This window comes from Oratosquilla oratoria, unplaced genomic scaffold, assembly GCF_046742065.1.
Source record: "Oratosquilla oratoria isolate Oo_2021 unplaced genomic scaffold, ASM4674206v1 SCAFFOLD121, whole genome shotgun sequence".
Taxonomy (NCBI): Eukaryota; Metazoa; Arthropoda; class Malacostraca; order Stomatopoda; family Squillidae; genus Oratosquilla; species Oratosquilla oratoria.
Genome location: NW_027467478.1, coordinates 197389 through 269477, shown reverse-complemented (window position 1 = coordinate 269477; position 72089 = coordinate 197389). Strand labels below are relative to the sequence as shown.

General features: G+C 39.7%; 1 protein-coding gene and 1 long non-coding RNA gene across 3 annotated transcripts in view; both read right to left on the bottom strand.

Annotated features, from left to right (window-relative positions):
* Positions 1-13003: 13003 nt before the first annotated feature.
* Positions 13004-63595, bottom strand: LOC143022583 (uncharacterized). 2 transcript variants are annotated; one of them, XR_012966099.1, is made up of 6 exons: positions 63291-63595; positions 49806-50018; positions 17757-17884; positions 14389-15166; positions 14178-14261; positions 13004-14089 (listed from the first exon to the last, which is right to left on the bottom strand). It is a non-coding gene; the product is annotated as an uncharacterized LOC143022583 (long non-coding RNA). The 2 variants fall into 2 exon arrangements; XR_012966100.1 differs by lacking the exon at positions 14178-14261.
* An 8204-nt stretch (positions 63596-71799) lies between these two features.
* Positions 71800-72089, bottom strand: part of LOC143022588 (uncharacterized) — a 2153-nt gene continuing 1863 nt past the window's right edge. Inside the window, exon 2 of the mRNA XM_076180884.1 lies at positions 71800-72089. This exon is cut by the window's right edge and continues 979 nt beyond it. Coding sequence (XP_076036999.1) covers positions 71926-72089 — 164 coding nt within the window. The 3' untranslated portion in view covers positions 71800-71925.

The following is a 72089-nucleotide window of genomic DNA, read 5'->3' as shown; positions in this document are numbered from 1 at the left end:
TTCACGAGGACCTGGGTGGCTCATTCTAATTCCTCATGGACAGTCTGCCAGCTACTGCAATGTGTGAGTGCTCTCCTCACATACGCGGAGATTGTGGCGCGTTTGTACCTGTCAGGACACTCACTCCTTCCGTTGAGGCAAAGTCCTGGGTTGGTTGGTTTACAGAATACTTTCGTGTAAAATTCATGTGGTTGCTGGTTAACTAAAATATCGAGGAAAGGGAGACATCCGTCTGAACTGTTTTCTACGAGAGATTGAGTCCCGATGGCTCCTGAAGGCAATGGTGGAGGTGTTGTAGTTCGTCATCGTCTTTAGCCAATACGAAGATGTCATCGATATACCTGGCATAGATTCATGGCTTTTGCTGGATGGAGAAGACGTTTCTTTCTATGCGACCCATAAAGAAATTGGCAAAAAGAATGCCTAGGGGCAAACCCATAGCAACGCCGTCTATTTGCTGGAACATTCTGCCGTTGGGTGAAACGAAAGGGGCCTCTTTCGTGCAGAGTTCCAGAAGGGCCTGCAAGGAAACTTTTGGAATGTCAATTTTGGGTGGGCTGCCTTCAGGGTAGATCTCTTCTAGGATGAACTGGATTGTCCGGTCAATATCGATGTTAGTGTAGAGACTTTCAACATCGAGGGATGCTATGACACCTTCGCCGCTGGATCCCTTCAGGAGGTCGAGGAAGTCTGATGGAGGAACTTCCATCCTGCATACCGAAAGAAATTACTCCCGTCTACGTATATTGGAAGCCCTTTATATAAAAAACAAAAACCCTTCTCTCAATTCACAAATCACTGACATGTACATAATTCCTAGCCTTAGAAATTTCCAAAACAGTTATAAGATAGTTAGAGAAGAGGACGAACGGCGTACGGCTCAGGCAGCTTCGCAAGCGGGATCCCGGGTCAATGCCTAGATCCCTATTGGCCAGCCTCGACCAATCACGTTCCTTCTTTTCTTCCAGTCTGTATTTAGTTCCCTATATAAACTCTTCCCTTCTTTGCCTGTACCATAACCTGAAGATGACCTATGTAGGTTGAAAGCTTGTTTTAATAAAGTGTTCTTCATCTACAAGAACTTTCTATGTCTTTCGGACAACTTTTATGGAAGCTACCCATTGCTTACCATTCCATCATCAGAGATGTAGAACTTCTCAGCAAAAAAGTCGTGAACGCAGAAGCTGCTGTGAACTTCAATCAAAATACATATATATATATATATATATATATATATATATATATACATATATACAGTCGAACCTCGGAAGCCCGAACCCCGAATGCCCGTACCCTCGTATGACCGGTCGAAATGAACAAAGGGAGGACTTTTCAAGTGAAGTTCCCTATTTGTCCTGTAGGTGGCAGCGACGGCCGTACACGTGTACTCAAACCCGGCCCAGTCAAGCCGCCACAAGGGCTGCCGTTTCGTAGAATTTTGTACCAAAACGTTGTAAAATAGCGGCATGTGGAACTGCACAAGGACATTAGGAATCTTTTTTTCTACATATCAGCGGGCTGTTAAAAACATTAAAAAACTCAAACTTTTGTTTAAAAATCATACAACTAGTTATTGAATAATAAATGGTACATCAAATTATGACATTTATTGGTAACTGTGTTACTTATAAAATATCATACCCCAAAAGATACGTTTTTACCGTGTAGAAAAAATTATACGCTAAAGTTTCAGCTTTCTTTTAGCGATAATATATAAAAAAAATATTTTTACATCTTACTGAATATGTTAGGGCATGGGGGCTTTATATACATTCAAGAATAAAAAAACTAGAACCAACATTTTGTCAAAGATTGACAAGTACATCTTGCTATGAAAGTCTGCACACACTCGAGAAAAATGTGTGCCCTGGTATGGCAACACTCCCATTCTACACTGCAGTGTAGAAAACGCGGCAACCCTGGCCGTCACTAGTGTTGCCATTCTGCGGAAACTCATCAATCATCAAAACGGATAAATACGTCATGCTGCGGACATAACGTCATCAGCAGAATTATGTATATGGTAGAAAAAAATAAAATTACAATTCGGTATATCTTGTTATTGTATTCCCTAAATTAAAATAGGTTTAATCACATACGAATATTACTATGAATGGTGGTACGAGGTGATTACCTGCACTGGACTACGGAAATGTCCAGCTCAGTATTTATTACTAGACTTCCTCGTTGCATTTACCTCTGTGACATATCACAAAACTACCATCCTCCCTCACCTACACTTATCCAGAGTGCAATGTAACCTAGGTTGGCCAGATACAAGTCCATATGTCACATCATTACATTACAATTATATCAATGGGCAAATCTACAGCTTTCTCAGATACAGCAGTAGCCCCTGTAATTAGACTCTAGTACGTTTTCTTTCACTAAATGATGAGAAAACGACGGAAATTGGAGCTACGGACAAACGGCAACACTGGCCGCCACCACTGTCCTGCGTGCATACCTTCCGATATTTACAGTGTACGTAATGAAAAAATACAGTAAAGTACACTGTATATACAGTACATTTAAATGCCTGTATTAGTTATTATTACAGAATTATCAGAATTATAGTATTATTATTACAGTACAGACGCTCCTCAACTTACGTTTTAGTTACGATCCAAACGGTCGAACGTAAGTTGAAAATGAACGTAAGTTCTTACTGTACTATACATCCGTATATTTTATTACCATATCTTATAAAACACCCCTGAATCATTATACACATAACATTGTAAAATAATAACATTAATTTCAAATATACTAAATTCAAGCAACATAAATTGAGATGGTGGAGGAGGGGGGAGGAGGAGGAGGCAGGGCACGTTCAGTCTGTCGTTTGTGCCATGTAAACAATGGACGCAGCGTCATGCGTAAGTATCGTTTGAACTACAAAGAGCGTGCTAAACTAAAAATTTCATTCAAAAAAAAAAAAAAAAAAAAATTGCTATTTTTTTTTACAGTCAGTTCAAACATAAAATCGAAAAAACATAAAACGAATGAATGTAAGTAGAGGAGCGTCTGTATTGTTATTATTAAAGTGTAGTATCATTCTTATGTGTTTCTATGCCATATCATACATCACCTATACATATACCGCTACGAAAATCTACGGGTGTTAGGGCGATATTTTCGATGACCGAACTTTTGGCATGACCGGATCACCCTTCCCCCCAATTAGTCCGGGCTTTCGAGGTTTGACTGTATATACATATATATACACACATATATATATATATATACATATATATATATATACATACATATATATATATATACATACATATATATATATATGTACATATATATATACATACATATATATATACATACATCTGGGGTATTGGCTGCTTGTTATTGTGGCAAAGTAGCATGCAGTCGATACTTTAGGGTCTATATGGGGCGCCCCTACGGACCAGAGCCACACATCATTTTGTCTATGATAGAAGAAATTCTGTTCATAGAGAAATGATGACACTTTTATGCTACGACTGTCCCTCCGTTATGCTATCTCCCAACCCCTTGTTGCTGTCCTGTACCATTTCTCTGAGTATTCTCTTTCTGTGATGGGGGAATTCCCTGTGGTGGGGGAAAAGAATACTGCCACCAAGTTTCCCACTTGGATCGTAAGAGGCGAGAAGAAAGGGACGGGGAGAGGGACTAGGCATCCTTCTCCCTGTAGCCCCAAGGGGCAGATTCCTAAAAAGAAAAGGAAAGGCATAAGGGGTGCTGGAGGGCCTCAGGCCAGCACCCTAAGGTTTGGGTCTTTTAATGTGCGTGGATGTGGTACAGATGAGAGTAAAAGGGAAGAGATAGGTAGTATGTTTGTGAGAAGAAAGTTGGATGTGTTGGCTTTGAGTGAAACTAAGTTGAAAGGGAAGGGCGAGTGTAGGTTTGGGAGTGTAAGTGGGAGGTTATCAGGAGTGAAGAGAGGGCGAGGGAGGGAAGGGGTGGCTATTCTAGTAAGTGAGGAGATAGGTAAACGTGTAGTGGAGTGGAAGGAGGTTTCCTTAAGGACAATGTGGATGAAGGTGAAACTGGGAAAGGAGATGTGGGTCCTTGTAAGTGCATATGGGCCTGGCAGTGAGAAGAGCATGGAAGAAAGGGAGGCCTTTTGGACAGATTTAAATGAGTGCATAGAGGGTTTAGGAAGAAATGTCAATGTAATAGTACTGGGAGACCTTAATGCTAGGGTGGGAAATGGTCCAATCGATGGAGTGGTTGGGAAGTGTGGAGTTCCAGGAAAGAATCGTAGTGGAGAGTTGATGGTGGAAATGTGTCTAGAAAGAGAGTTGATGATAGCAAATACAGTGTTTCGGAAGAAAGTCAAGCATAAGTACACATGGGAGAGGGTGGTGGAGGGAAGGGTGGTAGATAGAGCGCTAATGGATTATGTAGTGGTAAATAGATTTATGATAGGAAGAGTTAAGGATGTACATGTGCTAAGGGGAGAGGGTGGGGGAATATCAGATCATTTTTTGGTGGAAGGTAAGTTGAAAGTGGAGGATAGATGGAGAAGGAGGAAAGGGACAAAAGGTAGGGAGGTTCTTAGAGTGAACTCCTTGAATGAAAAGGAAAAGGAGAAGGAGTACGAAAAGAAGCTGAAGGAGGAGTGGGAGGGAGTAAAGGATAGAGCAGAGATGGGTGTGGAGGAGGAATGGGGATGGTTCAAGGAGGGAGTCTTAAAGTGTGCAAGGATGGTGTGTGGAACAAGAAGGACAGGGGGAAATAGAAGAAAGGGTAGTGAATGGTGGGATGAGGAAACAAAGAAGGTTGTAGAAGAGAAGAAGCGAGTGTTCACAGATTGGTTACAAAAGAGGACAGGGGAGTCATATGAGACGTACAAAGAAAAGAAAAGAGAAGTAAAGCAAAAGGTAAAGGAGGCAAAGAGGAGAGCAGATGTGAAATGGGGTAGGAGTATGACAGAAAATTTTGAAAGTAATAAAAAGATGATTTGGAAAGAAATTAAGAGAGGAAGAGGAGGCGAATCAAGTAGGGAAGAAAAGGTAAAAGGTACAGATGGAGAGATGATAATGGAAGAGATGGCAGTGAGGGGAAGATGGGCAGAATATTTTGGGGAGTTGCTGAATGTGAAGGAGGATAGGGAAGGAAAGATAGCTGCAGTGGGAAATGCGAAGAAAATGAGAGTGATGAGTGAGGAGAATGGAGGAGAAATAAGGATGAGGTGAAGGCAGTTGTAAAGATGATGAAAGCAGGTAAGGCACCTGGTCTGGAAGGATGTCATGCAGAATGTCTGAAAAAGGGAGGTTCAGTGATGGTGGACTGGTTGGTGAGGTTATTTAATGTTTACTGGAGAGAGGGTAGAGTACCGGAGGACTGGAGTAGTGCCTGTATAGTTCCTCTTTACAAGGGAAAAGGGGGCAAGTGTGAATGTAGTAATTTCAGAGGGAGCCTGTTGAGTGTAGTAGGGAAGGCTTATGGGAGGATCTTAATTGAGAGGATTAGGAGAGGAACAGAAGGAGTAATTGGTGAGGAACAGTGTGGATTTAGGACGGGTAGAGGTTGTGTAGATCAGATCTTTGTGGTAAGACAGATATGTGAGAAAGCTATAGGAAAGGGGAAGGATGTTTTTTGGGCTTTTATGGATCTGGAAAAAGCTTATGATAGGGTAGACAGAAAGGCACTGTGGGAGGTTATGCAGATTTATGGTATAGGAGGAAAGCTTTTGGGAGCTGTCAAGAGTTTTTATGAGAGTAGTAGAGCATGTGTTAGGATTAGAAATGGCGAGAGTGAGTGGTTTGAAGTAAAGGTGGGACTTCGTCAAGGATGCGTTATGTCGCCCTGGCTGTTCAACTTATACATGGATGGAGTGGTGCGAGAGGTGAATGCTAGGGTAGTGAGTCAGGGATTGGAGATGGTTAAAGAAAATGGAGAAAAGTGGGAGGTGAGCCAGCTGTTGTTTGCGGACGACACTGCGCTTGTGGCAGGGTCAGAGGAAGGATTGAGGAAGTTGGTGGCAGAGTTTGGGAGAGTATGTGATAGAAGAAAGCTAAAGATAAATGTGGGTAAAAGTAAGGTGATGAGATGTACAAGGGGTGAAAGTGGCAGTAGACTGGAAGTGAACATTAAGGGAGAGCGACTGGAGGAAGTGAATAGTTTTAGATACTTGGGTGCAAGTGTAGCAGGAAAAGGTGGAGTGAAGGTGGAGGTAGAATGTAGATTGAGAGAAGCAAGTAAATGCCTTGGTGGATTAAAGAGTGTAATGAGGAATAGACATTTGGGAATGGATGCTAAGAGGAGACTGTATGAAGGAGTGATTGTGCCAACAGCACTGTATGGGGCAGAAACATGGAACATAAGAGAAGAAGAGAGAAGGAGTTTGAATGTGTTTGAGATGAGGTGTCTGAGAAGTATGGTGGGGGTTACCAGGCTGGATAGAGTGAGAAATGAGGAGGTGAGGAGGAGAACATGGGTGAAAAAGGAGCTGGGAGATAGGGTTGATGAAAGAATATTAGGATGGTTTGGACACATGGAAAGAATGAGTGAAGAAAGACTAGTAAAAGAGGTATGGAAGGCAGATGTGGAGGGAGTGAACATGAGGGGACGTCCTAGGATGAGGTGGATGGATGGGGTGAAGGGGGCTTTGGGGAAGAGGGGAATGTCTGTTGAGGAAGGAAGGGAGAGGACGGAAGACAGAGGTGAGTGGAGAATGGTTGTATATGGATGATGTTGTGACTGCATGAGGAGGAATGGGCAGGGGAGTGGGGTAGTATGTGTGAGTAAATTTTGATGCAGCCCGAAGGGATTTCTCCCCGTCCTCGCCTTATATGCAAAGGGGGACGGAGAGGGGGGGTCGCCGATTAAATGAAGCGGCCTTGCTGTGGATGTACTGTGTCTTGCGACACTGCTTCTGACCCAGGGCGGTGGGCAGGGTGCAGGGATGACCCGTCATCCAGGAGGTGCTCAGATGAGAGGAAGGGTGGGAGGGGTGTGGAGGGTATTTGGGGATGAAATGGGTGGGAGTGTTTTTATGCCTTTCCCTTTTTAGCTACCTCCCTTGGAAGGGGGAAAAAGCCTTGGTATATGTATGTATGTATTATATATATATACATATATATACATATATATAGTATATATTAGTATAAACAAATATTTTTGCAAAAGGAATATACAATATTACAGCATACATACATATACCAAGGCTTTTTCCCCCTTACTAGGGGGGTAGCCAAAATGAAAAAGGCATAAAATCATTCCCACCCATTCCATCCCTGAATACACTCCACACCCCTCCACCCCCCCTCTTATCTTAGCACCTCCTGGATGACGGCTCATCCCTGCACCCTGTCCACTGCCCTGGGTCAAAAGCAGTGTCGTAAGACACAGCACATCCACAGCAAGACCGCTTCATTAAATCGGCGACCCCCTCTCCGTCCCCCCATTGCATATAATGAGAGGACGGGGAGAAATCCCTTCAGGCTGCGTCAAAATTTGCTCACACACACTACCTCAACCCCCATCCACCCGCCCATTCCACCTCATGCTATCACAACATCATCCATATACAACCATTCTCCATTCACCCCTGTCTTCTGTCCTCTCCCATCCTTTCTCAACAGATATTCCCCTCTTCCCCAAAGCCCCCTTCACCCCATCCATCCACCTCATCCTAGGACGTCCCCTCATGTTCACTCCCTCCACATCTGCCTTCCATACCTCTTTTACTAGTCTTTCTTCACTCATTCTTTCCATGTGTCCAAACCATCCTAATATTCTTTCATCAACCCTATCTCCCAGCTCCCTTTCCGCCCCCGTTCTCCTCCTCACCTCCTCATTTCTCACTCTATCTAGACTAGTAACCCCCATCATACTTCTCAGACACCTCATCTCAAACACATTCAAACTCCTTCTCTCTTCTTCTCTTATGTTCCATGTTTCTGCCCCATACAGTGCTGTTAGCACAATCACTCCTTCATACAGTCTCCTCTTAGCATCCATTCCCAAATGTCTATTCCTCATTACACTCTTTAATCCATCAAGGCATTTACTTGCTTCTCTCAATCTACATTCTACCTCCACTTTCACTCCACCTTTTCCTGCCACATTTGCACCCAAGTATCTAAAAGTATCCACTTCCTCCAGTCGCTCTCCCATAATGCTCACTTCCAGTCTACTGCCACTTTCACCCCTTGTGCATCTCATCACCTTACTTTTACCCACATTTATCTTTAGCTTTCTTCTATCACATACTCTCCCAAACTCTGCCACCAACTTCCTCAATCCCTCCTCCGATCCTGCCACAAGCGCAGTGTCGTCTGCAAACAACAACTGGCTCACCTCCCACTTTTCTCCATTTTCTTTAACCATCTCTAATCCCTTGCCCACTACCCTTGCATTTGCCTCTCGCACCACCCCATCCATGTATAAGTTGAACAGCCAGGGTGACATAACGCATCCTTGACGAAGTCCCACCTTTACTTCAAACCACTTACTCTCTCCATTTCCAATCCTAACACAAGCTCTACTATTCTCATAAAAACTCTTGAGAACTCCTAGAAGCTTTCCTCCTATCCCGTATATCTTCATAACCTCCCACAGTGCCTTTCTGTCTACCCTATCATAAGCCTTTTCCAGATCCATAAAGGCCCCAAAAACATCCTTCCCCTTTCCTATAGCTTTCTCACATATCTGTCTTACCACAAAGATCTGATCTACACAACCTCTACCCGTCCTAAATCCACACTGTTCCTCAACAATTACTCCTTCTGTTCCTCTCCTAATCCTCTCAACCAAGGTCCTCCCATAAGCCTTCCCTACTACACTCAACAGGCTGATCCCTCTGAAACTACTACATTCACACTTGTCCCCTTTTCCCTTGTAAAGAGGAACTATATAGGCACTCCTCCAGTCCTCCGGCACTCTACCTTCTCTCCAACAAACATTAAATAACCTCATCAACCAGTCCACCATCACTGTACCTCCCTTTTTCAGACATTCCGCATGGCATCCTTCCAGACCAGGTGCCTTACCTGCTTTCACCATCTTAACAACTGCCTTCACCTCATCCTTCCTTATTTCTCCTCCATTCTCCTCATTCATCATTCTCATTTTCTTTGCACTTCCCACTGCAGCAATCTTTCCTTCCCTATCCTCCTTCACATTTAGCAACTCCCTAAAATATTCTGCTCATCTTCCTCTTACTGCCTTCTCTTCCATTATCATCTCTCCATCTGCACCTTTTACCTTTTCTTCTCTACTTGATTCGCCTCCTCTTCCTCTCTTAATTTCTTTCCAAAACATCTTTTTATTACTTTCAAAATTTTCTATCATACTCATACCCTATTTCACATCTGCTCTCCTCTTTGCAACCTTTACCTTTTGCTTTACATCTCTTTTCTTTTCTTTGTACCTCTCATATGACTCCCTCGTCCTATTTTGTAACCAATCTGTGAACGCTCGCTTCTTCTCTTCTACAACCTTTTTTGTTTCCTCATCCCACCATTCACTGCCCTTTCTTCTATTTCCCCCTGTCCTCCTTGTTCCACACACCATCCTTGCACACTTTATGACTCCCTCCTTGAACCATCCCCATTCCTCCTCCACACCCAGCTCTACTCTACCCTTTACTCCCTCCCACTCCTCCTTCAGCTTCTTTCCATACTCCTTCTCCTTTTCCTTCTCATTCAAAGAGTTCACTCTAAGAACCTCCCTACCTTTTGTCCCTTTCCTCTTTCTCCATCTATCCTCCACTTTCAACTTACCTTCCACCAAAAAATGAACTGATATTCCCCCACCCTCTCCCCTTAGCACATGTACATCCTTAACTCTTCCTATCATAATCCTATTTACCACTACATAATCTACCACCCTTCCCTCCACCACCCTCTCCCATGTGTACTTATGCTTGACTTTCTTCCGAAACACTGTATTTGCTATCATCAACTCTCTAGACACATTTCCACCATCAACTCTCCACTACGATTCTTTCCTGGAACTCCACATTTCCCAACCACTCCATCGATTGGACCATTTCCCACCCTAGCATTAAGGTCTCCCAATACTATCACACTGACATTTCTTCCCAAATCCTCTATGCACTCATTTAGATCTATCCAAAAGGCCTCCCTTTCTTCTACATTCTTCTCACTGCCAGGCCCATATGCACTTACAAAGACCCACATCTCCTTCCCCAGTTTCACCTTCATCCACATTATCCTTAAGGAAACCTCCTTCCACTCCACTACCTGTTTACCTATCTCTTCACTTACTAGAACGGCCACCCCTTCCCTCCCTCGCCCTCTCTTCACTCCTGATAACCTCCCACTTACACTCCCAAACTTAAACTCACCCTTCCCTTTCAACTTAGTTTCATTCAAAGCCAACACATCCATCTTTCTTCTCACAAACATACTACCTATCTCTTCCCTTTTACTCTCATCTGTACCACATCCACGCACATTAAAAGACCCAAACCTTAGGGTGCTGGTCCGAGGCTTTCCAGCCCCTTTTATGCCTTCTTTTCTTTTTTTAGGAATTTCCCCTGTGGGGCTACAAGGAGAAGGATGCCTAGTCCCAATCCCCGTCCCTTTCTTCTCACCTCTTATGATCCAAGTGGGAATACTTGGTGGCAGTATTCTTTTCCCCCACCACAGGGAATTCCCCGATCACAGAAAAGGAATACTCAGAGAAATGGTACAGGACAGCAACAAGGGGTTGGAGGACAGCATAACGGAGGGACAGTCATAGTATAAAAGTGTCATCATTTCTCTATGAACAGAGTTTTCCTCTATCATAGACAAAATGATGTGTGACTCTGGTCCGTAGGGGCGCCCCATATAGACCCTAAAGTATCAACTGCATGCTACTTTCCCACAATAACAAGCAGCCAATACCCCAGATGGGTAACACAATATTACAGGATAAATATAATTTTAGTACATAAACATTATTACATAGTATATCATCTAGGAGGTTGCAAGTGGAGTTCCTCAGGGTTCCGTTCTTGGGCCACTTCTATTCATAGTATATATAAATGATATAGACCATGGACTAAAATCTACTGTTTCCAAATTTGCTGATGATACAAAACTGTGCGGAGTGGCAAATGATCACTCAAACCAATTAGATATTCAAGAAGATTTAGATCAATTACAGCAATGGTCTGAAAAGTGGCTAATGAAATTTAACACAAGTAAATGCAAGGTAATGCACATAGGTAAAAATAACAGCAAGTACGATTACAAGTTATTTGGAAATTCGTTAACAAAAGTGGATAGTGAAAAAGATCTCGGCGTAATTATCAGTAACGACCTCAAATCGTCCAAGCAGTGTATTTCAGCCTCTGAGAAAGCAAATAAGATTCTGGGATTGATTGCGCGATCTTTTGATTTCAAAAGTCCATCACTCATTAACAAGCTATACAAATCGTTAGTTCGTCCACATTTGGAATATGCTGTTTCCGTATGGTCACCGAATCTCATTAAAGACATTGACAGACTGGAAAAAGTACAACGGCGAGCCACAAAACTGATTCCAAATATCAAAAATAAATCATACGAAAATCGACTTAAGCACATGAATCTGTTTTCCCTAAAAAAGCGTAGACTCAGAGGTGACTTGATACAGGTCTTTAAGATTTTAAAGGGAATTGACAACATCAAAAGTGACCAAATTTTCACATTGAATGAGAATCAGACAAGAAACAATGGTCTCAAACTGTCCGGAAATAGATTTAATTTGGAAGTAGGTAGAAACAACTTTGCCAACCGTGTAGTCAATGAATGGAATAAACTTCCTGCACAGGTAGTGCAATGTAGTTCAGTTCGAAGCTTTAAGAATCATTTAGATAAATACCTAAGTAAGATGCTGTAATTATTATAATTTATGTTATATTATTTGTTTTTGTTTTGTTATAATTTGTCTGTCTGATTTTCATTTATTATTAGTTATATGTCAATTTATTATCATTTACTATTTACCTGTTTGTTTGTTATTCAACTATACCAATGCATTTATTTATGTATTTTAATTGTTATTTACATTGTTATAGTTTTAATCTATTATTAATATTATTTTTTTTTTTTTTTTTTTTTTTTTTTTTTTTTGCATCCGACCTAGATATGGATCAAAAGGTCTCCTGTCGGCATGCTTTGCCTTTGTAATCCTTTGTAAGATGGGAGGGAGGGTGGAGGGGTGTGGAGTGTTTTCGGGGATGAAATGGGTGGGAATGTTTTTGTGCCTTGTCCTTTTTGGCTACCCCCCTGGTAAGGGGGAAAAAAGCCTTGGTATATGTATGTATGTATATCATTACCACTGAAAATATTTTAACTATCATTGATACTAATATTGAAGTGAATATGGAAAAATATGACAATAACAATAAGAGTAAAAATATAAATAAATTCATTATTAGCATTAGCATTATGATAATCATTATTATCCAAAATAATGTTATCAATAGTGACATTAATATAATCAATGCTAATGCTAATGAATTTGCTCATGTTAGGTAGTACTATAAATATATAAAATATTGGTCTCACTTGTTGCTTTTGAAGCTGCATCTTAAACAGCTGTGCATGGTTGTTGTTGTTCCTCCTCAGTGGGTTCTGCATTTTGATTTGTATTTATTTTATGTTTAAATATGTTAAGGTAAAACTACAATTCTCGAAATCAATAAACACATATTAGTGATTATATATATATATATATATATATATATACACAGGTAGTCGTCGACTTACGACCTATGCGATTTACGACTGATCGACTTTACGACCACGAGATAGTGCAATAATATTTAACATTTAATAGAGTAATAGAACTGCAATATTATGCCTGGCAGCGCAGAACAATTACTCCGCACGCCGCGAGACGCGAGTACGATGGTTTGGCAGGCTGCCGACACCGTCAGCATCCCAGCCAGCTAAATATTCTTTCAATTTTTTTCTCTTAAGTAAAATGTTTCCTAATTTTGCATTGTATTTTGTATTTCTATATGTTTTGCAACTAACAAAATGTAACAATAAAACTTTTTTTTTTTTTATGCCTAGGCTAGTTTGTCGTCGATAAAAATATGTTCAGCACAGTACGTAAGCGAAAAGAATGTGTTTTGAAATAAAAAAAATTCTTAATTTTGCCTTGCATTTTTTATTTTTATATGTTTTGCAATTAATAAAATGTAACAGTAAATTTTTCTTATGCCTAGTCTGTTATCAATAACAATATGTTTGATTCAGCATTTTGTATTTTTATGTTTTGCGAATGTAACAATAAACTTTGTTTATGCCTAGTCTGTTGTCGATAACAATATTTTCGGTACAGTACGTAAACAAAATGAATATGTTTTTAAATAAAAAAAAATCCTAATTTTGCCTTACAATGATTCTAATGTAACCAACAAAAAGTATTAGTAGGTCAAAGATGACAGGACTTTATTCAGTATGCATAGGCCTTGGCTATGTTTCCTAACAAAATTGATGAAAAAAGTTAATGAATATTAAACAACGTAGCTCAAAGATAATAAGATTTTATTCAGTATGCATACGTTTCCTAAAGAAAGTCTGATGGTAAAATAATACTAAAGTTAAAAAATACAGTATTAAATATCATAGGTTAAAGATGATAGGATTTTATTCAGTATGCTTAGGCCTAGGCTACGTTTCCCAAAGAAAATCAGATAAAACTACAAAAAGGTTAAAAAATTCTGTACAACATAGTTCAAAGATGCTAAGATTATTTCAATATGCTAACTTTAATATACAATATAAATATATATATATATATATATATATATATATATATACAGTAACAAAAATATTTAAAGGGTAATATATACTGTATATATATAAAGACCGACTTACGTCCAGATCGACATACGACCTGCCTGTCGGAACCGAACTTGGTCGTAAGTCGACGACTACCTGTATATATATATATATATATATATATATATGTATATATTAAACATGAGCTTTATAATAACAGCATAAAAAATCAGCAATAGGGCATAAGCACATCTATATGTTATAAAAGAAATAATAATTATCACTTGTATTCTGCTTTCTATAATTTAAATCTGTGTATGCATGTAAATCATCCTCTATGGCATGCTTCAGAGAACCTGGAAATGGGATTTGTAACACATAATATCAAGAATTGAAGATAATAATCATTCAATTTATTGTGATTTTTCTTTTTTGTTAACTCACCAAATCCTGATTCCATATACTGTAGATAAGAAATTACTACAGGCAATTCAGGAGCAGACTTATAATCTATGCCAGGTTTAATACCTGTATCAGAATGATATTACAATTATTGATATTTGCAAGACATGCTATTATTATCACCATCAATATAAAACAAGCATTATTAATATCACCCAGATCTCATACACTCAAGGTAAATGAAGCCACATACTGCATTTTGAAGCCTGAGATGCCACCTCCCCATTACTGTCTGCTGGTGTGATGGAGCTTGATATAGGAGGAATTGTTGCTACACCTGCACATACATTCAAAGGAAATTAGACATAACCTAAATATTGAAACAAAATTAAACATTCCTACTGAACTTATGCTTTGATTATTCAATAGCAAACCACTTAGATAACATTCTGTCATATTTTGTCATTGAACTTCGAATCGTTTGTTTGTTTGCGCGTCATACTCTGTCTGTCTGTCTGGCTACATTGTTTGTTTTGGTTGCACGTCATACTGAATGAACTGTAGAGGAAACTGACTAGCTACGTCATCACATTCTGTCTGGGACCAGTTAGAGAAACAGTCGTGACTCTCCTCGTAAGTTGCTTCCTTCCCTTACTTGTTCAATTATGTGGTCTACTCATATGATGAGTCCTATATGTTCATTATATATGTATATATTGTGTAAACTATATATTGTAATGTATTTCCAGGTGTTCTAGTTGATTAAAGCTTGGGAGTAGCTACCAAGTCTTATTATTATGACACATTCTAACAATTCATTATGTTCAATATATTCAAATAAACAGCTTTAATACATAAAATTAAGATTCTGATCAGGTAATGCATTCTGGAGAAGTCTGGAGCTGGTTGTTCCATTTGTGTAGTTTTTTGGGGAAAAATGTCTACTGCATAGCCTGTAACTCCTGTTCAGATCCTGAGCAGATTTTTTAAATAATTGTGGGACCTGGATAACATTCAGCCATGCCATACATCTGCAAAGATGTATATAATAAGATTATCATGTACTATATAGAAAATTACAATAATATGTGCTGAATCAAGACAAGTGTAATCATTACCTATTTACTTTGCCATTAATTAAAAGAATAACTAAGTAGCTAAATTACTGTGCAATCCACACTCTGTTTACTTTCCACACTATGCTTTAATTGTCAGTTCTTAAGACCTGTTTCAGCTCTCTCGTCTTGAATGTGACACGGATTCAATGTGTCCTAAGGATTTGTAGGAGGGCAACGAACCCCATCAACCCTCCCTCTTGGATGGAGTGAGAAGGAAAGTGTTATGGGGGCCTGGACAGGGGTAACGGCGGTTGATTGCCAAAAAGAAATAATGTCAGATTCGTTCGAATTAGCCCAAAATACCCTAGAAAAGCTCTAATAGTATAAAAAATATAATATATATATATATATAATGTATGATCCTTAAAAACAATATCTTATTGGCAACATGTCTGGGGAAAATATATTTCCTTCCTATGGTAAATTAGATGACATTATTACACCAAAAACATACATACATACATACATATACCAAGGCTTTTTCCCCCTTCCAAGGGAGGTAGCCAAAAAGGGAAAGGCATAAAAACACTCCCACCCATTTCATCCCTAAATACACTCCACACCCCTCCCACCCTTCCTCTCATCTGAGCACCTCCTGGATGACGGGTCATCCCTGCACCCTGCCCACCGCCCTGGGTCAGAAGCAGTGTCGCAAGACACAATACATCCACAGCGAGGCCGCTTCATTTAATTGGCGACCCCCCCTCTCCGTCCCCCTTTGCATATAAGGCGAGGACGGGGAGAAATCCCTTCGGGCTGCGTCAAAATTTACTCACACATACTACCCCACCCCCCACTTCCCCGCCCATTCCTCCTCATGCAGTCACAACATCATCCATATACAACCATTCTCCACTCACCTCTGTCTTCCGTCCTCTCCCTTCCTTCCTCAACAGACATTCCCCTCTTCCCCAAAGCCCCCTTCACCCCATCCATCCACCTCATCCTAGGACGTCCCCTCATGTTCACTCCCTCCACATCTGCCTTCCATACCTCTTTTACTAGTCTTTCTTCACTCATTCTTTCCATGTGTCCAAACCATCCTAATATTCTTTCATCAACCCTATCTCCCAAATCCTTTTTTACCCATGTTCTCCTCCTCACCTCCTCATTTCTCACTCTATCTAGCCTAGTAACCCCCACCATACTTCTCAGACACCTCATCTCAAACACATTCAAACTCCTTCTCTCTTCTTCTCTTATGTTCCACGTTTCTGCCCCATACGGTGCTGTTGGCACAATCACTCCTTCATACAGTCTCCTCTTCGCATCCATTCCCAAATGTCTATTCCTCATTACACTCTTTAAACCACCAAGGCATTTACTCGCTTCTCTCAATCTACATTCTACCTCCACCTTCACTCCACCTTTTCCTGCTACACTTGCACCCAAGTATCTAAAACTATCCACTTCCTCCAGTCGCTCTCCCTTAATGTTCACTTCCAGTCTACTGCCACTTTCACCCCTTGTACCAAAAACATATGGTACAAATTACCTTGCTGTATCCTTTGGAAAAGCATGAAATACATGGTTCGGTGTTATTTCTTTTCTTCTGTTGCAGAGAACAAATGGGTGCGACCCGGGGCTACGGAGTCGGATGGTATAAGGTCCGACTCCGACTCCGACTCCTTTGATTCCTCTGACTCTAACTCCCGACTCCGACTCCTTAACTCCTTGACCCCTATGTGGAAATCTATTCTGCAGATCCATATACTAGCCCCCCACACCTATTTGTTATGTATATCATTTTTTACGTGAAACATTCACTTGTATGATAAATATACTCACATATACACTCAACCAGCTTTATATATATATGCACACAAGCACATATATTCGTATAAACATATATATATAAAATATATAATGGTATTATTTATGCTCATGATCATCTACAGGTAAAAAATTGTAAGGGACTTGTGTATCTTTTTGAAAAGGCGGATTATTGCAAGCTAAACGGAATATTGAATATTAATTGGGATAAGTATTTGGATACGGATGATATTGAGAACATGTGGAGCATATTTAAAAGTAAACTACAAGAGTCAATAGATAAATAAATTCCAAGGAGAGAATTTAAAAGCAGTGGGGAATTAAGGAAGAGAACAAATCATAATTTGCCAATGAATAGAAAGCTGTGGGCAAAGATTAAGAAAAAAACAAAGATTTTGGATGTGATTGAAAAAAATGAAGGAAGGTAGAGAAATTTATCAGGGCGAGTATGAAAAATTATATGAGGAATACAGACGGATTAATAATCAGGTAAGAGCTGAAACTAGGTCTTCTGTTAAGAACGTAGAGAAGACTATTGCGCAAAATGTCAAGTCTAACCCAAAGATATTTTGGAAGTATGTCCAGTCTAAAACAAAAGCTTCAGTCAGTATATGTAATCTGTATAGAGATTTGAATAAAAATTCTTAAACTAAAGATGACAATGAAAAGGCAACAGTACTTGCAGACTTTTTTAGCTCAGTGTTCACCAATGAACCAGAAGGGTTAATACCAGAGGTGGAGGTCATGGATATTCCAATGTTATCACAGATTGAATTCTCTAGTGAGGATATTATCTGTGTTGTAGATAAACTACAAAGGAATAAATCCCCTGGGCCGGAGCGGCTTCATCCTCGAATTCTGAAAGAGACGAAAGATGTAATTGCATATCCGCCATGCAAGATCTTTAATCATCACTTTTAAGCAAAAGACTACCCATAGATTGGAAACTAGCAAACATCTCTGTTCTAGTTTCTGCAACCGGGATTTATTGATAATGGGTGATTTCAATTTTACTGACATTGATTGGATGACCCTTGAACATGGCCATATAGGTAGTCGCTTGATTGATTTTCTTGGTGACAATTACTTAATTCAGCATATAAAAGAGCCCACAAGATATGGAAACTTACTCGATCTATTGATCACTAGCCGCGAAAGCATGGTAACTGATGCAGAAGTCGGTGAATCTGTTGCAAATAGCGATCACAACTTAGTTAGATTCAAACGCCTAAAAATTTTTAGAATAGCTACTTGTGTTTCTAAAATACCCGATTTCAGTAAAGCTCAGTTCATAGGACTATGTCAGGAGCTTCAGCTTACAGATTGGGGGAAAAAGCCTTGGTATATGTATGTATGTATATTAGAGATAAAAAGGTTGTTAGGAATCACATTGGTCCACTATTATCTGCTGACGATCAACTTGAATATTCAAATGAAGGAATGTGTAATATCTTAAACAATTATTTTAGCTCGGTATTTGTAAACGAAACACCTCAAAGTGAACTCCAAACTGAAACCTGTCAAAAGTCTAGGGTAAACTTACTCACTACGGTAAATATAACAAAAGAAAAAATTAAAAGGTGTATAGACAAACTCAAAGTTAATAAAACACCAGGGCCTGAGTTGGCATCCAAGAATCTTAAAGGAAATGAAAAATGAGATTGTTGTTCCATTAGAAATTATTTTCAAGAAATCCATCATATCCGGAGATGTCCCAAGAGAATGGAAGCTAGCTAACGTTACTCCCATATTAAAAAAAGGTGACAAAAAGAAACCAAATAACTATAGGCCTATAAGTTTGACTTCAATCGTAAGAAAAATAATGGAAACTATCATCATAGATGCTATCGAACATTATTTAGAAAGTAACCGTTTGATAAATGATAGCCAGCATGGTTTCAGACGGAAACGTTCTTGCGTGACTTACTCGAATTCTACAACACAGTTATCTCGAGTTATGACAAAAGAAACAATACAGATTTAATATATCTAGACTTTGCAAAAGCTTTTGATACCGTTCCACACGAAAGACTAATTACTAAATTAGCTTTACACGGAATAAGTGGTAGCCTATTAGGTTGGACTAGTAATTGGTTGAATGGTCAAAAACAGAGAGTTGTTTTAAATGGAAAAACTTCTAGATGGAAGAATGTTACAAGTGGAGTTCCTCAGGGTTCCATTCTTGGGCCACTTCTATTCATAGTATATATAAATGATACAGACCATGGACTAAAATATACTGTTTCCAAATTTGCTGATGATACAAAACTGTGCGGAATGGCAAATGATCACTTAAACCAATTAGATATTCAAGAAGATTTAGATAAATTACAGCAATGGTCTGAAAAGTGGCTAATGAAATTTAACACAAGTAAATGCAAGGTAATGCACATAGGTAAAAACAACAGTAAGTACGATTACAAGTTATTTGGAAATTCATTAACAAAAGTGGACAGTGAAAAGGATCTCGGTGTAATTATCAGTAACGACCTCAAATCATCCAAGCAGTGTATTTCAGCCTCTGAGAAAGCAAATAAGATTCTAGGTCTGATTGCGCGATCTTTTGATTGCAAAAGTTCATCACTCATTAACAAGCTATATAAATCGTTAGTTCGTCCACATTTGGAATATGCTGTTTCTGTATGGTCACCGAATCTCATTAAAGACATTGACAGACTGGAAAAAGTACAACGGCGAGCCACAAAACTGATTCCAAATATCAAAAATAAATCATACAAAAATCGACTAAAACATATGAATCTGTTTTCCCTAAACAAGCGTAGACTCAGAGGTGACTTGATACAGGTCTTTAAGATTCTAAAGGGAATTGACAACATCAAAAGTGACCAAATTTTCACATTGAATGAGAATCAGACAAGAAACAATGGTCTCAAACTGTCCGGAAATAGATTCAATTTGTAGGTAGGTAGAAACAACTTTGCCAACCGTGTAGTTAATGAATGGAATAAACTTCTTGCACAGGTAGAGCAATGTAGTTCAGTTTGAAGCTTTAAGACTCATTTAGATAAACACCTAAGCAAGATGCTGTAATGATTATAATTTATTTTATATTATTTGTTTTTGTTTTGTTATCATTTGTCTGTTTGATTTTCATTTATTATTAGTTATGTGTCAAATTATTATTATTTACTGTTTACCTGTTTGTTTGTTATTCAACTATACCTATGCATTTATGTATTTTGTTTGTTGCATACATTATCATAGCTTTTTTTTATTATTATTTCATTATCATTATGATTTTTTTTTTTGCATCCGACCTAGATATGGACCAAAAGGTCTCCTGTCGGCATGCTCCGCCTTTGTAATCTTGGCAATGTACAAAAAAGGTGACAGAAGCAACCCAGGTAATTACAGACCAGTTAGCTTAACATGTGTTACATGCAAGTTATTGGAATCAATAATTAGGAAAAGGATTCTGGAACATCTCAAGGGCAATAAGCTGATTAGTAACAAACAGTATGGATTTGTGGAGGGGCGTTCGATGGTACTACAAATGATCACGGTCTTGGACAGATGGACTCAGATTTTAGATGAAGGAGGAGCTGTTGATGTTGCATACTGCGATTTCATGAAGGCCTTCGACACTGTCCCCCACAGAAGGCTAGTTGAGAAGATCAAGAGGTATAGCATCAGAGGAAACATTTTGTCATGGATAGCAGACTTTCTCAATGATAGGAAACAAAGAGTGATTGTCAATGGAGTTGAGTCAGAATGGAAGGACGTGGTCAGCGGTGTACCTCAGGGATCTGTGTTGGGTCCGCTACTGTTTGTTTTATATATTAATGACTTGCCAGATTCTGTAATCAACAGTGAATTATCCTTGTATGCAGACGACACTAAAGTATTCAGGAGGATTCATGAAAGCCAGGACTGTGAGAAATTACAAGAAGATCTTGTGAGGATGAGAAGCTGGTCAGAGAAGTGGCTGATGAGATTTCATCCCAAGAAGTGCTGTGTGATGAGAATCGGGAAATCAAATGTGGACAATAGGAAATATTCTATGGAAGAAGAATTGACAGGAATCAAAGTAGAGAAGGATCTGGGAGTTGTAATTGATGACGAGCTGAAGTTCACAGCACACTTGGCTGAGAAAATCAATAAGGCAAATAGACTAGTCGGGCTAATAAGAAGAACTTTCGTAACATTGAACGAGACCGTATTCAAGTCATTATACACTGCGCTTGTACGACCACATTTGGAATACGATAATCAGGTATGGTGTCCATACAAGAAAAAGGACATTGAGGCTGTGGAAGCAGTTCAAAGAAGAGCAACAAAGTTGGTCCCTAAGACTAAAGGATTTGCCTTACCCAGAACGATTGAGGAAATTAGACCTTCCTACACTATCATACAGTAGATCAAGAGGGGACATGACAGAAACCTTTAAAATTGTGAACAATTTATATGATAGTGAAGTGAGCAGGGGATTATTTATTGAACTTGCCGGTTCAGTGACTCAAGGACACACCAAGAGGATCTACAAGCAGCGCCCAAGACTGGACATCAGGAAATTCACTTTCTGCAGTCGTGTTGTGAACAACTGGAATAGTCATCCTGATCATGTTGTGAATGCAAATTCAGTTGTGAGTTTTGAAAAGAGATTGGATAGTGTATGGAAACATCAAGATCAAATATTCGATTACACAGCTCAAATAAATAACAAACACCTAGATCACAGTGACCACTAGACCCCAGATGACCTAATTATTAGTCATTTAGAGCCTGAGTCACAGGCTCAATAGCCTCTCCCGGGACCCTTCTATGTCTATGTCTATCTACCAGCTTATGAGCACTTTCAAATCTGTCATGGCAGAGTTGTCACTTCAAGCTATATATTTTCTTTTTCCTTTGTGCCCCTCCCCTCCCCCCCAAAAAAAATATCATGTTATTTCATTTGTCCAATCTTACAAACCCTCTATCACAATATTAGGAAAAAATGTGACAAATCATGATGAGGAAAGGTTAATGGAGGCTGCCCTACCTAGTACTTACTGCAGAATTTGTTTCATCATGTTATCATAAAAACCAGGAATCAGTTCAGGAAAGAGAGACAACCTTCCCCTGTGCACACTGTTCATAGCTGCTGTTGTTCCTCCCCTTTTCAGTCATCACCAAATGCTGTGAAATATGCTCTAATGTCATTCCTATCTGGCCTCTGAGACTGGTCAAAGTTTACCTCAGGGCATTATCCCAGCATGACATAGCTCCTACAAAACAGTAAACCACACAAAAACACTTCCATTGACTTTTACATACATGAAGACGTATGTGCATAGTGCACACGTAGTGGATATATACTATTGTCTACACTGTCATGTACATGTGTACATGATGGAGTTCTAGATGTTAACATAATTTGAATTAATTAGACTGTCAACAAAGGTAAAGTAGATAGTTTAAATCATTTAAAGATAAAAATCATCTCTGTCACTTGACAGTTGACAAATTATTCAGGAATTTGAATTAATAATTATATCTATTGAGTATTTATTACATACATACATATACCAAGGCTTTTTCCCCCTTACTAGGGGGGTAGCCAAAAAGGAAAAAGCATAAAATCATTCCCACCCATTCCATCCCTGAAAACACTCCACTACCCTCCACCCTCCTTCCCATCTTAGCACCTCCTGGATAACTGTCATCCCTGCACCTTGTCTACTGCCCTGGGTCAGAAGCAGTGTCGCAAGACACGGCACATCCACAGCAAAGCCACTTCATTAAAACGGCGACCCCCACTCTCCGTCCCCCCATGTAAAGGAGAAGACGGGGAGAAATCCCTTTGGGCTGCGTCAAAATTTTGCTCACACACACTACCTCACCCCCCATCCCCCCATCCATTCCACCTCATGCATCACAACATCTTCCATATACAACCATTCTCCATTCATACCTGTCTTCTGTCCTCTCCCGTCCTTCCTCAACAGACATTCCCCTCTTCCCCAAAGCCCCCTTCACCCCATCCATCCATCTCATCCTAGGACGTCCCCTCATGTTCACTCCCTCCACATCTGCCTTCCACACCTCCTTTACTAGTCTTTCTTCACTCTTTCCATGTGTCCAAACCATCCTAATACTCTTTCATCAACCCTATCTCCCAGCTCCCTTTCCACCCCTGTTCTCCTCCTCACCTCCTCATTTCTCACTCTATCTAGCCTAGTAACCCCCATCATACTTCTCAGACATTTCATCTCAAACACATTCAAACTCCTTCTCTCTTCCTCTCTTATGTTCCATGTTTCTGCTCCATATAGTGCTGTTGGCACAATCACTCCTTCATACAGTCTCCTCTTCGCATCCATTCCCAAATTTCTATTCCTCATTACACTTTTTAATCCACCAAGGCATTTACTTGCTTCTCTCAATCTACATTCTACCTCCACCTTTACTCCACCTTTTCCTGCCACATTTGCACCCAAGTATCTAAAACTATCCACTTCCTCCAGTTGCTCTCCTTTAATGTTCACTTCCAGATTACTGCCACTTTCACCCCTTGTACATCTCATCACTTTACTTTTACCCACATTCATCTTCAGCTTTCTTCTATCACACACTCTCCCAAACTCTGTCACCAACTTCCTCAATCCCTCCTCCGATTCTGCCACAAATGCAGTGTCGTCCACAAACAACAGCTGGCTCACCTCCCACTTTTCTCCATTTTCTTTAACCATCTCCAATCCCTGACCCACTACCCTTGCATTTACCTCTTGCACTACCCCGTCCATGTATAAGTTGAACAGCCAGGGTGACATAACGCATCCTTGACTAAGTCCCACCTTTACTTCAAACCACTCACTCTCTCCATTTCTAATCCTGACACAAGCTCTACTACTCTCATAAAAACTCTTGACAGCTCCCAAAAGCTTTCCTCCTATCCCGTATATCCGCATAACCTCCCACGGTACCTTTCTGTCTACCCTGTCGTAAGCCTTTTCCAGATCCATAAAAGCCCAAAAAACATCCTTCCCCTTTCCTATAGCTTTCTCACATATCTGTCTTACCACAAAGATCTGATCTACACAACCTCTACCCGTCCTAAATCCACTGTTCCTCACCAATTACTCCCTCTGTTCCTCTCCTAAACCTCTCAATCAAGATTCTCCCATAAGCCTTCCCAACTACACTTAACAAACTAATCCCTCTGAAACTACTACATTCACACTTGTCCCCTTTTCCCTTGTAAAGAGGAACTATACAAGCACTCCTCCAGTCCTCCGGCACTCTACCTTCTCTCCAGCAAACATTAAATAACCTCACCAACCAGTCCACCATCACTGTACCTCCTTTTTTAAGACATTCTGCATGGCATCCATCCAGACCAGGTGCCTTACCTGCTTTCATCATCTTAACAGCTGCCTTCACTTCATCCTTCCTTATTTCTTCTCCATTTTCCTCACTCATCATTCTCATTTTCTTAGCATTTCCCACTGCAGCTATCTTTCCCTCCCTATCCTCCTTCACATCTAGCAACTCCCTAAAATATTCTGCCCATCTTCCCCTTACTGCCTTCTCCTCCATTATCATCTCTCCATCTGCACCTTTTACCTTTTCTTCTCTACTTGATTCGCCTCCTCTTCCTCTCTTAATTTCTTTCCAAAACATCTTTTTATTACTTTCAAAATTTTCTGTCATACTCTTAACCCATTTTACATCTGCTCTCCTCTTTGCCTCCTTTAAGTTTTTCTTTACTTCTCTTTTCTTTTCTTTGTACCTCTCATATGACTACCTCGTCCTTTTTTGTAACCAATCTGTGTAAACTCGCTTCTTCTCTTCTACAACCTTCTTCATTTCCTCATCCCACCATTCACTACTCTTCCTTCTATTTCCTCCTGTCCTTCTTGTTCCACACACCATCTTTGCACACTTTGTGACTCCCTCCTTGAACTATCCCCATTCCTCCTCCACACCTACCTCTACTCTATCCTTCACTCCCTCCCACTCCTCCTTCAGCTTCTTCTTGTACTCCTCCTTTTCCTTTTCGTTTAAAGAGTTCACTTTATGCACCTCCCTACCTTTTGTCCCTTTCCTCTTTCTCCATCTGTCCTCCACTCTCAACTTACCTTACACCAAAAAATGATCTGATATTCCCCCACCCTCTCCCCTTAGCACATGTACATCCTTAACTCTTCCTATCATAATCCTATTTACCACTACACAGTCCATTAGCGCTCTATCTACCACCCTTCCCTCCACCACCCTCTCCCATGTGTACTTATGCTTGACTTTCCTCCAAAACACTGTATTTGCTATCATCAACTCTCTAGACACATTTCCACCATCAACTCTCCACTATGATTTTTTCCTGGAACTCCACATTTCCCAACCACTCCATCAATTGGATCCTTTCCTACCCTAGCATTCAGGTCTCCCAGTACTATTACATTTACGCTTCTTCCTAAACCCTCTATGCACTCATTTACATCTATCCAAAAGCCTCCCTTTCTTCTACACTCTTCTCACTGCCAGGTCCATATGCACTTACAAAAACCCACATCTCCTTTCCCAGTTTCACCTTCATCCACATTATCCTTGAGGAAACCTCCTTCCACTCCACTACACATTTACCTATCTCTTCACTTACTATAATAGCCACCCCTTCCCTCCCTCGCCCTCTCTGCACTCCTGATAACCTCCCACTTACACTCCCAAACTTAAACTCACCCTTCCCTTTCAACTTAGTTTCATTCAAAGCCAACACATCCATCTTTCTTCTCACATACTATCTCTTCCATTTTACTCTCATCTGTACCATATCCATGCACATTAAAAGACCCAAACCTTAGGGTGCTGGTCCGAGATCTTCCAGACCCTCGTATGCCTTTGCTTTTACTTTTAGAAATGTACCCTGTGGGGCTACAAGGAGAAGGATGCCTAGTCCCAATCCCCGTCCCTTTCTTCTCGCCTCTTACAATCCAAGTGGGAATACTTGGTGGCAGTATTCTTTTCCCCCACTACAGGGAATTCCCCCACCACAGAAAAAGAATACTCAGAGAAATGGTACAGGACAGCAACAAGGGGTTGGGGGACAGCATAATGGAAGGACAGTCTTAGTATAAAAGTGTCATCATTTCTCTATGAACAGAGTTTTCCTCTATCATAGACAAAATGATGTGTGGCTCTGGTCCGTAGGGGCGCCCCATATAGACCCTAAAGTATCGACTGCATGCTACTTTGCCACAATAACAAGCAGCCAATACCCCAATCAAGAGTATTTATTAAAAATAGAAATACATTCCACTGTCTATAACTCCCACAGTATAGAATGAAACATTAATACAAACTACATTCTGGAAAATTCTATAAATGGTATATGCCCTGTAATTAGCTATAAAACTATTCTATACTGGACGGTTATTAAATTTTCTCAACACAAAACATATAAATTTTTTTAGATTTTTTAAACTTGGAATAATGAGACCTACTGCTTGCTATTTGCACAATAGCAACAAATTATTTCACAGTGCACATCTATAGACAGTATTTTACATCTAGTGTTGGCTTGCCAATTACTGTAATGGTAAAAATTCAGACAAACTCGAAGTTTTCAAGAATATAACAAAACATATGTACTGTACCTTGAATACACCCGTATTATTATGTTAATAACTACCTTAAAAATTCAATCTACAAAAATTTCTTATAATAAAATATTTTATATGTTCCTTGAATCTACCAGTATTACTATGTTAATAATGAGGTTAAAGCTAAAATCTATACAAATTTCTTATTTGTAAACATCAAAAAATTAGGCTTTATTCATAATTATAGAACTTATAGACTACTTAATTGAAATTTGCAAATAAAAAATAGTAGTTTGTACTTTATATATTATTATCTTAATGTGATGAAAATGGTTCGTTAGACTAGCCTATGAGAAACATAGGTTAGAGTCCTAGACTACCCTATGAATAGAGGCAGCCTATAGTCTAGGAAAAACAAATTTGACCCTACAATTTATGGTAAAAAGAAAGGTAAATGTGGAGTGTAAGGTTATTTTGGGATTATCTTTTTTTCTTCTTTTTTAAATAAAAATTAAATAATTAAATAAAAATTAAACAATAAAAATAATTAAAAAATAAAAACAAAATAAAAGTAAAAATAAATTATTATTGCATTGTTTTATTTTTTATTTTTCATTTATTTTTTTTTTTTTTTTTCTAAATAACTCGATAATCAACATGTACCAAAAGAAATAGGTTTTATCTGTGTGTATATATATATATATATATATATATATACATACATACATATACCAATGCTTTTTTCCCCCTTACCAGGGGGGTAGCCAAAAAGGACAAGGCACAAAAACATTCCCACCCATTTCATCCCCGAAAACACTCCACACCCCTCCACCCTCCCTCCCATCTTCGCACCTCCTAGAGGACGGGTCATCCCTGCACCCTGTCCACTGCCCTGGGTCAGAAGCAGTGTCGCAGAACACAGCACATCCACAGCATATATATATATACACTCTCTTCATCAAAGTTTAAAAAATAATACAAACTGCTAATGATTCGCTAAGTTACCCTATGGAGATTGCCTAGGCCATCAAACTGAGAGGCTAGTTTAGCCTATCTCATAATCAGCATTTATCATACAACAGGTAGGACCTTACAATTGGCCTAGGCTACATTACTGGGAAAAGTAGGAAACTTTGGCAAAGTAATCTAAATTGTTCTTACATCCAATGCTTATTGTTTACCAATTCCTGAAAAAAGCCAAATCATGCAAACTGTATATCTTGTAGGTAATATTTAAGGTCTGGTAGTCACTCAATAGGCTACTATCAATAGAAGGGTTTTACAGACTATTCCGTATAGTATATCAATATTTGTGTTTACCAAGGTCACATTACACAATGTACAAGATTTGGCCTAAATATTTTCTTTTTACTATTATTAAAAGATTAAAAGATGAAGGGAAGTTGATTCAAGTAGGAAAAGGTAAAAGGCAAAGATGACAAGATGAAAATGGAAGAGGAAGCGATAAGGGGAAGATGGGCAGAATATTCTAGGGAACTGTTGAATGTAGAGGACGATAGGGAGGGAATGGTGATAGCAGTGGGAGGTGCAAAGTGGCAGTGATGGGTGAGGAAAATGAGGGAAAAATAAGAAAAGATGAGGTGGAAGTAGTGATTAAAATGATGAGAGCAGGTAAGACACCTGGGTTAGATGGGTGTCATGCGGAGTGTCTGAAGAAGGGAGGTAAAGTAATAGTAGACTGGTTAGTGAGGTTGTTTAATGTGTGTCTAAGGGGGGGTAGAGTACCAGAGGACTGGAGGAGTGCATGTATAGTTCCGCTTTTCAAAGGAAAAGGGAACAAGTGTGAATGTAGTAGTTTCAGAGGGATCAGTTTGTTGAGTGTAGTTGGGAAGGCGTATGAGAGGGTTATGACTTTGAGAATTAGGAGAGGAACAGAGGAAGTAATTGGTGAGGAGCAGTGTGGGTTTAGGAGAGGTAGGGGCTGTGTGGATCAGATTTTTGTGATAAGACAGATTTGTGAGAAAGCTTTAGGAAAAGGTAAGGATGTCTTTTGGGCCTTTATGGATTTGGAAAAGGCTTATGATAGGGTAGACAGGTATTGGGAGGGAAACTGTTAAGAGCAGTCAAGAGTTTTTATGAGAGTAGTAGAGCCTGTGTTAGAATCAGAAATGGAGACAGTGAATGGTTTAAGGTAAAGGTGGGACTACGTCAGGGATGTGTCATATCGCCATGGCTGTTCAATGTGTATATGGATGGGGTGGTACAGGAGGTAAATGCAAGATTAATGGGCAGGGGACTGGAGTTGGTTGAGGAAAAAGGAGAAAAGTGTGAGGTAAGTCAGTTGTTGTTTGCTGATTACACTGCACTTGTGGCAGGATCAGAGGAGGCATTGGGAGAGTTAGTGACTGAGTTTGGGAGGGTGTGTGATAGGAGAAAGTTGAAGGTGAATCTGGGTAAAAGTAAGGTGATGAGGTGTACAAGAGGAGAGGATGCTGGAGAGTTGGAAGTAAGTCTTAAAGGGGAGAGGCTGGAGGAATTGGATAGTTTTAGGTACTTGGGGTCATATGTGGCTGCAACGGGAGTAGAGGTAGAAGTAAGCTGTAGATTGAGAGAAGCAAATAAATGCCTTGGGGATTTAAAAAAGTAATGAGAAATAGACATTTGAGAATTAATGCAAAGAGGAGATTGTATGAAGGGGTGATTGTGCTGACAGTGTTGTGTGGGGGCAAAGACATGGAATTTGAGAGAGGCAGAGAGGAAGAGTTTAAATGTGTTTGAGATGAAATATCTGAGATGTATGGTGAGGGTTACAAGGCTGGATAGAGTGAGAAACGAGGAAGTGAGAAGGAGAACCGGGGTGGAAAAGGAAATGGCTGAGAGGGCTGATGAAAGACTATTAGGATGGTTTGGACACATGGAAAGAATGGATGAAGGAAGACTGGTGAAAGGGGTATTTGAGAGGACGGCCAAGGATGAGATGGATGGATGGGGTGACAGGAGCGTTGAGCAAGAGGGGAATGTCTGTGGAGCAGGGAAGGGAGGTGGCAGAAGATAAGGATGAGTGGAGAAGGGCTGTGTATAGATGATACTGTGATGAAAAAGGGAAGGGATGGGAGGATGGGGGGAGTGGGAAAGTGTGAATGATACTTTGACGCAGCCCGAAGGGACTTCTGTCCTCCATTTTCTATGTGAGGGGACGGAGAGGGGGGGGGTCGCCAATTAAGTGAAGCGGCCTTGCTGTGGATGTGCAGTGTCCTGCATTGCTTCTGACCCAGGGTGGTGGGCGGGATGTAGGGATGACCCGTCGTCCACGAGGAGCTAAGATGTGAGGGTGGAGGGGATGATGGGTGGGAGTGGGTTTATGCCTTTTGACTTGGCTACCTCCCTGATATGGGGGAAAAAGCCTTTGTATATAGATATAGAATTATGGTTATGGGTTAAAGCATAAATATCTGGTACACTTAGGCCTAATTTGCAATTGTCTTTATAACATAATCAGTTTTAAATTAGATTAAAATGGTTCGTGATTTTCTTTACTCTGATTTCTATTTTTCATTGCTTCACTTGTAGGCCTATCGTATTCACTAGTAACCATGATCAGTAGCCTGTTTCTATTTCCTATATTTCAAACCACTAAATTTCTTTGATAAATGTATGATTTCCATATTCTGAAGTAGCTTGACCATACATACATATACCAAGGCTTTTTTCCCCCTTACCAGGGGGGTAGCCAAAAAGGACAATTTCATCCCTGAAAACACTCCACACACCCCCACCCTCCCTCCCATCTAAGCACCTCCTAGATGACGGGTCATCCCTGCACCCTGTCCACTGCCCTGGGTCAGAAGCAGTGTCGCAGGACACAGCACATCCACAGCAAGGCCGCTTCATTAAATCGGCGACCCCCCTCTCCGTCCCCCCATATAAAGGAGAGGACGGGGAGAAATCCCTTCGGGCTACGTCATAATCTAGCATATTTCTGTTAAAGGAAAATGTGATAAAACTACCGAAAATGAAGGAAAAGAAAATTCACTGGGAGACACTGCTTCAGGCAGAATCTACAGCTGTTGTTTGTTTACATTAGTTAGTGCTAGTAGCACACAATGCCGTCACATGGTGGCAGCACGACTTGATGTTTTTTTATGTTGAAGCAGAAGCATTGCAGCATAGTACAAAATATTATATATATAAATTTATATATTATATATATATATAAGGCTAGATAGAGTGAGAAATAAGGAGGTGAGGAGGAGAACAGGGGTGAAAAAGGAGCTGGGAGATAGGGTTGATGAAAGAATATTAGGATGGTTTGGACACATGGAAAGAATGAGTGAAGAAAGACTAGCAAAAGAGGTATGGAAGGCAGATGTGGAGAGAGTGAACATGAGGGGACGTCCTAGGATGAGGTGGATGGATGGGGTGAAGGGGGCTTTGGGGAAGAGGGGAATGTCTGTTGAGGAAGGAAGGGAGAGGACGGAAGACAGAGGTGAGTGGAGAATGGTTGTATATGGATGATGTTGTGATTGCATGGGGAGGAATGGGCGGGGGGGTGGGGGGTGGGGTAGTATGTGTGAGTAAATTTTGACGCAGCCCGAAGGGATTTCTTCCCGTCCTCTACTTATATGCAAGGGGGGACGGAGAGGGGGGGTCGCCGATTAAATGAAGCGGCCTTGCTGTGGATGTGCTGAGTCTTGCGACACTGCTTCTGACCCAGGGCGGTGGGCAAGGTGCAGGGATGACCCGTCATCCAGGAGGTGCTCAGATAAGAGGGAGGGTGGGAGGGGTGTGGAGTGTATTTAGGGATGAAATGGGTGGGAGTGTTTTTTATGGCTTTCCCTTTTTGGCTACCTCCCTTGAAAGGAGGAAAAAGCCTTGGTATATGTATGTATGTATATGTATATATATGCAAAGTAGACCACTTGGAAAAAGAAACTAACGAAGCAGAGCGCTTTCGTATATTACATCTTTTTTTTTTATTTTATTATAGGTTTATTCAACAATATTAAATACAATTAGACATACATATATACATTTTTTTTTTTTTACAAAATTGGTAGTTGAAAAGGGAGAGCGAGAAGCAAAGCTTATGGGGAGTTGCTCTCCCTTAAGGAAAAAATTATTTTCATTTATTTATTTTTGTTACATGGTAGTATGGTACATACACATCTACACACATATATACACACATACATGCATACACATATATACACACACACAATGGCATGCGTCACGACGTCCGCTAACTCCGACCTCACGTAGAAATCGAGGGCACGAGCGAGCATCGCAACTTGTGGGGGTCAGGTGAGAGGTGAGAGGTCAGGTCGATTGTTGACGGGACGATAATTGCTTAATGCGCAGATCTGGGTCACCGTGACCTGCTGGAATAGAAAAAAAAAAGAGCGGCAGACTTGGGCAGTTTCTCCATGAATACAACCATGAAATGGACCTGAAGTGTTCAATATACTAATACTTATAGATTAAAGACTTTTTTAAGTATCGTTTGAATGATGATAAACATTTTGTCTTAGGTAAATCCTTTTCCAGTTTATTCCATGTGTTAACACCTATAATAGATAAGCATTGGCTTTTTTTGGTTGTTCTGTATTGAGTTTTAAAGAAGTCGTTTGTTTGCCTAGTCGCATAGCGAGTTTCGTAAGTTGAGTAAAATTTCAATATGTTTTGATTCATGTGTTTATTGTAGATTTGGTGCATAACAATGGCAGTTTTGTACTTTATTAAGTCATTGAATTTGAGTAGATTTAGTTTTTTAAATAAATTATTTGTATGTTCCAAACGACCTACATTGCAGATTATACGCAGTGCCCTTTTTTGAGAGGTAATTATGCGTTGAAGATTAGTTTGATAAGTATTACCCCAAATTTCTGAACAATAGTTTAAGTATGGTAGTAGTAGACTACAATAAATGGTACGTAGGGTATTTTCATTGAGAATATTTCTCATTTTATGCATAATTCCTAAAGTTTTGGATATCTTATTTATCACGTGATTTATATGATGTTTCCAATTAAGTTGATCGTCTAAATACACGCCTAGGAATTTACTGACGGACGCTTTTTCAATAATTTCGTTGTTTATTTTGATCGGCTTAGTACTTTCATTATTTTTGTAGAAAAGCAGGTAGTTAGTTTTTGATACGTTTAAGGATAGCTTATTGGCTGAAAACCAGTTGGATAGTTGACATAATCCTTCATTAATTGTCTTGATCAGTTTGTCGGAATTTGTATCGGAGCATAGAATGGTGGTATCGTCGGCGAACAGTATAAATTTCATAAGGTTGGATACATTTGTAATGTCATTAATGTATAGTAAGAATAGTTTGGGTCCTAGAACTGAACCTTGAGGTACTCCGCATGTAACTGGTAGAATGTGTGATCTTTCTTCCTCAATGGCCACATATTGTTTCCTGTTTTTTAGATAACTTTTTAACCAGTCATTAACTTTACCTCTTAGCCCATAGTATTCGGCCTTTCGAATTAGGATTTCATGATTTACTGTGTCAAATGCCTTTTTAAGATCAATAAATATGCCGGCTGTCTTTTTCTTTTGTTCTATATGGTTAGTTATCTCTTCAATTAATTCCATTACTGCTGTAGACGTTGAAAGATTTCGTTTAAATCCATATTGACTATGGTAAATGACGTCATTTTTTTTTAGAAATGAGTCAAGGCGAATTGTGAATAACTTTTCAAGAATTTTGGAAAACTGTGGTAATAGTGAAATTGGTCTATAGTTATTATAACTTGATTTGTCGGCTGATTTGAATATTGGTATTACTTTTGCTATTTTCATTGCATCTGGAAATATCCCTTGTTCAAATGATTTATTGCATATTGTCAGAAAATGATCTTTGATGATAGGCATAATTTGTTTTATGAGGTTCATATTGATTCCTGTGCAATCGAGTGATTTCTTGTTCTGCATTGATTTTACTGTGTTCATAAGTTCGTTTTCCGTGACGGGTTTTAAAAACATAGTGTTATTTATTCGGTGTTTCAAAAATGTCTCATAAGTTTGATGTGTTGTCTTTGTTTCGCGAGGTTAAGTCCTACATGGGAGAAAAATTCATTAAATTCGTTTGCCACTTCTTTTTTAGTTTTTCCTTTTTTAATAATGTCTATGAATTCATTGGTGTTATTAATTTTGTGCCTAGTTGTTTATTACTTCCCATGTCTTTTTTATATTACCTTTATAACCTTCAAGCAGTGTGTCATAGTATTTTTTTTCACAGTTGCGTAAAATTGTTGTAAGTTTGTTTTTGTACACTTTGTATTTGTTTTCGTCTGTCAAGGACTTGCTTTGAATTGATTTCTTGTAAAGTTGGTTTTTCTTTCGACACGCGTTCTTAAGACCGTTTGTAAACCATGGTTTTGAGTTTACGTTACGTGGTTTTATTTCTACTTCTCTCTCTGGGCAGCATTTGTTTACATTACTCATGATAATGCTTACAAATTCGTTATATGATAGATTGGCATTTTCTGACTCGTAAACCTGATCCCAATTTTCTTCTTTTAAGCATTGATTTAATTTTGCAATATCTTTTTCGTCAATTTTACGTTTAAGTACAATTCTGGGTTTTGTTATGCAGTGCATTTCTTTTGGACTGATAGTGAATACCGGTAGATGGTCACTTATATCACTTATTAAGATACCACTATGAATCTCGGAGTTTACAAAATTGGTGAAAATGTTATCTATCAATGTTTCACTTGTATTTGTTATTCGGGTTGGTTTATTTATCAAAGGATATATACCTAAAGAGAAAATCATATCTGTAAAGTGTCTTGTTTGTTCATGAGTCTCATACTTAAGTAAATCTATGTTGAAGTCACCACAGAGATATAGATTTTTATTTCTAAATGGAGTTATGATTTCTTCAAGCATATTTGTGAACTCATTGATGTTTGTGCCTGGCTTTCTGTAAATACTTGTTATGACGGTATTCTTTTTAGTTTTACTGAAAATCTCAACAGCTACGCAATCAGATAGGTTTTCATACGAATTAGTGGATTGATTTATTAGTTTGCATGAAATTGATTTTTTTATGAAGATAGAGACTCCGCCGCCTTTTTGGATCTGTCTATTAGCACTGTAAGGAGTATAGTCTTGTAAGAAGTTTACTAGACATCCTGGGTCAATCCATGTTTCGCTTATCACTATAACGTCAAAGCTTTTATTGAGTAACTTGAGATAACAGTCAATTTTCTGATAATTGGCATTTAGGCTCCTTGCATTGATGTGAATTAGTGTGAAACCATCAATATCACGAAATACCGTGTCAAATTGTGTATCACTATAGTAATCGCTGTCTTTTGTTAATTTTGAGTAAAAATTTAATTCGGGGTCAATTTGGGTGTTATTGTGATTAAATATCGAAAATTCCTTTTCTGATATTTTGTCTATTTCTTTATACTTCTTAATGGCGGTATATACATCTGGGTTTTTTGATGCGAGATTTGGCGCGGAAAACAAAATATTAATTTCTGTGTTTGAGATGGCATGATAGGGAAATGTTTTTGAGCAGTCTAGGCAGAACCAGTTATTGAAAATATTGGGGTTATTTTTGGCAGTATTTACGGGTATATTTGCACACATGAGATGATATAAATGTTTGCATAATGTACATTTGAGGTGATTGGTAGGGACAAGGGTATGGCATGAAGTACAGTTTTTTGATATGTTTGTTTTAGTTTTTGTGTTAGTTGTAGTGTTCATGGTTATGTTTGTGTTAGAAGATTAAGGAATGTGAACTATTGAAATTCAACTAATTGTTCAAGATTACTTACTTGATGTACTTTTTCATCCTTGCACTTGATATACACCTTGCAGTCTCTTGTCCATGTCGAGATGATCTTTCCTTGTTTCCTCATGTCGCGTGCTGTTTTGGCAATCTCTCCAGTTCGTTTTGTCAGGTGTTCATTCACGTAGACGCCCGTCCCCTTCAATTTCTTGGCGTTTTTCAGCACGTTCACCTTCGACTTTCTTGAAACGAATCTCACGATCACATTTTGGGTACCGTCCTGTTTTCTTTTTCCCAGTGTATGGCAAGCTGATATCTCTGTGTCTCTGATCTGTATTCCCTTGTTACTTAGAGAATGGATCACTTGATTTTCTACAATGTTCTGACCACTGTTATCTGCACTATAGTCGGAGTCACCTTTCACAGCTTCCGAATACGTTTTCACAATCTTTATACCACTGATGATTATATCTTCTCTCCTCGTGTACTGCTCTAGGTCTTCCACTCTAGCTTGGAGATTAACTACAGTCGATTTGAGATATTGTATCTCCTGCCTTTGTTGTTTAACTATCTCTTTCAGCTCGCTTAGGAACTGTTGGTCTTCTTTCCTTGCTTGCATCTGGAACTGTCTGTCCTCTTCTCTTGCTTTCACAAGACTCTCCACCATATCTTCAAGTTTCTTGGAGCTGTTGCTGTTTCTGGTATGTGCCATGTTGAATTACTTTCTCGTCGGGAGCGCTGAGCGGAGGGTGTGAGCAACAAGTGTATATTTATATATATATACATATATATATATATACATATATATATATATATATATATATACAGTATATATATAGTTTCACTCTTCTTACAGTAAACAACTACAAATACATGACCACAAACACTTTTACCCAGATTCACAACGATAGCTTGTCAGTATTGTGTATTTTTTTTTTTTTCTTTTTTTATTGATGGATTTTTTTTGTTTCCATCTGGAGAGACCACTTAGAGTACATATACACTGCACACACTCACTATTGCCTCCAAAAATAAAAGCAAAACCATACAAAACTGCTAAATTGTGCAACTGGTAAAACCAAACAGGGAAACCATGTTAAAAAAATAATCTTATTGGACTTAAGGAGTCGGAGTCGGATAAAAAATTCCGACTCCGACTCCTAGTACTCTTAGAAATTCGACTCAGACTCGGACTCCAGCTAAAACCTCCGACTCTGGCTCCGCAACCCTGGTGCGACCTGCTATACATTTTGAATGGATGCCGGGAGTTTAAAATGTAAACAAACAGACGATACTTTTGCATCAGCTCAGCCATCTAGCGGCCTGACACAGCACTATTGGCACGGACATCAAAACTTGTTGTTTTCCTATCTTCTGTATATGGTCTTTGGTTGTATCTCTCTGTCTCTCTACTATCTATTATCTACCTATTTGTCTTGATATCCATCTATGTATGTATGTATTTATTGTTACACCTCCCGTTAAAGTCCAATCTTAATTGGAGAAACAATCCTACCTCCAATCATTAAGGAACCAGATTGAGACTAAATGACAGGGTAACAATATACTGCATATCAAATATAAATCTGTGCAGTACTTTCGAGCACGTATGTCAATAGTTTTAGGTGACCGGTGGATAACTCAAAGGGGCAAGGTTGAGGCAAAACTATGGTGTTCTAACATATATTATTTACATATTCACTTAGCATTACACACACACTTATTTTATGCCTACCCAGACCACTTGTTACCACTAGGGTCCACCTAACATACTTAACCTAGGGATTATAGAGGAGCGGGAAGTGTCCACTCTATACGGGTTCAGAAATCAGAGAGAGGGAGTAAGAAGTAGTATACCTCATGACTGCGGTCACCATGGGGGGCTGCAGTTGCCAACTCACAAACCGTTATCATTTATTTTATTACAGGCAGGGTGAGTGGAATAACATACTACACATACAGAGATCATTAACATAGTAGGGTACAATATGCAATATGAACAATATCCTAGCTAACTAAAATAAAATGATAACAAAGGAATAATACACACAGAACACAGAATATTGTATTTCATACGATCAGTAATTCAGGAAGACGAAAAAATTAGGGCGTGGCTACAACTACCCAAAACAGCTGGTAACATGGAAAGTAAATCTATTACAAAGGAACACCGACTTGCGGCCACGCAACACCCCTCCCACAAAAGAATATGCTTACAAGGGTTTGTAAGCAAAGAATCATTTAACCAAGGTCAATCACACTAACATTTTAAGTTTGCACATGGGTAGTTCGGGATAGGGCATCAGCCAGCACATTATTTTTCCCACAAATGTGCGCGATCTGTAAATTGAATGGCTGTAAGGCTAATGCCCACCGTAGAAGGTGTTGATTAGTGTTTTTCATTTGTTTCACAAATGTCAGGGGATTGTGGTCTGTAAACACTTCCACAGGGTGAACTGTGCTTCCTACGTATACTCTAAACGCTTCCAGTGCCATAATTAAAGCTAACGCCTCCTTTTCGATTGTGGCATAGTTCCTCTGGGCCTTGAGGAACTTCTTTAGAGAAGTCACCCACAGGATGTAGCACACGATCCTCCTCACCCTCTTGTAGAAGCACGGCACCGGTACCAACTTCGCTGGCGTCGACTTGGATGGTGAACGGCCTCTGGAGATCAAGGGCACGTAGGACAGGAGCATTTGCTAGCAGAGCCTTCACGCTCTCGAAGGAGTCCTGGCAAGCCTGGGTCCACTTGAAGGAGGTCTTAGCACTCAGGAGGTCGGTGAGAGGAGCCACCACGGAGAAGTTGGGACAGAAGCGACGATAATAATCCGCCATTCCTAACAGTCTCATCACTCCCTTTTTGTCGCTTGGGGCAGGATACTGCAGAATGGCTGTTATCTTGGCTGCAATCGGTTGGACCTCCCCTTTTCCGACGACATGCCCCTGTTTTGGATAGAATTTTCTCTGCCGTTGTTTGTGACCTGAATTTAATCTTAATTGGTCTGGTCTTATCTGTACTATATTATCCGAGTCTGAATTTTTCCTCAATTTCCTTCATAATTTCTGGTTCATCTTCCTGGACTAATTTTAATAAACTGCTTATTCTTTCATTTTCCTCATTGATTCTTGAGGTTCTATCTGGGTTATGTTTCTCTTCCATTCCTAATATAATTATACATTTCTTTTTGTCAGCTAATTCTCTTACTATATTCTCCTTCTGTCTCATCACTTTAATAACCGAGTCTTCATTATGTTCTTTCAATTGCTGTTTGACTATGTCAGTGAATGAAACCTTATTCCCTTCTTGGGTTGTTCTCCAATTTTTAGCTTCTTTAGCTATTGTCTCTGTTTTCATTACTATTCTTCTTCAATTTCTCATTCTCCTCCTTTACATTTCTTAACTGTCTTTTTAGGCCCTCTATTCCATCAGTTAAGTTTCTGTTTGCCTGCTCTAGTTCTTCCAACCTTTCAACTCTCTGGAAAATGGAGTCAACATTACCTAACCTACGTTCCAAATCCTCCATCACCTTATCAACTCTCTCCTCTAGTCCTGTAAATACAAAAAGGGGGGGGGGGCACCCTCTTTAAATCCCTGGAACATATTCTCGTCACTTTCTACTGTATTGCTCCTCTCTATACTTCTAATCTTTACATTTTTATTAGCCATTTCGTCGTCACTGAGTTGGTCCGGTGGTCGTTTCATGTTGACCTTACGCTTGTCTGCTCGGGCCAAGTCCTCCACTTCCTCATTTCCTTCCATTTCCCCAGCAATCCCTCCCCTTCTCCTCTTTTCCTACTTACCCACTGCCCCACGAGCAATTTCCCCCTCACCCTGTAAATACAAAAAGGCACTTCTCTTTGCGTTGGGATCCACAATCGGCACTTTTCTTCAGAACGTTCTTCAAGCCGTCCGTTCGTTGAAAGTGTGTGTGAGTGTGTGTGTGTGTGTGTGTGTGTATTTTACCTAGTTCTATTTACCTAGTTGTATTTTATGGGAAGGGGAGCTATGCTCGTGGGGTCTCGTCTTCATATCTCATTTTATCTAAACTATTTTTAAATTCATGTATTGTTTTTGCACACACCACTTTCTCATCTAACTTGTTCCAACTGTCTATTACTCTGTGAGGAAAGCTGTTCTTTTTCAAATCTCTTCTATAGCTGTCTTTTTTTATTTTCTTTCCGTGTCCTCTTGTATTTCTGTCATCCCATTTTATCAGATTCTCTCTATCAGTAATTTCTATGCCTTTCATGATTCTGTAAATAGCTATCAAATCTCCTCTCTCTCTTCTTTGCTCTAGTGTCTGTAGTTCAAGTTTTTGTAGTCTCTCTTCATATGATAGTTTTGAGAGTGTTGGTGCCCATTTTGTAATTGCTCTTTGTATTCTTTCAAGTTTTTTTATACATTTTTTTGTACTAGGTGACCATATCGTTGCTGCATATTCCAATCTTGGTCTTATCAGGGTGATTAGGATTTTCCTCACCATTTCTTCATCCAGGTATGTAAATGCCACTTTGATTGTTCTTATTAAATTATAAGTTTCTCCAAAAATCTTATTTACAGTCAAACCTCGGTTATCGAACGCTTCTGTTCTCGACCAAATCGGTTTTCGACCAAAAATTTCGAGAATTTTACGTCTCAGAACTCGACCAAATTTCGGCTCTCGAACAAACCGAAAGAAGCCGAGCGTACCCGAACGCGGCTCACTCGCGAGCCGAGAGAACTCGAACGCTAAGGACGCTTCCTCCGTAGCGCATTTGCGATCAAAGTTCATTCCGAGCAGACGTGTTCGTTCTTATTTACGTAAATCTGACTTTTTTTCATCTTTGCATCGTGTATTAGCCCCTAATCATGGGTCCAAAGAAAGCAAGTTCAAGTGGTGAAGAAAAGAGGAAAGTAGTGCGCAAAACTATTGAATTTAAAAAAGAATTAATAGCGAAATATGAATCTGGCGTTCGTGTGTCTGCGTTGGCTAAGGAGTTTGGGATGGCGAAATCGACGATAAGCACCATCCTAAAAAATAAAGACCAGGTTAAAGCAAGTGATGTGGCTAAAAGATCAAGTGTTTTTAGCAAACAAAGGCCACAGGTATTGGAGGAAGTGGAAAAACTTTTGCTGATTTTCGTAAATGAGAAACAGTTAGCAGGTGATACTCTTAGTGAAGATGCAATTTGTGCCAAAGCAAGACAATTGTATGAAGATTTGATAAAAAAAGATCCTAGCATTATTCCGGAAGGGTTTGATAAGCAAGCAGAGGGTGGTTTGAAAAGTTTAAGAAAAGAAGTGGGATACACTTATTTATGGTAAACAGTATACAGTGCAGTTTATGGTGTAAAATAGTAAAAGAAAAATTAGAAAAAGTTGTTTTTTAGACTTGGAACGGATTAAAATTATTTACATTGATTATAATGAGAAAAATTGTTTCGGTTTTCGAACAAATCGCTTTTCGAACAGCCTTCTCGAACGGATTATGTTCGAAAACCGAGGTTTGACTGTATATGTTTCTCAGGTGACATATTATTCATAACAATGACTCCCAGGTCCTTCTCATTTTCTACTTTTTTTATTCCTTCTTCTCCCAAATTATATGATCCTGTTATTCTGTTTTTGCTTTTTCCAAATTCCATTATACTACACTTTTTTGTATTGAACTCTATCTCCCACTTCCTACTCCATTCCTGTACTTTATTTAGATCTCTCTGTAGTGATTCACAATCTTCTTCAGTTTTCACTCTTTTCAGTAGTTTTGCATCATCTGCAAAGAAGCTCATATAGCTTTCAATTCCTTCATCCATATCATTAATATATATAGCAAACATTATTGGGGCCAGAACTGTTCCCTGCGGGACACCGCTTATTACTTCATTCCATTTTGAGTGCTGGTCTCTTATCACTATCATTTTTCTTTCTTGCAAAAAGTCTTCCATCCAATTTAGCAATTTACCTTGTATTCCTCCTTCAGATTCTAATTTCTTAAGCAACTTCTTATGTGGTACTTTGTCAAAAGCTTTTTTTAGGTCTAGAAATGCACAATCAGCCCATCCATCTCTTTCTTGTATTATATCTATTAGCCTTGAATAGAAACATATTAAATTGGTGACGCATGATCGTCCTTGTCTGAATCCAAATTGCCTTGTATTTAGTACGTTGTTTTTTTCCAAGTATTTTACCCATCTACTTTTGATAATTCTTTCACAAATTTTTGCTATTGTACTTGTTAGAGAGACTGGTCTATAGTTGGTAGGTTCTTCTTTATTTCCTCCTTTATATATAGGTACTATATTTGCTTTTTTCCAATCTTCTGGAACTTTTCCTTCTTTCAAAGAACTGCTTATTATGCTATGTATTTTGTCTGCCAGTTCATTCCTGCATTCTTTCAGTATCCAGTTTGCTATTTCATCTGGTCCATGTGATTTTCTGACATCAAGATTACTCAAGTGTATCAATATTTCATTCTTTGATACTTCTATTTCTTCTATAGGGGGGACTTTCTCTTTCCATTCAATCTCTTCAGGTTGTATGTTCTCCCTTGTAAACACTGATTTAAAATGTTTGTTCATAATTTCTGCCATTTCTATTTCCTCAGTGTATTCAACTCCCCCTTGTCTTAATTTCCCCAAGTCCTGTTTGTTTTTCAGTTTATTGTTTACAAATCTGTAGAATAGTTTTGGTTGATCTTTACATTTTTCTATGACGTCTTTTTCATATTTTCTCTTTTCCTCTCTGCACGTTTGTACATATTCATTTCTATAACCGGTATATATTTTCCATTTTTCAGGTCTTCTGTCTATTTTCCATCTGGTCCAGGCTTTGTCTCTTTTGTCTTTTAACTCCCTACAACCCTTGTTGTACCAGCATTTTACATATTCTTTTTCTTGTTTTTGTCTTGGGACATACTTTTCCACTCCTTTTTTTGTAAATTTTTGTCAAAATATTCCATTTCTCTTCCACTGATCTTTCTTCTTTGTATATTTCTTCCCAGTTTTCTTGTTGAAAGAATTCTCTTATTTTATCAAAGTTTGTTTTTTCATACATTATTCTTCCTTTTCTATATTGTTCATTTCTTTTCATATATTTTTCTTCATTAAGTTCCAGTTCAATCAATATGTGGTCACTTTTACCTATTGGTGTTTTATATTCAATCTTGTCCACTATTCTAGGTTCAGATGTAATTAATAAGTCTAGTCTCGATGGTTCTTCTTCATTTCTATACCTAGTGTTCTCCTGTATCCATTGTGTCATTGTGTGGTCAATAATCATCTCAAGTAGAGCGTTTCCCCATGAGTCGTCTCCACCCTTTACTGTCATTTCTGGGGTGAAGTGTTACCCCAGAAATGACAGTAAAGGGTGGAGACGACTCATGGGGAAACGCTCTACTTGAGATGATTATTGACCACACTTATTGACTTCACCCCATACCATACAACACATAATGGAAGACTGCATTATACACAATCATGCACGCAAACAACACAACATACACTCTATAAAGGATTTGTGGGAAAACCCAGTTTCGGCTGTGGCCTTCCTTGGGGAGACGGGACTGCTCGGACAGACAGTCTAGGGAACGACAACAACAACAACAACAACTGTCATTTCTTCCCAGCAGATTTCTTTGCAATTAAAGTCGCCCATCATAACTATTCTTCCTCCCTCTTCCATTATCTTGTTTAATGTTATCTTTGTGTCCTCTAACATACTTTTATGTTCACTCTCCTCCCATGAGGCTGTTTTTGGAGGCACATAATTGATCACAATGTTTCTGCTCTTCTTATCTCGGTCTTCCACTTCTATCATAATCATCTCTACTGTATTCTTTCCATATATGACACCTTTCACGTTTATATCTTTCTTAGTCAGGAACATAACTCCACCCCCTTGCTTTTTCTCTCTGTTTCTAATCCAATAATTGTATGCATCATGTCCTACACTGTTGGGTGGTAGTGGGCCTTTTAATTTTGTTTCTACAATTCCCATTATGTCCGGTTCTTTTTCCTTCAAATAATCATTCAGCTCATTCAATCCTGTTATTAATCCATCTATATTTGTGTAAGACACTCTTAGTTTTCTGCCACTTCCATTGTGTTCTCTGTTTCCCTTATGTTTTTCTTTTGTATGTCGAACTTCCTTAGTTTCATATTCACTACTCTCCAATAAAATCTCTCTTTCTCTGACTCCGTTCTGTTCTCGTTTTTTGCCTTAGCTTCAAGTCTTTTCTGCTTTTCTTCCTCTCTTTCCTCTTTATTCATTTCCCTTTTTATCCATACCTTTTTATATTGTTCACTTGTTGCTAGTTTCCCTGTTTTGGATAAGATATTCTCTGCCATTGTTTCTGACTTGAATTTAATCTTAATTGGTCTGGTCTTATCTGTGCTATACTTTCCAAGTCTAAATTTCTCTTCGATTTGTTTCATAATTTCTGGTTCATCTTCCTGAACTGACTCTAGTAATTGGCTTACTTTTTCATTTTCCTCTTTGATTCTTGTGGTTCTATCTGGGTTGTGTTTCTCTTCCATTCCTAATATAATTATACATTTCTTCTTGTCTGCTAAATCTCTTACTATATTCTCCTTTTGTCTCATCACTTAAATAACTGAGTCTTCAGTATGTTCTTTCAATTGCTGTTTGACTATGTCAGTGAATGAAACCTTATTTCCTTCTTGGGTTGCTTTCCAGTTCTTAGCTTCTTTAGCTATTGTCTCTCTGTTTTCTTTACTATTCTTCTTCAATTCCTCATTCTCCACCTTTACATCTCTTAACTGTCTTTTTAGGTCTTCTATTTCATCAGTTAAGTTTTTATTCGCCTTTTCTAGTTCTTCCAATCTTTCAACCCTTTGTAAAATGGTGTTCATATGACCGAACCTACGCTCCAAGTCCTCGATCACCTTATCAACCTTCTCCTTTAGTCTTGTCAGTCAGGGGTGGGGGGGGGGATTGTGTCCCCCCCACCCTCTTTAAATCCCTTGAAAATATTCTCATCACTTTCTACTGTATTGCTCCTATCTATACTTCTAATCTTTACATTCTTATTATACATTTCGTCGTCTTCCAGTTGGGCTTGCGGTCGTTTGTTTACTTTTCGGCGGTCTGCTTGGGCCAAGTCCTCTACTTCCTCATTTCCTTCCATTTCCCCAGCAATCCCTCCCCTTCTCCTCTTTCCTTACTTTCCCACTACCCCACGAGCAATTTCCCCCTCACCCTGTAAATACAAAAAGGCACTTCTCTTTGCCTTGGGATCCACAATCAGCACTTATCTTCAGAACGTTCTTCAAGCCGTCCGTTCGTTGAAAGTGTGTGTATTTACCTAGTTGTATTTTACGGGAAGGGGAGCTATGCTCGTGGGGTCCCGTCTTCATATCTCATTTTATCTAAACTATTTTTAAATTCATATATTGTTTTTGCACACACCACTTTCTCATCTAACTTGTTCCAACTGTCTATTACTCTGTGAGGAAAGCTGTTCTTTTTCAAATCTCTTCTATAGCTGTCTTTTTTTATTTTCTTTCCGTGTCCTCTTGTATTTCTGTCATCCCATTTTATCAGATTCTCTCTATCAGTAATTTCTATGCCTTTCATGATTCTGTAAATAGCTATCAAATCTCCTCGCTCTCTTCTTTGCTCTAGTGTCTGTAGTTCAAGTTTTTGTAGCCTCTCTTCATATGATAGTTTTGAGTGTTGGTGCCCATTTTGTAATTGCTCTTTGTATTCTTTCAAGTTTTTTTATACATTTTTTTGTACTAGGTGACCATATCGTTGCTGCATATTCCAATCTTGGTCTTATCAGGGTGATTAGGATTTTCCTCACCATTTCTTCATCCAGGTATGTAAATGCCACTTTGATTGTTCTTATTAAATTATAAGTTTCTCCAAAAATCTTATTTATATGTTTCTCAGGTGACATATTATTCATAACAATGACTCCCAGGTCCTTCTCATTTTCTACTTTTTTTATTCCTTCTTCTCCCAAATTATATGATCCTGTTATTCTGTTTTTGCTTTTTCCAAATTCCATTATACTACACTTTTTTGTATTGAACTCCATCTCCCACTTCCTACTCCATTCTTGTACTTTATTTAGATCTCTCTGTAGTGATTCACAATCTTCTTCAGTTTTCACTCTTTTCAGTAGTTTTGCATCATCTGCAAAGAAGCTCATATAGCTTTCAATTCCTTCATCCATATCATTAATATATATAGCAAACATTATTGGGGCCAGAACTGTTCCCTGCGGGACACCGCTTATTACTTCATTCCATTTTGAGTGCTGGTCTCTTATCACTACTCTCATTTTTCTTTCTTGCAAAAAGTCTTCCATCCAATATAGCAATTTACCTTGTATTCCTCCTTCATATTCTAATTTCTTAAGCAACTTCTTATGTGGTACTTTGTCAAAAGCTTTTTTTAGGTCTAGAAATGCACAATCAGCCCATCCATCTCTTTCTTGTATTATATCTATTAGCCTTGAATAGAAACATATCAAATTGGTGACGCATGATCGTCCTTGTCTGAATCCAAATTGCCTTGGATTTAGTACATTGTTTTTTCCAAGTATTTTACCCATCTACTTTTGATAATTCTTTCACAAATTTTTGCTATTGTACTTGTTAGAGAGACTGGTCTATAGTTGGTAGGTTCTTCTTTATTTCCTCCTTTATATATAGGTACTATATTTGCTTTTTTCCAATCTTCTGGAACTTTTCCTTCTTTTAAGGAACTGCTTATTATGCTATGTATTTTGTCTGCCAGTTCATTCCTGCATTCTTTCAGAATCCAGTTTGCTATTTCATCTGGCCCATGCGATTTTCTGACATCAAGATTACCCAAGTGTGTCAATATTTCATTCTTTGTTACTTCTATTTCTTCCATAGGGGGGACTTTTTCTTTCCACTCAATCTCTTCAGGTTGGATATTTTCCCTTGTAAATACTGATTTAAAATGTTTGTTCATAATTTCTGCCATTTCCATTTCCTCAGTGTATTCAACTCCCTCTTGTCTTAATTTCTCCAAGTCTTGTTTGTTTTTCAGTTTATGGTTTACAAATCTGTAAAATAATTTTGGTTGATCTTTACACTTTTCTATAACATCTTTTTCATATTTTTATTTTTCCTCTCTGCCCTTTTGTACATATTCATTTCTATAACCAGTATATATTTTCCATTTTTCAGGTCTTCTGTCTTTTTTCCATCTGGTCCAGGCTTTGCCTCTTTTGTCTTTTAACTCCCTACAACTTTTGTTTTACCAGCACTTTACATATTCTTTTTCTTGTTTTTGTCTTGGGACATACTTTTCCACACTTTTTTTTTTCTTTTTTAATTTTTGTCAAAATATTCCATTTCTCTTCTACTGTTGTATCTTCTTTGTGTATTCTTACCCAGTTTTCATTTTGAAAGAATTCTCTTATTTTATCAAAATTTGTTTTTTCATACATCACTCTTCCTTTTCTATATTGTTCATTTCTTTTCATGTATTTTTTCTCATTTACTTCTAGTTCTATCAATATGTGGTCACTTTTACTTATTGGTGCCTGGTATTCTATCTTTTCCACTATTTCAGGTTCTGATGTGATTATTAGGTCTAGTCTCAATGGTTCGTCTTCATTTCTATACCTAGTGTTCTCTTGAATCCATTGTGTCATTGTGTGGTCAATAATCATCTCAAGTAGAACATTTCCCCATGAGTCTTCTCCACCCTTTACGGTCATCTCTTCCCAGCAGATTTCTTTGGTGTGTGTGTGTGTGTGTGTGTGTGTGTGTGTGTGTGTGTGTATTCACCTCAGATCTGCTGCAGTCTCTGTCAAGACAGCCAGACACCACCCTACGGCAGTGAGCTCAGAGCTCATTATTTGCCAATCTCTGGGTAGGTCTGAGACCACTCACACACCACACACCAGGACAGCAAGGTCACAACTCCTTGACTAACGTCCCATACCTACTCACTGCTACATGAACAGGGGTTACACGTGAAAGGAAACAAACCCAACTTACCTCCGCCCGGCCGGGAAATCGAACCCCGGTTCTCTGGCTTGTGAGGCCAGTGCTTTACCAATCCGCCACCGAGCCGTGTGTGTGTGTGTGTGTGTGTGTCTGTCGTGTAACAATGATATGAGCTGTCTGTGAATTTCGCGGAATATTAGTCATAGCTTCGTGTTTGGTTCGATGTACATAATTCTAGCGATTAATAGGACTGGGCAGTTGGTTTTTGGATAGTGAGCGTTATTGTTGTGTTGTTGCAGAAAACGTAGTTCGTTATTATGGAAGTGTTTTTCGTGGTGATTACTCTCGCGTACTGATTTTGAATTTTCCCATCAATTTACTGTTTCATTATTTTGTTTTCCTATTATACTGTCTATTTCTACTTGAATATATTTCTGCTACAATTATACTTTACACATATACTGAATTATATATTATTGTATATATATTATAGTACGTACATATATATATATATATATATATTTATATACCTACAAAGTACTAAATTTATAATTTTCCCTTGACTCCACCACCACAACCTGGTAACATCTGGTAACATTGGACTCTGAGACACGCATGTGGCCAATTGACGGAAAATGCTCAACTTAGCTTACCGTTCCCGCTAAATTGAGCTATTTCCGTAGACGTGCGTCTGGCCAGCTAGCGGAAAATGGTCAACTTAGCGGACCATTTCCGCTAAGTTGAGCATTTTCGTTATTGCTATTTGCAGTTCGCTAATTTGAGCTTCTGCTAAATTGAGATTCGTTAAATCGGGCTTCTACTGTATTTGATTGTTTGTTATTATGTCTGTTTATTTATTATTAGCTTATTTCTATTTATTATCATTTACTTGCCAGTTTATTATTATTTACTATTTACCTGTTTATCATTTAACTATACCCATGTATTATTTGTTTTATTTATTATCAATTATATTATTATAATTTTTATTTTATTTTATCTATATTTCTTATTTATATATTTCTTGTGGAAAGGGAGCTGGGAGATAGGGTTGATGAAAGACCATTAGGATGGTTTGGACGCATGGAAAGAATGAGTGAAGAAAGATTAGTAAAAGAGGTGTGGAAGGCAGAGGTGGAAGGAAGGAATATGAGGGGGCATCCTAGGATGAGATGGATGGATGAGGTGAAAGGGGCATTACAAAAGAGAGGAACGTCTGTGGAGGAAGGATGGGAGAGGACAGATGATAGGGGTAAATGGAGAGGGGTTGTGTATGGATGATGCTGTGATGTATGAGGGGAGTGGGTGGGGGATGGGGGGTGAGGAAGTATGTATGAGAAAAAAATTCATGCAGCCCGAAGGGTTTTCTCCCCGTCTTCACCTTTTCTGCATGAGGGGACAGAGAGGGGGGGGTCGCCAAATTTATGAAGCGGCCTTGCTGTGGATGTGCTGTGTCTTGTGACACTGCTTCTGACCCACGGCAGAGGACAGGATGCAGGGATGACCCGTCATCCAGGAGGTGCCAAGATAAGAGGGAGTGAGGAGTGTGGAGGGGAGTGGAATATGTAGGGAATGGAATGGGTGGGAGTGGTTTTTATGCCTTTTTCTTTTTGACTACCTCCCATGTAAGGCGAAAAACCCTTTGGTAAATGTATGTATATAATTTTTTGCATCCAACCTAGTTATGGACCAAAAGGTCTCCTGTCGGCATGCTCCACCTTTGTAATCCTTTGTAAAATGACAAAGTTGGCACCAGCTCTTTCCAAATTAACATATGAACAAAGATTATCCAAATTGGAACTACCAACACTGGAGCAGAGAAGAGAAAGAGGTGATCTACTATCTATAGAATCATGAAAGTAATGGAAATCCTTGATAGGAATGATTTACTAAAAAATGACAATGGAAAAACAAGAGGTCATGAAAAGAAACTCAAAAAGGATAACCATGGAAGAGATCTGAAAAAAAAAACCTCCCAGACAGTATATCTGGAATAACTTAGATAAAGAAACAGTGAGTGCAAATACTATTCAAGACTAAGAAAAAAACTTGATGCTGAAAGATTCAAAGACGGGTCACCATGAGTATAGCTCCCTTTCCGTGTAATACAACTAGGAGGATGTTCGTGCCGCCTCCACCACCACACCTTACACTAATTCTCCTGCAGACACTGTTCGCAGAACCTGCCTTTCCCACATTGGTCTGGTTTGCCATGAGTGTGCCTGCGATTGATGATGTGGACAACCTTTTCAAATCTTTGCAAAGCCAAGCCATGACAACATTTTCTGCCTATTTCCACACTATCATAACCTTACCCGACACAATTTTTACACCATTACATTACACTAATTCAATTTTGTTATTTGTGCAATTACATCAATGTGCCTTCACACAGTATCTAATTCAGTGGTTCTTAACCTGGGGAGTGCATTCCTCCTAGGGGTTGTCAGTAATTTCCAGGAGCCCCCCTTGGGAAAAAGCAGCAACCTCTCAAATTATATGAGCAATTCATAGTAAAAATGCAAAAAATATTGCCATATAACTTTAGATTTCTATAGTCTACTCATCCATCTTAGCGCTGCTTACCATTTTCCATACTTATTGACCCTCCATATCCTTTGAAGCCCTTGGAAGGGGTGCTTTGAACTCATCCTGGGCCTGTACACTGTTCCTTGGTGACTGGTAAGCCCCATTCTCTTCCATTTTTCTACACACACCCATAGTAATAGCTGTACACAGTGCTGGTTTAACCTAGTAGCATATAAAGCACATGCTACAGGCCTCGTGCTTCAGGGGGCCCTGTGGTGTAAAAAATAATTAAGTTTTTGCCCTTATGTACAAAAGCCCAAGAAAAAAATTACTAATTTTCCCGAGTTTTTTTATTATATAAAAATATAGAACACTTCATTAGAGCATTGTATAATAAGTCTGATAATAAGAGCATTAACAGACTAACAGTAGATTTATCAATTGATTTTGTAAATTTAAAAAGTTATATGCCTATGCATATGCATAGTCGCATCAATTATGGCATCCAAATGTAGAAGTGCTCTGGAAAAACTACTCATAGGGACATATGAAAAATAGCATGCACATTTGCACACAGACGTACAAACATGAAGACAACAATCATTCGAATTCGACCAATAATGATCTGTTAGTGCTGCGCCCTTGCTACAGGAATCCTTCAAACTCACTGGTATTTGGTTATAACATGAAAACATTCTCAGCCAGTTGTGTGTGTTTTATTGTGCATTGTTGTGTTACTCGAGTGTGCCATTTGATCTCACAACCTTGTGATTCTTGGTTTCTTGTCTATAAATTGCATATTTTGTCAATAATTTTGTCTAATAAATTGCATTTAATGATGTATTAAATAATTTTAATTGGAGCAAGTGCAGCACTAACAACAACTTTAATATGGCCCATGGTGGACTTTGAGTTTGACATGACTGATAATATCCAGCTTTTTTATGGCCAAGGAAAAAAATAAACAAATAAATAAATAAATAATACATACAAACATATACCAAAGGCTTTTTCCCCCTTACACAGGGGGTAGCCAAAAAGAAAAAGGCATAGACATCACTCCCACCCATTTCATTTCCCATATATTCCACTCCCATCCACCCTCCTCCCTCCTATCTGGGCACCTACCTGGCAAATACTATTCAAGACTTTAAGAAAAAAACTTGATGCTGAAAGATACAAAGACAGGTCATCCCTGGATCCTGTCCACTGCCCTGGGTCAGAAGCAGTGTCGCAAGACACAGCACATCCACAGCAAGGCTGCTTCATAAATTCAGCAAACCCCACTCTCCATCCCCTCATGCAGAAAAGGAGAAGACAGGGAGAAATCCCTTCGGGCTGCGTCAAATGTTTTCTCATACATACTTCCTCACCCACCATCCCCCACCCACTCCCCTCATGCATCACAGTCTCATCTATATACAAACCTTCTCCATTCACCCCTATCTTCTGTTCTCTCTCATCCTTCCTCTACAGACATTCCTCTCTTTTGTAAAGCCCCTTTCATCCCATCCATCCATCTCATCCTAGGACGCCCCCTCATATTCACTCCTTCCACCTCTGCCTTCCACACTTCTTTTACTAATCTTTCTTCACTCATTCTTTCCATGTGTCCAAACCATCCTAATACTCTTTCATCAACCCTATCTCCCAGCTCCCTTTCCACCCCTGTTCTCCTCACCTCCTCATTTCTTACTCTATCTAGCCTAGTAACCCCAATCATACTTCTCAGACATTTCATCTCAAACACATTCAAACTCTTTCTCTCTTCCTCTTTCATGTTCCATGTTTCTGGCCCGTACATTGCTGTTGGCACAATCACTCCTTCATATAACCTCCTCTTAGCATCCATTCCCAGATGTTTATTTCTTATTACACTTTTTAATCCACCAAGGCATTTACTCACTTCTTTCAATCTACATTCTACCTCGACCCCCACTCCTCCCTTCCCTGTCACATTTGCACCCAATATCTGAAACTATCCACTTCCTCCAGTTTCTCACTCTTAACCTCTTCACTCCGGGGCACATAGCACGTCTGCCAGCATTAGCTGCCCAACGTGCGATGTTGCATCATAATAATCGCATTATAAAAAATAAAGTCAGTGCTCAATCGTTCGTTCTCTTTCACCCGTGTATTTTGATAACCATAGAAAATTGATGAAGCCAGTTTAGAGAATGGAAATTACGTAGGTGTAGGTACAACTACAATAAATAAGATCAAGATGGCGACGTCGGCATCATCGAGTACCCACTTGCTCCTCATGCCACCTACGTAGGCATCACCGTATGGAAGTGGTTAATGCTCACTTCCAGCCTACTGTCACTCTCTCCCCTTGTACATCTCATCACCTTACTTTTGCCCACATTTATCTTCAGCTTCTTTCTTTCACACACCTTCTCAAACTCTGTCACTAACTTCCTCAATCCCTCCTCTGATCCTGCTACAAGCGTAGTGTCATCAGCAAACAACAGCTGGCTTACCTCCCACTTTTCTCCATTTTCTTTAATCATCTCTAACCCCTGACCCACTACCCTTGCATTCACCTCTCGCACCACCCCATCCATGTAAAGATTGAACAGCCAGGGTGACATAACACACCCCTGACAAAGTCCCACCTTTACCTCAAACCATTCACTCTCTCTATTTCTAATCCTAATGCAAGCTCTACTACTCTCATAAAAACTCTTGCTGCTCTTAACAGCTTTTCTCCTATCCCATATATCTGCAGTACCTCCCACAGTGCCTTCCTGTCTACCCTGTCATAAGCCTTTTCCAGATCCATAACAGGCAAAAAAACATCCTTACCTTTTCCTATAGCTTTTTCACATATCTGTCTTACCACAAAAATCTGATCTACACATCCCCTACCTATCCTAAAACCACACTGTTCCTCACCAATTACTCCCTCTGTTCCTCTCCTAATCCTCTCAATCAAGACCCTCCCATAAACCTTCCCAACTATACTCAACAAGCTGATCCCTCTGTAACTACTACACTCACACTTGTCCCCTTTTCCTTTGTAAAGTGGAACTATACAGGCACTCCTCCAGTCTTCTGGCACTCTACCCTCTCTTAAACAAACATTAAATAACCTCACCAACCAGTCCACCATAACTGTACCTCCTTTCTTCAGACATTCTGCATGGCATCCATCCAGACCAGGTGCCTTACCTGCTCTCATCATCTTAACAGCTACTTTCACTTCATCCTTCCCTATTTCTCCTCCATTTTCCTCACTCATCACTCTCATTTTCTTAGCGCTTCCCACTGCAACTACATTTCCCTCCCTATCCTCCTTCACATTTAGCAAGTCCCTAAAATACTCTGCCCACCTTCCTCTCACTGCCTTCTCTTCCATTATCACATCTCCATCTGCACCTTTTACCTTTTCTTCTTTACTTGATTAGCCTCCTCTTCCTCTTTTAACTTCCTGGCCAAAACATCTTTTTATTACTTTCAAAATTTTCTGTCATACTCTTTCCCCATTTCACATCTGCTCTCTTCTTTGCTTCCTTTATCTTATGGTTAACTTCCCTTCTCTTTACTTTGTACCTCTCATACAATTCCCTCATTCTAATTTGTAGCCAATCTATGAATGCCTGCTTCTTCTCTTCTACACCCTTCTTTGCTTCCTCATCTCACCACTCACTACCCTTCTTTCTATTTCCTCCCGCCCTCCTTGTTCCAAACACCATCTTTGCACACCTTATGACTCCCTCCTTGAACCATCCCCATTCCTCCTCCACTCCTAGTTCTACTCTATCCATTGCTCTCTCCCACTCCTCTCTCAACTTCTTATACTCATTCTCCTTTTTTTTTTCCTTCATTTAAGCATTTCACGCCAAGTACCTCCCTACCTTCTGCCCTTTTCCTCTTTCTCCACTCTCAATTTACCTTCCACCAGGAAATGATCTGATATTCCCCCACTCTCTCCCCTTTGAACATGTACATCCTTAACTTTTCCTAAAATTACTCCTAGTCACCACTATATAGTCCATTAACGCTCTATCTGCCACCCTTCCATCCACCACCCTCTCCCATGTGTATTTATACTTGACTTTCTTCTTAAACACTGTATTTGCCATCATCAACTCTTTCAAGACACATCTCCACCATCAACTCTCCACTACGATTTTTGCCTCGCACTCCATACTTTCCAATCACTCCGTCAATTGGTTCATTTCCTACCCTAGCATTTAGGTCTCCCAATACAACTACATTGACATTTCTCCCTAATCCCTCTATGCACTCATTTATATCTACCCAGAATGAAATAAATTATGAAAATAAATAAATAATGTCCTCAATAATACAATATAGAATTTCTGGGAAATTTCTTCTCTACCGTATAGGCACTGTAAGGATTCATGTTTGTTTCAGTATGTTTCTAGTATATACATTTACCTCTATCATTGTTTTTGTATAAGTGTATAAATCCCTCATTTACTACTTAGAGTTTGATCCTAAGTTATATTTGTTCTGATTCTCTTTCATAATACTTGACTGTTTATATTTTGTTACTGCCCACTGACGCCTGGCATAGATATCCCTGTACTTATGATTTAGAGACATGCCGGGCCCATGTAAACATGGTCAGGATTAAAAGCTAAGAAACAAACTGCCTTGTTTGGGAATTACCCCGCCATAACAGTGGCAACAAGGGCGAGATTAGATTATGAGTGCTATGGTAAAGTGGACATTGAGATCACACGACTGTATGTCTACAATGCATTTATTAGCCTCAGATTAGGCACCGGCTTTTGCATCGGCAGTAATTCTTAGTGTTTGTACAAAAATGTCTAAGGATAGACAGATTGACAGATTTGAGCCAGATAGGATTTCACTAGACCTATGGCTGAGTCTTTTGGAAGCTCACTTCCAATTTACAGGAATAACTGGCGACAGTGAAGAAGATTTAGTGAAGAAGAAAAACTTATTATTAGTGTCTGTCAAAAGTGTTGTGTACCCAGAGTTGGGAAGGATCTGTGCTCCTGATCTCCCTCATACAAAATCATTTAACGAGTTAGTGAAAGCGTTAAAGCAGTACTATATAGTCACTCCATCCTACCATAGAAGTCTTGTGGCATTTCAACAAAGGAAAAAACGGCCAGGTGAAAGTTTAAATAATCTATATGCAGATTTAAAGGCTCTGGCCAAAGATTGTAATTTCGCTGACCAGTTTGACAACCGTGAACGAGATCAATTATTTATGGCAGTGGACAATGAAATTTATTTTCCCAATCTAGTGGCAGAAAATTTCAAATTACAAACTTTGACTTCCCAGAAATTTTTTGATAGAATATTAAATATGGAACAGGCATTTGTGGGTGAAAATAACAGTATAAGAGCGGTATCAGAGTAAAAAATTACATAAGAAAAAAAGGAAGTAGATATGACCCTAAGACCTCTAGTAATTATCAATCAGGTAATAGTAAGTCTAAGCTCACATGCAAACACTGGTTTTCCCCATGCAAGTGAAAAATGCAGGTTTCAAGATAGAAATTGCAACATGTGTGGTAAAAAGGGACATTTGAAAGCAGTCTGTATATTAAAAGATTCAAAGTTTGAAAAGAAAAGTAAGGGAAAAGGAAATGAGGCTGCAAACAGACTGGAAGATTCTTCAGATTCAGACAGTGCAGATAACAATTTGTTTGGTGTTAAATCAGATATCTTTTCTGTTAAATCTGAGTTAGTCAACTTCAAGATTAATGACAATTTAATACCATTTGAGATTGATACAGGTGCTTGTGTTTCCACATTATCACAAAATTGGGTACATTCATTAAAACTATCCATGTCACCTGGTAATAAAAGGTTGCGTGCTTATGGTCACACAGCCATTGATGTTTTAGGAAAAGTGGATGTTACAGTATCATATAATAATTATGTCTTGGAACATACATTTTGTGTTGTAGCTTCTGGTAATACAAATTTATGTGGTAACGATTTACAGCAAAAAGTAGGAATTTCTCTTACAGGTATTCCTGATGCCTCTGGAGTGTCTAGAGTAAATAATATTGTGAATGTTAGTACCTTATTAGATGAGTACACAGTTGATTCAACAAAACCCATACCTAGTGTTAAGGCATCAATACATCTTAAACCTGAAGCTGTACCTAAGTGTTACAAAACTCGTACAGTATCATTCCATTTTCGGAAGTTAGTGGAAGACGAATTGGACAACCTACTTAAGGAGGGTATCATTTCCCCTGTAGAATTCAGTGAATGGGCAGCCCCGATAGTACCAGTTTTAAAACAAGACCAGAAATCTGTACGCATATGTGCAGACTTTAAATACCTCAATCAGTTTTTGCTAGTAGATCAGTATCCATTACCAAAGGTGGATGAACTTTTGTCTGTAGTTGGAAAGGGACAACTCTTTTCCAAGCTGGACTTAAAAAATGCTTACCTGCACATGGCAGTAGATGAAGAGGCTCAGAGGTACTTAGTGATTAACACTCCAAAAGGTCTATCTAAATACAACAGATTACCTTTTGGGCTTGCTTCCTCTCCTGCTATTTTTCAGCGCTTCATGGTTCAGTGTAAAATTCCAGGGGTAGCAGTATTTTTGGATGACATTCTTGTAACTGGTTCCACTGAACAGGAACATGATGAGACTTTTAAAAGTACTAAGCATACTTCAAGAGAACAATGTCAAGGTTAATAAAAGTAAATATGTACTTAAAGCTGATTCAATTGAATATCTAGGATATGATGTGAGTGGGAAGGGTATAAAACCTTCTGAATGTAAAATAAGAGCAATTGCCCATGCCCCAGCTCCTACCTTGGTGGCAGAAGTAAAGTCATTTGTTGGCTTAGTAACTTATTATTGTAGGTTTGTTCCCCAATTTGCTACAATCTTGCTCCTTTGTATGATCTACAGAAAAATGCAACCTTTAAGTGGACTAAGGTAAAAGAAAAATCTTTTTTGATTATTAAGAAAGAATTGGTAACTCAAGGGTTTTGTCAAATTTTGATGGCTGTTCTCCCCTTATCTTAGAGGTTGATGCATCCCCAGTTGGAGGAGTTGGATGTGTTTTAAAACAAGTTGTGAATAAGGAAGAACAGACTGTGTATTTTGCTAGTAAGAAGTTATCTTCCGCTGAAAAGAATTACTCTCAGCTGGATCGAGAGGCTCTTGCGGTGGTTTATGGAGTAGTTGAAATATTTCTTACTGGGAAGAGAATTTGTTGTAAAAACTGATCACAAACCATTGTTAGGTTTATTTGGTAAACAGAAACAAATTCCAATTCATGCCAATGCCAGATTGCAGCGTTGGGCTCTATTGTTATCACAGTTTAACTTTGATCTGGTGTTCAGAGCAGGCAGAGAAAATCATGTTGCGAATGCTTAAAGTAGATTACCCATAGTAGATTCAGACAATGAATCTAGTGTACCTGTTGAATATGTCAATTTAATCAAGGTAATGGCATATAGTGATATTGTTTTGGACAAAGTCAAACTGTATACCAGAAAGGACCCAGTTCTTAAAAATGTTGTAAATAACCTTAAATTTGGCAAAATAAACCTAATGTTTCAGAGTACTCCAAGATCAAAAATGATCTTAGCCTTCATGATGAAATTGTGTTGTTCAGAAATAGAGTGGTAATTCCGTCGGAATTAAGGAGTGGTGTTGGATCATTTGCATTTAGGTCATAATGGAGTAAATGCGATGAAAGCTGAAGCAAGAAAATGGGTATGGTGGCCTAAGCTGGATCAAGATCTGTTGGAAGTTACCAAAAGTTGTTCTATTTGTTCTATTTCTAATCACCAGCAGCCCCAATCTCAGTCTCTTGCTTGGCCAGATTCGGATATACCATGGTCAAGATTACACAATGACTATGCAGGACCTATAGATGGACAATATTTTTTAGTAATTGTTGATTCTTTTTCCAAATTCATGGATGTGCATGTTACTAAAACCATTTCTTCAAAAGCTACTATTAAGTTGTTGCAAAGAACATCTGCAAATTTTGGCTTACCTGACCAAATAGTGTCAGATAATGCTGCAAATTTTTGTTCGGCAGAAATTGAGGAATTTTTGTCTAAGAATGGTGTTAAACATGTGATGCCAGCACCATACAATCCTTCCTCAAATGGGTTAGCAGAATGTGCAGTGAGAACCTTTAAAAGTGGATTGCGTAAATTTGAAAGTGGGGATATTCATCTTAGAATATGTAGATTTTTATATAATCAGAGAAGAACTGTTAGTGCTTCCACAGGCAAAACACCCTCAGAGATGTTAATGGGTAGAACTTTTAAGGGACCTTTGCACTCCCTTCAAAAGGAAAAGAAGAGAGTAAGATTGAGGAAGAGGTTGTAGGTGTATCCAAATATAAGTTAGAGGATGCTGTGTTTGTAAGAAATTATGGAAAGGGAGAGAAATGGTTGCCAGGAAAAGTAATTGAAGAGTTAGGTGTACGTAATTATAAGATTCAATTAATGGATCATGGAAATGTATTTTGGAGAAGGCATGCTGATCAGATTATGCCAAGATATGTAACCACTGTGGCTCCGAGTGTTAACCACTTCACTTCAGGCCAAAATCTCGCGGGCAGCATTAGCTGCCAGACGTACGATGTTGCGTCATAATACTCGCATCATAAAAAATAGTCACCGCTTATATCGATCGTTCTCTCTTTCACCCATGAATTTTGATGACCATAGAAAATGTGATGAAGCCAGTTTACAGAGTATGTCAGTTACGCAGGGACAACTACAATAAATATAATCAAGACGCCGATATGGCAGCCTCGCGTATCCACTTGCTCCTCATGCCGCCTACGTAGGCGGCACCGTATGGAAGAGGTTAAGAAGCCTATAACTCCTGTAGTAATGGATAATAGTTCTGTTGATGAGTCTTGCCATTCTGATGCTCATAACAAACCTTCATGTGATATTCCTAACACTGATGTTAATTTTCCTGATGACCCGGATAAAGACAATGTTCACATTAACAATTCTCCGGTTAAATCTATCAGGAAACGTGAGAATAGAACCAAATCTGGCAGACTTATAAAGCCTCCAGATCGCCTTGATTTGTAGTGCTGTATGGTTGTGGCACCCTAATTGGTTGTCATTAAAAAAAAGAAAGAAAAAAAAAGGATGTAAGGATTCATGTTTGTGTTTCAGTATGTTTCTAGTATATACATTTACCTCTATCATTGTTTTTGTATAAGTGTATAAATCCTTCATTTACTAAGAGTTTGATCCTAAGTTATATTTGTTCTGATTCTCTTTCATAATACTTGACTGTTTATATTTTGTTACTGCCCACTGACGCCTGGCATAGATATACTTGTACTTATGATTTTGAGACATGCCGGGGCCCATGTAAACATGGTCAGGATTAAAAGCTAAGAAACAAACTGCCTTGTTTGGGAATTACCCCGCCATAACAGGCACCATCGGGAAAAATGGGAAAAGTGAGATTCTGAGTGTTATCTAATAATTACTTAAATATTCAAGTTTGGTTAGGTTATGTTAGGTTGTATTTCTGTAAAGAAAGCCATTAATGCTTTTAAGCCATGATATAATATCATATTCCTAGAAAAGTTCTTCTTTAGTCTTCTTTAATGTATAGCCAGCATCGAGAAAGGTGAGAAAAGTGGTTTCAGGTGGTGTCATCTAAGAATCACCTAAATACTTAATAACTTGATAAATACTTTATAATTACTTAAATACTAAGCCAAGTTTTGTTAGGTCATGTTAGGTTGTATTTATATTGGTTATTGCATATTGTATAACTAGCAAGCTATGCAATATGTAATAACTGGCTTATCATATATCTTAAATTATTGTTTGCCTATTATTTAATTTTTTAGGCCTTTTTTCTTATTCTTTTTTTTTTAATTCTGGCTTTTTTTTCCAGAAAAATTAATGGTGAATTGTGAACAAGATTTTGGGTGCAATTACTCTCTGGAAGTGTTATATATATATATATATATATATATATATATATATATATATATATATATATATATATATATATATATGAATATATGTATATATGTGTATATATATATATATATGTATATATATATATATATATGTGTATATATATATATATACATATATATATATATATATACAAAACAACAACAACAACTAAGGAGGACAGACTGAAGGAGATAGTGGCCGTGTCCAACGTTAACTACTTTCTTTAAGATAAAACCTAGTGACACTGACACATCTGAACCTGAAGGTGGACACCACCCTTTAACATCAGTTGATGAAAGTGTTGTTGAACTTAAGATGAGGTCAAGAAACCACCCAAGTATGATGAGGATAACAGTTTCAAGCCTGACCATTTGGAAGAAGCCAAAACAGTGGTACACAGTAGAGAAGAATACCAAAATATAGAAACAATAGATTTAACACCAGTGTCAAAAGATGTGGACAAAAACAGTTTTTTCCACTTATCTAGGTAAGTGGCCACCAAAATTTGATGAGGTTCTGAAAGAATACTGGAATGCTAAAGGAAACTAGGACTGTCAAAATAAATACTTTGAGTTTATTTCCTCCAAAAGATAATACAAAAGTGAAAATAAAACAAGATTTTATAAGAAAAGTTACTTTAACAGGGTTCACAAACTTACACATACCAAAGGCTTTTTCCCCCTTATGCAGGGGGGTTAACCAAAAAGAAAAAGTCATAGAAAACACTTCCACCCATTCCATTTCCTACATATTCCACTCCCCTCCACCTCTCTCCCTCCCTCTTATCTTGGCACCTCCTGGATGACGGGTCATCCCTGCATCCTGTCCACTACTCTGGGTCAGAAGCAGTCGCAAGACACAGCACATCCACAGCAAGGCCACTTCATAAATTCGGCGACCCCCCCTCTCTGTCACAAACTTATAAATTATATAAAAGAAAGATGTTGGCTCTGTTACTCAACAAGCCAAGGCCACCTATTTTGCTTTCCATGCAAAGTTATGAGCCCAGAGTTCCCTTCTAAGCTTGCCGAGGAAGATTTTGATAATTGCAAGAATGCTAACACTGGACTGGTTTGACACAAAGAAAATACTGTGCACAAGAAAGCTATTGCTGCCTTGTTAGCTCAGAAGAAGAAGAAGAAGGGTGATAGTGTTGATGCTGTACTTGTCAAACAGATGGAATATGAACATCAGTACTGGTGAAAGCGGTTGATTGTGTTGTAGAAGTTTTAAAGTTTTCATCAGAACAAGGTCTCCCTTTCCTTGGACTGTTATAACTGCTGGCCAAGTTTGACCCATTTCTATCTGAGCACAAATGCTCATGGGAACAAAGGAAAAGTCCATACTTCATATCTGTTCAAAGATGTGTGTGCAGAGTTTATTAGTCTGATTGGGACCAAGATACTTGACCAAATAATCTATGAAATTAAAAAGTGCAAGTACTATTCAGTTTCACTGGATTCAACACCAGATTTAGCACACATTGACCAACTTACTTCAATTGTGCAATATATGTTGCCTTCTGTATCAGTAGAAATACCTATAATTTTTTTTTCGAGATGGAAGGACCTAGTTCTGCAAATCTTACTGACAGTTTACTAGATTTCTTTACAGAAAGGGAAATCAACATCGAAGATGGTCAGGGCCCTCACATGGGGGGGCTGGGGGCGGGCATATGCCTGGGGGCGCCAATTCTAGTCTGGACATGCCGCCCATAAGGCTGACAAAATAAATACAATAAAAAAAGTCTGAGGAGCCCTGAATATTTTACCATAATATACAAATTTTGTATGAGAATCAACATGAAATATTTTTCCTTGTCTTTTCAGCAACAGGGACATTAAATAACAATTTTAAAATCTGTTTCATTATTTCACAAGCCAATAGCTATAATAGGCAGTAAGGAATAGTGGAGATGGGAAGGGGGGGGGACATCACTGAGAACTTTGCCTCTGGGGTGGCACTTAGGCATGTAAGGGCTCTGAAGATGGTAGATGCCAGAGTTATGACAATGCAAGTAACATGAGTGGTAAATACAATGGACTACAGGCCATCACTAAGGAAAGGGGTACATTTGTCAATATATTCCATGGTTTGCCCATTCCCTCAACTTGGTAGGAAAATTTGCTGCACAATGTTGTCCAGTAGTAGTAAATTTTTTGGTTTTGATATTTACGAATGTAATTAATGTGTGTGTATATATATATATGTATTATATATATGTATATTCCCATAATGCATCAGCGTTCATGTTATTTTGTGTGTGTGTGCCTAGTATAGGTACATGCATGTATATGTGTGCATGTGTGATTCACCATGGTCTTGGATCACATGTTGGACTTGTGATTGACAGCTATTTCCCTCCCAGAAGAGAGCTCAGAGCTCATATATTACCAACCTATGAGTAACACTATGACCTTACATGCACACACACCCCAACTCCCCACTCACGAGTTGGAGTAACGACTCGCAGCACAGCAATACTGAAATTATTTCAGCCTGGCGGGATTCGAACCCAGACCACCGTAGTGGCAGCCAGGAATTCTATCCACTGCATGTGTGTGTGTGTGTGATTCACCATTTACCACAGTCTTGGATCACGTGTTGGACTCGTGATCAACAGTTAACCTCCCAGATGAGAGCTCAGAGCTCGTACGACCGATCTATGGGTAATACTGTGACCTTACACGCACACACACACCCAACTCCCCGCCCACAAGAGTTGGAGTAACAGCCCACAGCGAAGCGATACTGAAATTATTTCAGCCCCGGGTGAGATTCGAAACCGGACCTCCGTATTGGTAGGCGAGAACTAACCACTGCGCCACGAGGATATATGCTTCCCTGTGTCCAAAGGTCACTTTAAGGTGTATGCGTGCAAACGTGTATTTGTCCAAACCCATGCGGGTGTATGTGTACGTCTTCATGCGCGTGCACGAGTGCTCGTGAATGCACGAGTGCACGTCTGTGCTCACGTGTGTGAATGCGTGCATGTATGTATGTATCCGTATGCATTTACCTGGTTGTATCTTACGGAAAGGGGAGCTATGCTCGTATCGTGTACGAGTTCATGTATGCCGAAGACGGGGAGAAGGGGTAGGAGGAAGGTGGGGATATCCAATAGATTCATCATTATAATTATTCTAGTTTTCCCCGAACTATTAACTTGCGTAGTAGTTGCATTACTTTGAATATTTACACTAGGTTTCTCCAAAATATTTAATTCTATTCCGGGAAATCCTTCGCTCATGAGTACCAAGAACAACCCAATTAATTTGAATTAATTTCCCACTACATTTCTAGGCGTTATTATTCGATATTTGGATTCGCTTTGTATTCATGGTACACACGATTTGAGAGTACTTTCTTGTATACATTGATACAACAAAACCAGAAAATATTCATTTATTCATTAAATGAATATCCAAACATTCTCCTTATATTTCACATACGAAAATAACGAATATAAAAAGGCACATCGCTCTCGCCATAGAAGTCGATATGATAATGATGTAAACGGTCACCCAAGATAAAAATTTGATTGATTGGGTTTTTTATCATTACTACAAACGACAACATCTACAATCATGATTACTTTACCTGATAATTCTAGTAAGTTGTGGAAAACGCATTCTCTTATTCTGGGCTTCCAGCTTATGGGGGCGCAGTGTACTTACTATAATAGAAAAGAAAAAAATACGTTCAAACAAACAACGCTCCCGCCGCACTAAGCACTTTCGGCTGTAAAAATGTCGACAATGTTCAGGACAAAAACTATAGTTCATTTGAAATTAGTGTACTAGTTTATCACAACCTGCATAAAGCCACTATAGTAAACCAAAATAACCTAAACAATTTACACACAAAATAAAATATTTATAAGCCCTTATATTAGTTTATAGTAAAACTATTTTCGCATATTCAACAAGGTACTCAGGTCCATATAGGGTAATGGATTCTGCAGGTGGAAATAAATATAAACTCTTACATTTAGAAAATAGGGAAGAATTGATAGGCAAATGTAGTTAGCACGGAAATTCAAAATAATGACCTTAGCACACTAGTGAAAAACTTGCAGGATAATCAGGCTAATATCATTAGATTGCACAACTGCACTATTACCAACGATTTTAAAGTTGCTCATATCCGGTAGAATAGAGGCTAATAAACAACATTATTACATTCAATATTATATGATTTAGTTTCTTGCCTGTACATTTTTACTCGGAAAACTAATTTGCCAAGGCTAATGTAAAAAATTGCGTTGAAACCGGCAAGAATTAGTAAAGTTTTGAAGAACTGGGCATAAACTTGTTTAACAACAAGATAATTTTAATACCCAGCGGATGTGCTGAACGCTCCAAGCATTCAAACTAAGCCAAACAAAAATCAAAATCCAACGGGGCGCAAAAGATGGCGATATCGGCGCCGCGCATGGTTTCGCGCGTGACCATATGCCTACATGTGATGACCCTAAGCTCAAACATCAAGTAATGAACGATCTTAAGCTTCTCATTTCCGGGAGAAAATAAGTTGATAAACATGTTTATCTAAATTAAAATAATATCTAGTTATGCCTTACTTTAATATTTTTACTCGGAAAACTATGTTGCCAAGTTTGATAACCAAATTTCCGTTTAAATCGCTGATTTTTTTTCTATTTTAAGAATTGAGCATACATTTGCAAAACAACAAGGTAATTTGAATATCTTGCGCATGCGCTGAACGCAGCAAGCATTCAAACCAAGCTAATCAAAAGCTAGTGGGCCGCAAAAAATGGCGATGTAAACAGTACATGGTCGACAGTGGCGCCGCGCGTGGATTCGTGCGTACCTACTATGTATAATATGAGTCTTACATGTATTGTATTTTACTGTATATATGATTGAATCCGAATAAAATAAAATAAAATAAAATAAAGGATATTTAATGGAAAAGTGTAATGTTATTACACATTTGTAAATGTACACTTTAAACCCACTATGCGACTATCGGAGAAATAATATCAGAAGTACAGGAAATCTGTATATTTCGACTACTATCTGTAATCCTCTTCAGCAGAATAGTTACAAGAAGATAGAGGAAGTGAAAAGTCCCCTTGTCTGTACTCCTCACTACCTCATTTATACCTATACTCTATCTTCTTGTAACCATTCTGCTGAAGAGGACTACAGATAGTAGTCGAAATATACAGATTTCCTGTACTTCTGATATTATTTCTCCGGTTGTGGGTTTAAAGTTTACATGGATATTTAACATGAAATTCACTAGGCGATCATACTATTATTACTGTTACGTATTCGCATGTACATTAAACTCACCTTTTTCTATTGCACATGGGCCGTGATCATGGAATCACGAGTTAAAGACAAGTTCACGCCTACAATTTTCCGGATCAGGGAAAGGCAGGAGTTCAGTCTTCTCTTGTTTATTCTGCTTAGCGAACATGAGGATTTTACTCGTGTGTTCAACACCAATGCTAGGCTTACTCTCTCTATGCGAGGTATGGTGAGCGACGCCGGGACCCCTCCCTGGCGTCCCCCCATGCATACCCTCGCTACATACCCCCTTGCTTATGCTTCGACTCTCCGATTCACGCATCACTTACACGCATACCAACCATCCAGGCACACTATGCAACATTCATACATGCAATTTCGCCACATTATCCCCCTCTACAAAGCTTGACGACCCGTCAGCTTTCACCTACAAACTTACAAAAGAACAAAACAAAACATTCTGTATAAAAGAAATAAAACATCACTTCTACATTTGGAAAACATTACATATACTAAGAACACTTAATCACATACAATGACATATCCAAATATCAAATAACATCAAATGGCATATCCTAACACATTGATAACATCAAATGTCAATCACATAGTCCGTTAACCACGCTGGTAGCTTCCTGTTTCTGGGAAGTCGACCAGGTCTCTGGTCTCTCTCTACTTCATCTTCACTTTCTTTCTCCGAGTCTTCATGTACTACACCTTCGTCACTTTCAGTGTCACTATCACTTTCACATTCACGTTCAACATCAGGACTATGATCACCATCATTACAACTACTACTACTGTCACTGTCTCTCGAATCTACATCACGTTCACCCCAGGTAAATTCTCCCTCGCCTGGGTGTTTCCATAACCGATCGACATGCACTACTTTACTCGCCCGTTTTCTGCCAGGCATTTCTAGTCGGTAATTCACTGCGGATATCACTTCCGTCACTTTATATGGTCCTTCCCAGTCGGACTGGAGTTTCGGTGACTTGCCAGGCTTTCTCTGTGGATTATGCAGCCAGACCATATCGCCGGGCTGATGCTCTGCATTTCTAGCGCGACCTTGGTACTGCCTCCACATAGCCTGACCTGACACTCGCAGATGCTGCCTCGCCCAGCGGGAAGCCTCCTCCAGGCGCCGCTGCATCGTCCTCACGTGATCACTATACGTATGTGGAAGTTCTGCTCCCGGTGGTCGACCGGTAGAGAGGTCGACTGTAGCAGTGTGTCGGTGAGGAAAGTTGAAAAACGGGGTCTTGCTCTTGAGTTTTATTGCAAGCCGGAAGTAAACAAACAAGCGACGTCTAGAACGTGTTCGTATCAATACTTTGACAAACAAAAGATGTCTACATAGGATTCAATTAGATACACACGACTAAAAGTGCTGTATAGGATCTAAACCTATTACAAAGTATAAAACATATGAGAATCACATATATAAGGAATCTTCAGCACCAGTATACAATTCTTTAACACCATTTTCATGTATCTAAAAATAATAACACTGGGGAACACTCATTTTGTTGCATTTAAAAAAAGACTTTTCTATAGTCAACTTGAGTGTGCTGATTTCAAATCTGAAGTCGGGTTTTGTCTGCAAGCTACAGATTTTATGCAATTTGACATTTTTATTTATTTTTTAAATTTTCGTTATTATAGGAAATTGCAATATCAGCCACAATTCTTTTGTTCACTTGAATCTTAAAACAGTATGAAAGCCATTTCTGTACATTTATTAAGGCAAAAGAAACAGAACATTAACAGAACATCTATCCCAAAGTTAGATTAGCATCCTTCAGAACATCACCACAGCTGATGGAAGCTTATCAATTTCTTTGTGTATTTTTTTCAGGCAGGAATTTGCGTTTGTAACTTTTGCGTTTGTACATTTCATCTGAGCAATTTCGTTTAATGCTCCAGCAGTAGTCAGCCATCATACTTTTGTCCCAGCGCCCTTGGTAGCGTTCTTCCATGATCTTTAGGTCTTGGTGGAATCGTTCTCCTTGTTCGTCACTCACAGCCCCCAGGTTGTCAGGGAACTGATCAAGGTGGCTGTTCAAAAAATGAAGCTTGATGCTCATGTTGCACCCGAGATCACGAAAAGCGAGGAGCATTCTGTTCACAAGTTCACTGTAGTTCTCCGCCTTATTGTTTCCAAGGAAGTTCTGAACGACTGCCACAAAGGATAACCATGCTGCCCTTTCTAAAGCGGTCATCTTAGCAACAAAGTGATCATCACGAATTAGGGTTCGAATCTGTGGGCCATCAAACACGCCTGCTTTGATCTTCTCAAATGATAACCCTGGTAAAGCTGTGATGATGTGTTGGAAACATTCACCTTCGGTTTCCAGTGCCTTGACAAATTGTTTCATCAAACCTAATTTGATGTGAAGAGGAGGAAAGATGATCTTATCTCTGTTTACAATTGGGTCTTGTATGATATTTGGCATGCCTGCTTCAAGGGTGTCACGAATAGGCCAGTCCTTCTGGACCCAATGTCTGTCTCGTGCTCGGCTGTCCCACATACAGAGGAAACATGGAAACTTGGTGAAACCTTTCTGTTGTCCAAGAAGAAAGTTGACCATCTTTAAGTCTACACAAATTATCCAATTGTGCTCATGATACTTTAATAAGTCCATGACCATTCTCATATCATCATAGTCTTCCCGCAAATGCACTGAGTGACCGACAGGTACTGCTCCATAAACATTGCCATTATGTAAAAGAACACACTTTAGACTGCGTTTTGAACTGTCTAAAAAGAGTCTCCATTCAGCAGGACTATAGTAAGGTACACCCAGTTCTTTGAGAAGCCCTGGGATGTCATGGCAGTAAACAAACTGTCTGTCTTTTGAAAAGAAAGTCACAAAAAGCTGGTCACGCTTTCTGAAATATGATACTTTAACAGAGTGATCAACAAGATTTCTGCCTTGTAATCTTGATGCCAAAAGCTCTGCTGCTTTCTTTGAAAGACCTAAATCCCGCACTAAATCATTCAGTTCAGCCTGGGGAAGAGGCTTAGGGACGGGGAAAGGTTCAGTGTCTGAAGAACAGTCCTCCGATTGTGAACACTTTTCTGACAATTCACTGTCACAACTGTCTTGCTGGCTTGTATCATGTCCAATGTCTTTATCGTCCAATGAAGGCAAGCCTTTGAAAACTGGAACAGGTACTTCTTCAGAGTGCGGAACAGGCCGAATAGCTGAGGGAATGTTCGGATACGTAATCTTATGTCGGTTTTTCTTCCCAACACCCGTTGTGTTTACCATGCAGAAATAACAGTCAGTTACATGGTTGGTGGGTTCGCGCCAAATCATTGGAACTCCAAAAGGCAGACCTTTGCGTTTTCCTTTGGTCCAGTCTCGAAGCATTTCCTCACAATTGTGGCACACAACATGAGGAGCCCATTGCTTGTCTTGATCACCAAGATGAACTTCAAAATATGCCTTGTAGACACGCTTGACGAACGAGGATATGTTACGTCTCTGACGATTGAGTGTGTAGCATCCACATATGTAGCAGAAGGCATCAGGCTTGTTTCTGCAATGATGTCTCATTCTGGAAGCCATGTTTGAACTGAAACAAAAGAAGAATGATCAAAATATTAGAAGCTATCTATATATATGGACGTTAAAATGCTTATACATGGTTTACACAAGTTCACATATGTACAATTTCATTAACCTCAAATTGCATACAAACTAGAGCTTGTAGAGAAAAACTAATTTCAGATTTGAAATCAGCGCCTAAAACTCTTTCAAAATCCGTTAAAATATCCAATGCAACTCAAAGTTACTGAAAAAGTGTTCCCCTGTGTAATAAGACAATTAATCTCAATTTACCACATCGACTGGCAGACGAATTTCCCTGCCAAACATTAACTTGGCTGGCGTGAATCCCGTGGCCTCATGCTCAGCTGAACGATAGGCCATAAGTACGTACGGAACCCACAAATCCCAGTCGCGCTGGTCCTCCTGACAGTACTTGGCCAGCTGCTGGACAATCGTCGCGTTAAACCTCTCCACCATACCATCAATGTGGGGCCTCAGGGGAGAAGTACGAGTCTTATTGATGCCAAGCAGACTGCAGCATTCCTTAAAGACCCGCGACTCAAACTCTCGTCCTTGGTCTGAGTGCAGTTCCCCTGGGACTCCATAGCGCACGAACACCTCCTCCACAAGGAACTGAGCTACAGTCTCTGCCTCGTGGTTAGGTAGAGCACAGACTTCCGGCCACTTCGTGAAGTAGTCCATTACCACACACAGGTACTTGTTTCCTCTCTCTGTGCACGGAAAAGGGCCGGCTATATCCACAGCCAGGCCATCGGCGCCCCGGTGTGGTATAACTGCAGGGAGGCACGAGTCTTGTGGGCGGGGCCTCTCTTTGCGGCGCACACACGACAAGTCTTGCACCACTCCTGCACGTCCAATCGCATGCCCAACCAGTACACTCGCTGCCTCAACTTTTCGAGAGTGCGTTTCACTCCCAGGTGGCCGCTGGTATTACCCTCGTGCATCTCTTTCAGCAGCTCCTGTCGCCGAGAGCATGGCACTACTACCAGCCAGCTTACCTCTCCTATTCGTGCGTGCGTCCAACGCCGGTGTAGGATTCCCCCTCGCAGACTCAGTGCCTCCCACTGGTCAACAAGTCCTTTGGTAGTAGGACTCTCGGGTGATACTATCTCTTTGGGAGGCCTTTCACTGCTGGCCTCTAACCACCCAATCACCAGAGACAGGTCAGAATCCTCTCGTTGGTCCCTCTTCCACTTCTCGTCTGCCTCGGTGGTGCTGTGAGCGACGGTTAATTTCCGCACAGCCACCTCAGACTCTCGCCGTGAGCAATGCACACACTCGGGTGGGCAGGGACGGCGACTTAAGCTGTCGGCGTTGTTATGCACCCGGCCAGGTCGGTGCTCGATCTCATAGTTGTACTGCTCCAGTTTTCCAATCCACCTGGCCAGCTGTCCTTCCGGTTCCTTCATCGTCTTCAACCATCTCAAGGCGGCATGATCCGTTCGAATGGTGAAGCGCGTACCATACAGGTAGTGATGGAAGTGAGCGAGTGCTTTCATCACCGCTGCCAACTCCTTCCGTGTGACGCAGTAGTTCCTTTCCGCCTTGTTAAACTTAGCACTGTAGTAACTCACCACATACTCCTTTCCATCACGAAGCTGTGACAGCACGGCTCCCACACCCTCTTGGCTCGCGTCCGTGTCCACAATGTACGGCAAGCCCATTTGTGGGTAGGGAAGCACTGGCGCTTCCACCAACGCTCGCTTCAGTGCCACGAAAGCTTGCTGGCACTCCTCGCTCCACACAAAAGCTGCTCCCTTCCTCGTCAGATGGTGCAGTGGGGCGGCGATAGTGGCGAACCCTGCCACAAACCTCCGGTAGTACGTGCACAAGCCCAGGAAACTGCGCAGCTCCGAGACATTCTGAGGGACTGGCCATCCTTCCACAGCGGTGACCTTGAGTGAGTCCGTCCTCACACCTTCCCTTCCGACGACATGTCCCAAAAACGGCACTTCTGACTTGAATAGAGTGTACTTCTTTGGATTCAGCTTCAGGCCAGCCTTCCTCATTCGGCTGAACACTTCTGTGAGCCTAGCCAGCTCCTCCTCGAAGCTGTTTCCAAACACCAGCACGTCGTCTAGGTAGACGACTGCTGCCTTCCATTGCATACCGTCGAGTACACGTTCCATAGGACGCTCAAAGACTCCAGGGGCGTTCATGAGGCCAAAGGGCATCACATTCCAGTGCCACAGGCCTTGCCCAATCGAGAAGGCTGTCTTCTTTTTATCCTCAGGCGCCATTTCGACTTGATGATAGCCTGACTTCAAGTCCAGCGTGGAGAACCACTGGACCCCACTGAGAGCGTCTAACGTCTCGTCGATGCGGGGGAGAGGATAAGCATCAGGGACAGTGACGGCGTTCAGCGCCCGGTAATCTACACAGAACCTACGGCTTCCGTCCTTCTTCGTCACTAGGACTACCGGCGAGCACCACGGGCTGTCTGACCGCTCAATCACTCCCGTTGCTGCCAACTCTCGGACAAGCTTCTCCATTTCTTCTCTCTTTGCTGGTGGGACCCGACGAGGCGCCTGCTTGATGGGAGGACTATCTCTGGTATAGATGCTGTGCTGAACCAATGACGTGCGACCCAAGTCCATGTCTCCACTGCTGAACACGTCACGGTACTGTGCGAGTAATGCCTTCACTCTACTCGCCTGCTCAGCCGTAAGCTGCGTGATACTCCTCTCCGTCAAGTCTTCCAAATACTCAGGCAGGCCCTCTGGTAGGTCCTTTTGTTTCTTCTCCTCCTTCGGTGACTCCATCTTGCTGTTAGCGGTGGCGATAGTGGTGGACGCGGTGTGGTGCATGTTCGTAGTAGCAGAGGTGCGGGCCACTCTTCCTTTCCGTGCTTTATCTTGGCTGGGTGACTTGACGGCCGGAGATCTCTGCCCTCTGGGTTCCCTTACCTCATCCCTCGTGGCGAGCTCTCCATTAGGATTCAAAGGCACTTCATAGCCTCTCACTGACATCCTACCCTCCTGGAGATCAACACACGCCCCCATGCGATTAAGGAAATCCAACCCCAACAGGCATTCATCTTCCATCTCCGACACAAGCACAGGCAGGCGTTCAGTCACCCTGCCTACAGCCAGATTCACCCACACCGGTCCCTTCACCGGTACACAGTCTCCTGTAACACCGCACAGTTGCTGACCCACGCACTTCACACCACGTTCTGGTAGGACTCCCTCTCGTACGAAGGTCCTCTCTGCCCCCGTATCCACTACCATCTCCACTTGGCGTCCATTGATACTCCCTGTCACCTTGATGGCGTGGGACGCCGCCACCTGACGACACCTTAGTTGGCTTGGGGCGCCCGAGTGCTCTGCTGGGAAGGTGCCCCGGCCCCCAGCTGCTTCAAGTTTCCCGCCGACGGCGTCACCCCCTTGGGCTGGCGGCACTCAGGGGAACTGTGTCCTCGTATTCCACAATTCCAGCAGCAGGGCTCGAACACCGGTCGCATTCCGTCCTCCAGCGACCGTGCCCTCCTCTTGCAGTCGTGCTTTTTTGTGACCTACCTGACCACAGTTGAAGCACGATCC